The 59,056-nt window shown below is 52.2% G+C and overlaps 1 protein-coding gene across 1 annotated transcript; it reads right to left on the reverse strand.

The window, feature by feature from the left end:
- Nucleotides 1-2,393: 2,393 nt before the first annotated feature.
- On the reverse strand, nt 2,394-50,190 carry c2cd5 (C2 calcium-dependent domain containing 5; the record flags this gene model as incomplete). The annotated part of the gene is given in 22 exon segments (NM_001045688.1): nt 2,394-2,421; nt 3,188-3,275; nt 4,483-4,572; nt 4,755-4,853; nt 5,005-5,066; nt 5,779-5,842; nt 6,138-6,278; nt 6,372-6,536; nt 8,737-8,923; nt 9,511-9,702; nt 17,268-17,363; nt 17,944-18,058; nt 28,401-28,509; nt 28,608-28,693; nt 32,914-33,065; nt 37,123-37,321; nt 41,068-41,223; nt 42,726-42,821; nt 42,912-43,083; nt 43,692-43,778; nt 46,263-46,374; nt 50,179-50,190. Coding segments are annotated over 21 exon segments (2,474 nt in total), but the record flags the coding sequence as incomplete, so codon positions are not given.
- Between the last annotated feature and the right edge of the window lie 8,866 nt (nt 50,191-59,056).

Raw genomic sequence — 59,056 nt, forward strand, 5'->3', positions numbered from 1 at the left:
TGAATATCGGGGGTATCAGTGAGTATCTCGGGGAGTGTTGGTGAATATCGGGGGTATCAGTGAGTATCTCGGGGAGTATCGGTGAATATCGGGGGTATCAGTGAGTGTCTCGGGGAGTATTGGTGAATATTGGGGGTATCAGTGAGTATCTCGGGGAGTATCGGTGAATATCGGGGGTATCGGGGAGTATCAGTGAATATCGGGGGTATCGAGGAGTATCAGTGAATATCGGGGTATCAGTGAATATCGGGGGTATCGGGGAGTATCGGTGAATATCGGGGGTATCGGGGAGTATCGGTGAATATCGGGGGTATTGGGGAGTATCAGTGAATATCGGGGGTATCGGGGGGTATCAGTGAATATCGGGGGTATCGGGGAGTATCAGTGAATATCGGGGGTATCAGTGAATATCGGGGAGTATCAGTGAATATCGGGGGTATCGGGGAGTATCAGTGAATATCGGGGAGTATCTGTGAATATCGGGGTATCAGTGAATATCGGGGAGTATCAGTGAATATCGGGGGTATCGGGGAGTATCAGTGAATATCGGGGAGTATCGGTGAATATCGGGAGTATCGGTGAATATCGGGGAGTATCAGTGAATATCGGGGGTATCGGGGAGTATCGGTGAATATCGGGGTATCGGGGAGTATCCCGGGGGGGTATCTGCGCTAATGCTGAGGAGCTGCAGTAATGGCAGGAGTGGATTTCAGGGGTGGGGGATGGGCCGGGGGGGGATGTTGGATCGGTTCCACTATATGAATCAGGCAGTTGGCTCCGTACAGATGGGACCCCCCCCCCCCCCCAGACACCCCTGGGATTTGGAGTCTCAGGTCTGAAGTGACAGTTATTGCTCTAAATGACAGTCAGACAGAGGGAAGTGGAACAAAGGAAAGGGGGCGGAGCCAGGACACTACTCACAGAGAGACAAAGGATCCTGCCCCCTGTATGAAATGCCCATTTGTGCCACTGCTTATTCATGCCCGTGTCTGTGCCCGTGTCTGTGCCCGTGTCTGTGCCCCTGTCTGTGCCCGTGTCTGTGCCCCTGTCTGTGCCCCTGTCTGTGCCCCTGTCTGTGCCCCTGTCTGTGCCCGTGTCTGTGCCCGTGTCTGTGCCCGTGTCTGTGCCCGTGTCTGTGCCCCTGTCTGTGCCCCTGTCTGTGCCCCTGTCTGTGCCCGTGTCTGTGCCCCTGTCTGTGCCCCTGTCTGTGCCCGTGTCTGTGCCCCTGTCTGTGCCCCTGTCTGTGCCCCTGTCTGTGCCCGTGTCTGTGCCCCTGTCTGTGCCCCTGTCTGTGCCCGTGTCTGTGCCCCTGTATGTGCCCCTGTCTGTGCCCGTGTCTGTGCCCGTGTCTGTGCCCCTGTCTGTGCCCCTGTCTGTGCCCCTGTCTGTGCCCGTGTCTGTGCCCCCTGTCTGTGCCCGTGTCTGTGCCCCTGTCTGTGCCCCTGTCTGTGCCCGTGTCTGTGCCCGTGTCTGTGCCCCTGTCTGTGCCCGTGTCTGTGCCCGTGTCTGTGCCCCTGTCTGTGCCCGTGTCTGTGCCCCTGTCTGTGCCCGTGTCTGTGCCCCTGTCTGTGCCCGTGTCTGTGCCCGTGTCTGTGCCCGTGTCTGTGCCCCTGTCTGTGCCCGTGTCTGTGCCCGTGTCTGTGCCCCTGTCTGTGCCCCTGTCTGTGCCCGTGCCTGTGCCCCTGTCTGTGCCCCTGTCTGTGCCAATGTCTGAGTACCAACCTAATGTGTATTCATTATAAACAGCGGGCCCCTCCCACTACTGTCCTACCCTAAGCTCCTCCCAATAGGAACCAACTGTAATAAATAACTGCAAGTTGCCCTACTGTCCCCATCTTGTCCTACTGTCTCCATCTTGCCCTACTGTCTCCATCTTGCCCTACTGTCTCCATCTTGCCCTACTGTCCCCATCTTGCCCTACTGTCTCCATCTTGCCCTACTGTCTCCATCTTGCCCTACTGTCTCCATCTTGCCCTACTGTCTCCATCTTGTCCTACTGTCTCCATCTTGTCCTACTGTCTCCATCTTGCCCTACTGTCTCTATCTTGTCCTACTGTCTTTATCTTGTCCTACTGTCTCCATCTTGTCCTACTGTCTCCATCTTGTCCTACTGTCTCCATCTTGCCCTACTGTCTCTATCTTGTCCTACTGTCTTTATCTTGTCCTACTGTCTCCATCTTGTCCTACTGTCTCCATCTTGCCCTACTGTCTCTATCTTGTCCTACTGTCTTATCTTGTCCTACTGTCTCCATCTTGTCCTACTGTCTCCATCTTGTTCCTACTGTCTCCATCTTGCCCTACTGTCTCTATCTTGTCCTACTGTCTCTTATCTTGTCCTACTGTCTCCATCTTGTCCTACTGTCTCCATCTTGTCCTACTGTCTCCATCTTGCCAACTGAAGCTGCTCCTCTGGGTCTGAGCCTGAAAGGGACACGGGTGGGACGGGGTTAATCCCAGTGACTCCCAACTCCCAGCAGACCCCAGCGACTCCCAGCAACCCCCAGCGGACTCCCAGCAACCCCCAGCGACTCCAGCCAACACCCAAGCGACTCCCAGCAACACCAGCGACTCCCAGCGACCCCCAGCGACTCCAGCCAAACCCCAAGCGACTCCCAGGCGACCCAGCGACTCCCAGCAACCCCCAGACCCCCAGCGACTCCAGCAACCCCAGCGACTTCCCGAACAACCCCCAGCGATTCCCAGCAACCCCAGCCAACTCCCAGCAACCCCAGCGACTCCCAGCAACCCCAGCGATTCCCAGCCAAACCCCCAGCAACTCCCAGGCAACCCCAGCGACTCCAGGCAACCCCCAGCGATTTCCCAGGCAACCCCCAGTGGACTCCAGGCAACCCCAGACGACCACCCAGCAACCCCAAGCGACCCCCAGCAACCCCCAGCGCGCCCATTCCCAATAGCAACCCCCCAGCAACTCCCAGCAACCCCAAGCGACTCCCAGCAACCCCCAGCGATTTCCCAGCAACCCCAGTGGACTCCAGCAACCCCCAGCGACCCCCAGCAACCCCCAGCGACCCCCAGCAACCCCCAGCGACTCCCAGCAACCCCCAGCGACCCCCAGCAACCCAGCAGGGAGTCTCTCATGTTCTAATAACCCACAGAATTATCCATTGGGGAATTAGCTGCTAATCGTGGAACAAATATGAGAGGCCTCTCCCCATTGGGCCGTTACCTCTGGGCTGCGGCTTCTCTGGGCGGGGCTTGGGCACCTGCAGCGCCTGCTGTTTGTCAAACGTGATGGCGACGGCGGTTACGGCAACCTGAAAGGAACCGACATCTGTAACACTGGCAACGTGGCACCAACGGGCACCGGGGCTTATACCCATTGGGCACCGGGACTTACACCCACTGGGCACCGGGACTTACACCCACTGGGCACCGGGGCTTACACCCACTGGGCCCGGGGCTTACACCCACTGGGCACCGGGGCTTACACCACTGGGCACCGGGCGCTTACACCCACTGCGGCACCGGGCTTACACCACTGGCACCGGGGCTTACACCCACTGGGCACCGGGGCACACCCAACTGGGCACCGCGGGCTTTACCACCCACTGGGCACCCGGGACTTACACCCACTGGCACCGGGGCTTACACCCACTGGGCACCGGGGCTTACACCCACTGGGCACCGGGGCTTACACCCACTGGGCACCGGGGCTTACACCCACTGGGCACCGGGGCTTACACCCACTGGGCACCGGGGCTTACACCCACTGGGCACCGGGGCTTACACCCACTGGGCACCGGGGCTTACACCCACTGGGCCCCGGGACTTACACCCACTGGGCACCGGGGCTTACACCACTAGGCACCGGGACATTACACCCACTGGGCACCGGGACTTACACCCAGCTGGGCACCGGGAGCTTAACACCCACTGGGCACCGGGAGGCTTACACCCACTGGGCCCGGGAGCTTACACCACTGCGGCACCGGACTTATACCACTGGCACTGGAGGCTTACACCCACTGGGCACCTGGGACTTATTACCACTGGGCACGCGGATTATACCCACTGGCACCGGGAGGCTTACCACCACTGGGCACGGGGACTTTATACCCACTAGGCACTGGGAGGCTTATACCCACTGGGCAACGGGCTTTAACCCACTGGCACCCGGGAGCTTACACCCCACTTGGCACCGGGAGCTTACACCACACTGGGCACTGGGAGGCTTACACCCACTGGGCACTGGGACTTATACCCACTGGGCACCGGGACTTATACCCACTGGGCACCGGGAGGCTTACACCCACTGGGCACCGGGACTTATACCCACTGGGCACTGGGAGGCTTATACCCACTGGGCACTGGGGCTTATACCCACTGGGCACTGGGAGGCTTATACCCACTGGGCACTGGGGCTTATACCCACTGGGCACTGGGAGGCTTATACCCACTGGGCACTGGGAGGCTTATACCCACCCAGTGTGTAGGTGGCACAGATGTGGGCACAGTACTTACCTGTATGGACTCCTCCTCGGGCACGGCTACTGTGAAATTAACGTGGCACAGGCAGCAGGGCACCATCGAGCGCAGCTTGAAGTAAAGACTCTGAGGGAGAGATTGGCATCGTGCATGAAAATGACCGACATTTATTTTGGGGGGGGGGGGGTTGTATTTCCACCAATCAGGAAGCCTTTCCCGGCCCTGTAGGATTTTATAGGCGCAGTCGGCATATGGATATTAAGCAGATTCCTGATTGGCTGGCCCCGTACCCATAGTAACGAGCTCACCTTGAGCAGATTCTCACAGAGATCATTAAAGTTCTTATTCAGAGTCTGATTGGTCAGGTTGGTGCTGTTCAGCCGGATCACTCGCACCGACGAGAACATCTAAACGAGACAGATAACGAGCTAACGAGATAATGTGGGTCACATGGTACATTTCTACCTAATGAGCCACCGCCGCCCCCCCCGGGCAGCAGTGCTGTAACGTAAAGGAGCCGATATACCCCCCCTACCTGCCCCCCACGGGGCCACTTACCTGGATATTGGGGATCCAGTTATTGATCCCTGGCATGATCTCCGTATTGCAGCTGTAGAACCCTAGGGGCAAATAAAGGGCAAGTAAAACTGAGAGGCCAAAGCAGAGGGGCAATAGATTGTGATGCTCAGTGGGATGGGGCAGAAGGGCAATAGATTGTGATGCTCAGTGGGATGGGGCAGAAGGGCAATACATTGTGATGCTCAGTGGGATGGGGCAGAAGGGCAATAGATTGGGGTGCTCAGTGGGATGGGGCAGAAGGGCAATACATTGGGGTGCTCAGTGGGATGGGCAGGAAGGGCAATAGATTGGGGTGCTCAGTGGGATGGGGCAGAAGGGCAATAGATTGGGATGCTCAGTGGGATGGGGCAGAAGGGCAATAGATTGGGGTGCTCAGTGGGATGGGGCAGAAGGGCAATAGATTGGGGTGCTCAGTGGGATGGGGGCAGAAGGCATTAATTGCGGGTGGCTCAGTGGGTGGGCAGAAGGGCAATACATGGGGGCTCAGTGGGATGCGGGCAAAGCGGGCAATAGATTGGGTGCTCAGTTGGATGTGGGCAGAAGGGGCAATAGATTGGGATGCTCAGTGGGATGGCAAGAAGGGCAATAGATTGGGGTGCTCAGTGGGATGGGGCAGAAGGGCAATAGATTGGGGTGCTCAGTGGGATGGGGCAGAAGGGCAATAGATTGGGGTGCTCAGTGGGATGGGGCAGAAGGGCAATAGATTGCGCTACTCGATGTGTCACCTGGGGAGGGGGCGGGGCTGCACCTTACCAGGAGGAGGAGCCACGTCCGTAAGCAGAGAGTGCACATCTTCCATGGCGTCAGTGTCATCAATCTGAAACAGCACAAGAGCTTTGGGTCTTGGGACACCGGCCCCCCCGGCCCCCCAGCCCCCCCCGGCCCTACTGCCACAGGACTACAGGCTACTGTCATTACCCATCAGGCAAGGCGCTCATTAGGCCCCACAAGCCACTTACAATCTCCCGGCCCATTGGCCCCCAGTTCTGAAAGGGGGCGGAGCATGTACTCAGCGACAAGGAAATGAGCTAAAGGGGAAATGTTCCTGCCCTTACAATAATATTACCCCACAGGGGGCACAGATTTTCTGCCCCAGCATTAGGCAGATTTACCTCCAAGACAAAAGCGTCCTTCTTCCCGTGGGATAAATCCAGTTCCGCCGCCTCATCGGAGCTCTCGGACTGGGAGCGCAGCAGTCTAGTGCGCTGTCTCGGCTCCGGGATGGGAGACCCCACCGTCTCCTCTAGTATTTCCTGTAGGCAGAGGCACATTCATTGATTCTCCTAAAGGGGTAACAAGCTGTAATACCCCCTACCGGGGCACAAACCTGCCCTCCCCTTACTCACAGGGGGGTTGATCTCGTACAGATCCTTGTTCTTGGCGATGGTTTCATTGATCTTTTTCTGCATGTGAGAGATGTGCTGATCATACGACCCCTCACTGGGGGTCTTCCCCGCGATCTGAATGCCCCCCGGGGTGGGTAACGATGATAAATACACACCTGTGGCAGACTGAGAGGGGCAGGGGCATTCGTTTGATTCTTGGGTGCCAATAGGACAAAATGGAGACAGTAGGGCAAGATGGGGGCAGTAGGGCAAGATGGGCAGTAGGGCAAGATGGGGGCAGTAGGGCAAGATGGGGGCAGTAGGCAAGATGGGGCGTAGGGCAAGAGGGCAGTAGGCAAGATGGGAGACCAGTAGGGACAAGATGGAGACAGTAGGACAAGTATGGGGACAGTAGGGCAAAGATGGGACAGCTAGGCAAGATGGAGGACAGTAGGCAAGATGGGACAGTAGGCAAGATGGAGACAGTAGGAACAAAGATGAGACAGTAGGACGATGAGGCGACAGATAGGCAAGATGGGAACAGAGGCAAGATGTGGACATAGGGCAAGATGGGACAGAGGGCAAGATGGGGACAGACTAGGCAAAGATGGGGGACAGTAGGGCAAGATGGGACAGGTAGGGCAAGATGGGACAGTGGGCAAGATGGGGACAGGTGGGCAAGATGGACAGAGCAAGATGGGGACAGTAGGCAAGATGGGGACAGTTAGGCAGATGGAGACAGTAGGCATGATGGAACAGAGGGCAAGGGATGGGACAGTAGGGCAAGTGGGACAGTAGCGGCAAGATGGGACAGTAGGGCCAAGATTGGGGACAGTAGGCAAGATGGACAGTAGGGCAAGTGGGGCAGTAGGGCAAGATGGGGGCAGTAGGGCAAGATGGGCAGTAGGGCAAAGATGGAGACAGTAGGACAAGATGGGGACAGTAGGACAAGATGGAGACAGTAGGACAAGATGGGGCAGTTAGGGCAATGATGGGGGCAGTAGGGCAATGATGGAGACAGTTAGACAAGATGGGGACAGTAGGGCAAGATGGGGCAGTAGGGCAAAGATGGAGACAGATAGGACAAGATGGAGAGCAGTAGGACAAGATGAACAGTAGGACAAGATGGGGCAGTAGGGCAAGATGGAGGACAGTAGGGCAAGATGGAGGACAGGTAGGACAAGATGAGAGTAGGACAAGATGGAGACAGTTAGGACAAGATGGGAGACAGTAGGCAAGATGGAGACAGTAGGACAAGATGAGACATAGGACAAGATGGGGACAGTAGGGCAAGATGGAGACAGTAGGACAAGATGGGGACAGTAGGGCAAGTATGGAGACAGTAGGACAAGGATGGGACAGGTAGGACAAGATGGGGACAGAGGCAAAGATGGGACAGTAGGCAAGGATGGGGGACAGTAGGGCCAAAGATGGGGACAGTATGGCCAAGATGGGACAGTAGGGGAAGATGGGACAGTTTAGCATGATGGGGACAGAGGGCAAGATGGGGACAGTAGGGCAAGATGGGCGACAGTAGGGCAAGAATGGGTGACAGTAGGGCAAGATAGGGGACAGTAGGGCAAGATGGGCAGTAGGCAAGAAGGGGACAGTAGGACAGATGGAGACAGGTATCAAGATTGGGACAGTAGGGCAATGGAGACAGTAGGCAAGATGGGCTGACAGAGCGGCAAGATGGGACATAGGGCAAGATGGAGACAGTAGGACAAGATGGGGACAGTAGGCAAAGATGGACATAGGGCCAAGATGGGGACAGTAGGGCAAGAGGGGACCAGTAGCGGCAAGATGGGGACAGTAGGCAAGATGGGACAGTAGGACAAGATGGAGCACAGGTAGGCAATGATGGGGACAGTAGGACAGATGGAGACAGTAAGACAAGATGGAGACAGAGGGCAAGATGGGGAACAGTAGGGCAAGATGGAACAAGTAGGCAGATGGGGAACGGTAGGCGGCAAGAATGAGACAGTAGGGCAAGATGGGGACAGTTAAGGGCATGAATGGGGACAGTTAGGGCAAGATGGGGACAGTAGGGCAAGATGGGGACAGTAGGCAAGATGGAGACAGTAGGACAAGATGGGGACAGTAGGGCAGATGGAGACAGTTAGGGCAGATTGGGGACGTAGAGCAAGATGCGAGACAGTAAGACAAGATGAGAGGACAGTAGGGCAAGATGGGACATAGGGCAAGGATGGAGACAGTAGGGCAAGATGGGGACAAGGTAGCGGCGAGATCTGGGACGAGTTAGGGCAAAATGGAGACAGTAGGGCAAGATGGAGACAGTAGGGCAAGATGGGGGCAGTAGGACAAGTTGGAGACAGTAGGGCAAGATGGGGGCAGTAGGGCAAGATGGGGGCAGTAGGGCACTTACCGCCAGGCCCAGTAACATGCTCTCTCCCACCGTTATCTGGATCCTGAGGCCAAACAGGCCGTTCATGCCCTTCAGTTTCAGTTTGTTCATGAGTTGGGTGTGCAACTCGTACTCCATGAAGGGCAATAAACTGCTGATCACCGTGGCGTTGGCTTCTGCCTGCGACTTCTTCTTCAGGCGGCACAACCTGCGCGCAAAACAGAGGCCTGTGATTGGCTGGGACAATGCCCACTATCCTGGTGCTGGGAACCAGTACCTGGGTTATTATGTTACCTGTATAAAATGAATGGGCCGGCAGGCAGGACAATCCTGATTGGTTGCTTTCTAACAGGCAGCCAATCACCCGGTGGGGCTCATTACACACATACCTGGCTTGGATCAGGCAGCCAATCACCTGGTGGGGCTCATTACACACCTACCTGGCTTGGATCAGGCAGCCAATCACCTGGTGGGGCTCATTACACACCTACCTGGCTTGGATCAGGCAGCCAATCACCCGGTGGGGCTCATTACACACTACCTGGCTTGGATCAGGCAGCCAATCACCCGGTGGGGCTCATTACACACCTACCTGGCTTGGATCAGGCAGCCAATCACCCGGTGGGGCTCATACACACATACCTGGCTTGGACAGGGCAGCCAATCACCCGGTGGGGCTCATTACACACCTACCTGGCTTGGATCAGGCAGCCAATCACCCGGTGGGGCTCATTACACACCTACCTGGCTTGGATCAGGCAGCCAATCACCCGGTGGGGCTCATTACACACATACCTGGCTTGGATCAGGCAGCCTTTGCCTATGACGGGGGCATCGGAGGGCAGATCTATGGTGGTGAAGAGAACGTCGGGCACTTTCTGCTTCCGGCAGGCGCAGCAGTAGGTCAGGTTGGCCGGGAAGGGCATGTTCAGCTCATCGTAGGGAATGTGGCAGAAAGCGCAGGGGGTGGGCGAGGTCTCCTCACTCCTGATTGGGGGACGAAAGGTTTTATTAGAAAGAAGCAGATTCCCCGTTACACAAAGAGACAGACAGACGGCGACAGTCACGGACAGATTAGATGTGAGAGACGCGAGTCCATAAATCGGAACCCGGAGTATTAAATCCACTGGAATCGGGAGGAAAAGCGAAGGCAGAGATTAATGGTTCAACATGGCAGGGATCGGTGCAGGGTGGCGCCAGTGTGTAAAGGGGTGTTGGATCCAGTGAGAGGCCTGCCAGCAGGGGTGGTACATGGTACTGTATGTAATGGATATATAAGGATGTCTATACCCCCCCCCCCCATCAGCTCGAAAGGGGGATTAAGGGCTCTCAATCTGCTGCCAAACTGCAACTCCCAGCAGCACCGTCACGTCTGCCTAATTATCATCTACAGTAACGAACTCCCACCCCTAAACCCATGTGAGAGGGAAAGAGTAGGGCAAGATGGGGACAGTAGGGCAAGATGGGGACAGCTAGGCAAGATGGAGACAGTAGGACAAGATGGAGACAGTAGGACAAGATGGAGACAGTAGGACAAGATGGAGAACAGTAGGGCAAGATGGACAGTAGGGCAAGATGGGGACAGTAGGCAAGATGGGAGGAACAGTTAGGCAAGATGGGACAGAAAGGCAAGATGGAGACAGTAGGACAAGATGGAGACAGTAGGGCAAGATGGAGACAGTAGGGGCAAGATGGAGACAGTTAGTGGCCAAGATGGGACAGTAGGAGGGCAAGATGGGGACAGATAGCAAGATTGGGGACAGTAGCAAGCATGAGGGACACTAGCGGCAAGATCGAGACACTAGGGCAAGATGGAGACAGCTAGCCGGCAAGATGGAGACAGTAGGCAAGATGGGCGGACATTTAGGACAAGATGGCGACAGTTAGGCAAGATGAGACAGTAGGGCAAGATGGAAGACAGTAGGCAAGATGGAGACACTAGCAGATGGAGCACTAGGGCAAGATGGAAGACAGTAGGGCAAGAGGAGACAGTAGGGCAGATGGGACAGTAGGGCAAGCATGGGGACAGTAGGCAGATTGCGGACAGTAGGGCAAGATGGGACACTAGGGCAAGATTGGAGGACACTAGGGCAAGATGAGACAGTAGGGCAAGATGGAGACAGTAGGCAAGATGGGCGACAGTAGACAAGATGGGGACCAGCTTAGGGCAAGGATGCAGACAATAGAGGCAAGATGGAGACAGCCTAGGGCAAAGATGAGACAGTAGGCAGATGGAGACACTAGGGCAAGATGGAGACACTAGGGCTAAGATGGAGACACTAGGGCAATGATGGAGACACTAGGGGCAAGGATGGAGACACTAGCGGCAAGATGGAGACACTAGGGCAAGATGGAGACACTAGGGCAAGATGGAACAGTTAGGGCAAGATGGAGACAGTAGAGGCAAGATGGCGACAGTAGGGGGCAAGATGGGACAGTAGGGCAAGATGGGGACATAGCAAGATGGGGACAGTTGGGCAGATGGGGACAGTGAGGCAAGATGGAGACGTAGGACAAAGATGAGGACCAGTAGGACAAGAGAGACAGTAGGACAGATGAGGATCAGTAGGGCAGATGGGGACAGTAGGGCAAGATGGGACAGTAGGGCAAAGATGGAGACAGTAGGGCAAGTATGGGGACAGGCGTAGGGCAAAGATGGAGACAGTAGGACAAGATGGAGACAGTAGGGCAAGATGGAGACAGTTAGGGCAAGATGGAGACAGTAGGGCAAGATGGGGACAGTAGGCAAGATGGGGACAAGTAGGGCAAGATGGGGACAGAGGGCAAGATGGGACACTAGGGCAAGATGGAGACACTAGTTGCAAGATGGAGACAGTAAGGCAAGATGGAGACAGTAGGGCAAGATGGGACAGATAGTACAAGATGGGCCGAAACAGTAGGCAAGATGGAGACAGTAGGCAAGATGGAGACAGAGGGCAAGATGGGAGACACTAGGGCAAGATGGGAGACACAGGGCAAGATGGAGACAGTAGGGCCAAGATGGAGACCCCCAAGTAGGGCAAGGGATAGGCAAGATGAACAGTAGGGCAAGATGGGGACAGTAGGGCAGATGGGGACAGTAGGGCAAGATGGAGAACACTAGGCAAGATGGAGACAGTAGGGCAAGATGGAGACAGTAGGGCAAGATGGGGACAGTAGGGACAAGATGGGACAGTAGGGCAAGATGATAGGGCAAGATGGAGACAGTAGGGGCAAGATGGAGACAGTAGGGCAAGATGGAGACACTAGGCAAGATGGAGACACTAGGGCAAGATGGAGACACCTAGGGCAAGATGGAGACACTAGGGCAAAGATGGAGACACTAGGGCAAGATGGAGACACTAGGGCAAGATGGAGACACTAGGGCAAGATGGAGACAGTAGGGGCAAGATGGAGACAGTTAGGCAAGATGGGACAGTAGGGCAAGATGGGGACAGTAGGCAAGATGGGGACAGTAAGGGGCCAAAGATGGACAGTAGGGCAAGATGGGGACAGTAGGGCAAGATGGGACGTAGGGCAAGATGGAGACAGTAGGCAAGATGGGGACAGTAGGGCAAGATGGAGACAGTAGGGGCAAGATTGGAGTAGGCAGAATGGGGACGTAGGGCAAGATGGGGACAGTAGGGCAAGATGGGACAGTAGGCAAGATGGGACAGTAGGGCAAGATGGAGACAGTAGGACAAGATGGAGACAGTAGGGCAAGATGGGGGACAGTAGGGCAAGATGGGGACAGTAGGGCAAGATGGGGGACAGTAGGGCAAGATGGGGAACAGTAGGGCAAGATGGAGACAGTAGGGCAAGATGGAGACAGTAGGGCAAGATGGAGACAGTAGGGCAAGATGGGGCAGTAGGGCAAGATGGAGACAGTAGGGCAAGATGGAGACAGTAGGGCAAGATGGGGGACAGTAGGGCAAGATGGAGACAGTAGGGCAAGATGGAGACAGTAGGGCAAGATGGGGACAGTAGGGCAAGATGGGACAGTAGGGGCAAGAATGGAGACAGTAGGGCAAGATGAGACAGCTAGGGCAAGATGGAGACAGTAGGGCAAGATGGAGACAGTAGGGCAAGATGGAGACAGTAGGGAAGATGGAGACAGTAGGGCAAGATGGAGACAGTAGGGCAAGATGGAGAAGTAGGGCAAGATGGAGAACAACGTAGGGCAAGATGGAGACAGTAGGGCAAGATGGAGACAGTAGGGGGCAAGATGGAGACAGTAGGGCAAGATGGAGACAGTAGGACAAGATGGAGACAGTAGGGCAGATGGAGACAGTAGGACAATGATGTGAGACAGTAGGGCTAAGATGGGGACAGTTAGGGCAAGATGGAAACAGTAGGGCAAGATGGAGACAGTAGGACAAGATGGAGACAGTAGGGCAAGATGGAGACAGTAGGGCAAGATGGGGACAGTAGGGCAAGATGGAAAAGTAGGGCAAGATGGAGACAGTAGGACAAGATGGGGACAGTAGGGCAAGATGGAGACAGTAGGCAAGATGGAGACGTAGGGCAAGATGGAGACAGTAGGGCAAGATGGAGACACTAGGGCAAGATGGAGACACTAGGGCAAGATGGAGACACTAGGGCAAGATGGAGACACTAGGGCAAGATGGAGACACTAGGGCAAGATGGAGACACTAGGGCAAGATGGAGACACTAGGGCAAGATGGAGACAGATAGGCAAGATGGAGACAGTAGGGCAAGATGGGACAGTAAGGGCAAGATGGGGACAGTAGGGCAAGATGGGGACAGTAGGGCAAGATGGGGACAGTAGGCAAAGATGGGGACAGTAGGGCATATGGAGACAGTAGGACAAAGATGGAGGCAGATAGACCAAGATGGAGACAGTTAGGACAAGATTGGAGACAGTAGGGCAAGATGGGGGACAGTAGGGCAAGATGGGACAGTAGGGCAAGATGGAGACAGTAGGGCAAGATGGGGACACAATGGAGACAGATAGGACAAGATGGAGACAGTAGGCAAGATGGAGACAGTAGGCAAGATGGAGACAGAGTAGGCAAGATCGGCGGACAGTAGGGCAGATGGGACAGTAGGGCAAGATGGGAACAGTAGGGCAAGATGGGACCACTAGGGCAAAGATGGAGACACTAGGGCCAAGATGGAGACAGTAGGGGCCAAGATGGAGACATAGGGCAAAGAGGGGACAGTAGGCAAGATGGGACAGTAGGCAAGATGGAGACAGTAGGGCAAGATGGAGACAGTAGGGCAAGATGGAGACACTTAGGGCAAGATGGAGACACTAGGGCAGATGGACAGTAGGGCAAGATGGAGACAGTAGGGCAAGATGGGGACAGTAGGCAAGATGGGGACAGTAGGGCAAGATGGGGACAGTAGGGCAAGATGGGGACACTAGGGCAAGATGAGACACTAGGGCAAGATGAGACGTAGGGCAAGATGGAGACAGTAGGGCAAGATGGGGACAGTAGGACAGATGGGGACAGTAGGGCAAGATGGAGACAGTAGGGCAAGATGGAGACAGTAGGCAAGATGGAGACAGTAGGCAAGATGGAGACACTAGGGCAAGATGGGAAACACCTAGGGCAAGATGGAGACACTAGGGCAAGATGGAGAACTAGGCAAGATGGAGACACTAGGGCAAGATGGAGACACTAGGGCAAGATGGACACTAGGGCAAGATGGAGACAGTAGGGCAAGATTGGAGGCAGTAGGGCAGATGGGACAGTAGGGCAAGATGGGGACAGTAGGGCAAGATGGGACAGTAGGCAAGATGGGACAGTAGGGCAAGATGGGGACAGTAGGGCAAGATGGGGACAGGTAGGGCAAGATGGAGACAGTAGGGACAAGATGGGGACAGTTAGCAAGATGGAGACAGTAGGGCAAGATGGGGGACAGTAGGCAAGATGGGGAGGGGCAAGATGGGACAGTAGGCAAAGATGGGACAGTAGGGCAAGATGAGACAGAGGGCAAGAGGAGACAGTAGGAACAGATGAGACAGTAGGGCAAGATTTTTGGAGTTGTGTAGCAGGCCAAGATGGGAATTATATATGATGGGACAGTAGGGCAAGATGGGACAGTAGGGCAGATGGAGACAGTAGTTATGGAGACAGTAGGGCCAAGATGAGGACAGTTAGGCTGATGGGGACAGTAGGGCAGATTTTAGATGGAGACATTTAGGGCCACCAGTAGGGCAAGATGGAGACAGTAGGGCAAAGATGAGACAGTAGGCAAGATGGGGACAGTAACGTAGGGCAAGATGGAGGACAGTAGGGGCAGACAGATGGAGACAGTAGGGGCAAGATGGAGACAGTAGGGCAAGATGGAGACAGTAGGGGCAAGATGAGACTAGGGCAAGATGGACAGTAGGTCAAGATGGAGACAGTAGGGCAAGATGGAGACAGTAGGGCAAGATGGAGAAAGTAGGGCAAGATGGGGACAGTAGGGGCAAGATGGAGACAGTAGGGCAAGATGCGAGACAGTAGGCAAGGGATGGAGGAACAGTAGGGCAAGATGGAGACAGTAGACAAGAGGATACAGTTTAGGATGAGACAGATTTGGAGGGCTAAGATGGGACAGTAGGGGCAAGATGGAAACATAGGGAAGATGGAACAGATAGGACAAGATGGAGGACAGTAGGGCAAGTTTATTATAGGGCAAGATGGGGACAGTAGGGCAAGATGTATCGGGACAGACAGGGTAGACAAGATGGGGACAAGTAGGACAAGATGGAGACAGTAGGGCAAGATGGGACAGTAGGACAAGATGGAGACAGTTTATCTTGGAAGACAGTAGGGCAAGGGATGGGGACAGTAGATTTAGGCCAAGATGGGGACAGTAGGGCAAGATGGGGACAGTAGGCACAAGAATGGACAGTAGGACAAGATGGAGACAGTAGAGGCAAGATGGGACAGTAGGGCAGGATGGGGACAGTAGGCAAGATGGAGACAGTAGGACAAGATGGAGACAGTAGACAAGATGGAGACAGTAGGGCAAGATGGGGACAGTAGGGCAAGATGGAGACAGTAGGGCAAGATGGGGCAGTAGGGCAAGATGGATCAGCGTAGATGGGGACAGTAGGGGCAAGATGGGGACAGTAGGCAAGAAGTGGGACAAGATGGAGACAGTAGGGACAAGATGGAAGACAGTAGGGCAGATGGGGACAGAATAGGGCAAGATGGGGACAGTAGGGGCAAGATGGGGACAGTAGGACAAGATGGAAAGTCCCCTTTTCCTCCCCCGGTTCTTTTTCCCCCTGTATATAAACCCTCAGTCAGTACAAGCTGCGCTTGCATGGTCCAACCACAGGGGGTTATTGGAATCTGTTAGTTGGAAATCAATATGTGGTTAATTTTTCGTGCTTTTATACTTAAAGGGGTGATAAGTGGGTGCAAGAAAACAAATAGTGCCTCCCATGGAGTGGGGACTAAAATTTAAAGGGCCAGTCCCAAAAAAACAGCAGCTTCTTAAATAATAATTTTCATAAATTACATGTACATGTTCTGAGAATCTGATCCCCTATTATATAAACACTATGGCACCCCCTACCCATATGTATAAATACAAATATACAGAGAGGAATGTTCTGGGCACACAATAAGCTGTACCCCCATACTGTACTGTCTAAGGGAAACACTATGGCACCTCCTACCCATATGTATAAATACAAATATACAGAGAAGAATGTTCTGGGCACACAATAAGCATGTACCGCCCCATACTGTACTGTCTAAGGAAACACTATGGCACCCCCTACCCATATGTATAAATACAAATATACAGAGAGGGAATGTTCTGGGCACACAATAAGCTGTACCCCCATACTGTACTGTCTAAGGGAAACACTATGGCACCCCTACCCAATATGTATAAATACAAATATAACAGAGAAGGAATGTTTCTGGCACACAATAAGCTGTACCCCCATACTGTACTGTCTAAGGGAAACACTATGGCACCCCCCTACCCATATGTATAAATACAATATACAGAGAGGGAATGTTCTGGGCACACAATAAGCTGTACCCCATACTGTACTGGTCTAGGGAAACACTATGGCACCCCTACCCATATGTATAATACAAATATACAGAGAAGGAATGTTCTGGGCACACAATAAGCTGTACCCCCATACTGTACTGTCTAAGGGAAACACTATGGCACCCCCTACCCATATGTATAAATACAAATATACAGAGAGGGAATGTTCTGGGCACACAATAAGCTGTACCCCCATACTGTACTGTCTAAGGGAAACACTATGGCACCTCCTACCCATATGTATAAATACAAATATACAGAGAGGGAATGCTCTGGGCACTGGTACCCCCATACTGTACTGAGTAAGTGAGGCTGGGGTTGGGACTGTCCCTTTAAACTGCCCCTATTAGAGTGCTGGTTGGCAGAAGGAGGCACAAGGGAGCACCCCGATGTGGCGGTTAGTTACAAGGGGGTTACAATTGTCCTGCAGGCGGGGCTATTGCAGCGTAACCTACCCTAGTGGGGCAGAACTATCCTGCAGAAATAACCTCTCAACCTCTCCCTTGTCTGACCCTATATAGAATCCAGGCTGCCAAGACAACCTTTGCTCCAAACAGCCCTCGGCCGACGCCTCCTGCAGGAACTTGGGGTTCAGAACTGCGGCTGTGCCCGAGGCGGACAAGATGCAGACTTCCTCGCTGCAAAGGAACAGATTGTTATTGTTACTCTTTATTCCTTATCTTTCTATTCAGCCCCTCCCCTATTCATATACCAGCCTCTCATCCAACCCACTCCCTGGTTGCTAAGGTAACTTGGACCCTAGCAACAAAAAAACTATTGCTCTGTGAGGTTCCAGTTTTATTGTTATTGTTACTTTTTATTCCTTATCTTTCTATTCAGCCCCTCCCCTATTCATATTCCTGTCTCTCATCCAACCCACTCCCTGGTTGCTAAGGTAACTTGGACCCTAGCAACAAAAAAACTATTGCTCTGTGAGGTTCCAGTTTTATTGTTATTGTTACTTTTTATTCCTTATCTTTTTACTCGGCCCCTCCCCTATTCATACTCCTGTCTCTCATTCAAACCATTGCATGGTTGCTAAGGTAAACAAGACCCTAGCAACCAGATAGCGACTGAAATTCCAAACTGGAGAGGAGCTGATCAAAAAGCTAAATAAAAAAAAAATGAAGACCAATTGCAAATTATCCCAGAATATCACTCTCTACCCCCTACTAAACGTTAATGTAAAGCTGAATGACCCGTACCCATGGCACGTACCATATACTGGTAGACTCGCTGTAGCCAACGACAGCATGGCACCCTAGCGCCCGCGCGTGAGATTTAATCTCCTGTCTGATCTCTGCCCACCAGGCATCGCGGGTTTCCGGCTCGTCTGGAATGAGAGAAACATTCAGTGGGATTTACTATCTACTGCGCCCATTGCATTCTGGGAACCATATTGTTTAATGGGCATCATATAGGACCGTGGGCATACTGGGCATCATATAGGAACATGGGCATACTGGGCATCATACAGGAATGTGGGCATACTGGGTATCATATAGGAACGTGGGCATACTGGGTATCATATAGGAACGTGGGCATACTGGGTATCATATAGGAACGTGGGCATACTGGGTATCATATAGGAACGTAGGCATACTGGGTATCATATAGGAACGTAGGCATACTGGGTATCATATAGGAACGTAGGCATACTGGGTATCATATAGGAACGTAGGCATACTGGTTATCATATAGGAACGTGGGCATACTGGTTATCATATAGGAACGTGGGCATACTGGGCATCATATAGGAACGTGGGCATACTGGGTATCATATAGGAACGTGGGCATACTGGGTATCATATAGGAATGTAGGCATTTTGGGTATCATTTAGGAACATGGGCATACTGGGCATCATATAGGAATGTAGGCATTTTGGGTATCATTTAGGAACATGGGCATACTGGGCATCATACAGGAACGTGGGCATACTGGGTATCATATAGGAACATGGGCATACTGGGTATCATATAGGAACGTGGGCATACTGGGTATCATATAGGAACGTGGGCATACTGGGTATCATATAGGGACATGGGCATACTGGGTATCGTATAGGAACGTGGGCATACTGGGTATAATATAGGAACATGGGCATACTGGGCATCATATAGGAATGTAGGCATTTTGGGTATCATTTAGGAACATGGGCATACTGGGCATCATACAGGAACGTGGGCATACTGGGTATCATATAGGAACATGGGCATACTGGGTATCATATAGGAACGTGGGCATACTGGGTATCATATAGGAACGTGGGCATACTGGGTATCATATAGGGACATGGGCATACTGGGTATCGTATAGGAACGTGGGCATACTGGGTATAATATAGGAACATGGGCATACTGGGTATCATATAGTAACGTGGGCATACTGGGTATCATATAGGAACATGGGCATACTGGGTATAATATAGGAACGTGGGCATACTGGGTATCATATAGGAACGTGGGCATACTGGGTATCATATAGAAACATGGGCATACTGGGTATCATATAGGAAAGTGGGCATACTGGGCATACTGGGAATGCTTAGTGGGAAGGGCTGCGCTTTCACATTTGGCCACAAGGGGGAGTGCGGATTTCACAGGAATTTAGGAGAATTCAACATGTTTTCACAGTTACAACAAGGCAGAACTTTATGTGCCCCCCCGACCCACCCTCTGTGCCCCCCCACCCTCTGTGCCCCCCCATTAATTACATAACATGGTCTCCCCACTTTTACCAGACCAAGCCCCCCAGTTTGGGAAAGTCCGGAGCCACTTGCAACGACATAACCAGGGCCGAGAGGCACCCCCCACCCAGAAGGCTTTGTGCATGGGGGGGGGGGGCAGGGGAGAAGCGCTTACCCACAATGCATGCATTCAGTTAATGCCATGAGCTTTACCCGCCGACAGACCAATAATAAAGGGGTAGTTGACCTTTAAATTAGCTTTTAGTATGATACAGACAGCCCTATTCTGAAACAATTTGCAATTGGTCTTCATTTTTCATTATTTGTAGTTTTTTAGTTATCGTTGTTTTTGTTCTGCAGCTCATCAGTTTGGAGTTTTAGCAGTTACTTGGTTGCTAGGGTCCAATTTACCTTAGTAACCAGGGAGTGGTTTGAATGAGAGACGGGTATATGAATAGGGGAGGGGCTGAATAGAAAGATAAGGAATAAAAAGTAACAATAAAACTGGAGCCTCACAGAGCAATAGGCTTTGGTTGCTAGGGTCCAAGTTACCTTAGCAACCAGGGAGTGGTTAGGATGAGAGACAGGAATATGAATAGGGGAGGGGCTGAATAGAAAGATAAGGAATAAAAAGTAACAATAACAATAAAACTGGAGCCTCACAGAGCAATAGGGTTTGGTTGCTAGGGTCCAAGTTACCTTAGCAACCAGGGAGGGGTTAGGATGAGAGACAGGAATATGAATAGGGGAGGGGCTGAATAGAAAGATAGGGAATAAAAAGTAACAATAACAATAAAACTGGAGCCTCACAGAGCAATAGGGTTTGGTTGCTAGGGTCCAAGTTACCTTAGCAACCAGGGAGGGGTTAGGATGAGAGACAGGAATATGAATAGGGGAGGGGCTGAATAGAAAGATAGGGAATAAAAAGTAACAATAACAATAAAACTGGAGCCTCACAGAGCAATAGGGTTTGGTTGCTAGGGTCCAAGTTACCTTAGCAACCAGGGAGGGGTTAGGATGAGAGACAGGAATATGAATAAGGGAGGGGCTGAATAGAAAGATAAGGAATAAAAAGTAACAATAACAATAAAACTGGAGCCTCACAGAGCAATAGGGTTTGGCTGCCGGGGTCAGTGACCCCCATTTGAAAGCTACAAAGAGGCAGAAGAAGAAGGGAAATAATTCCAAAACATAAAAAATGAAGACCAATGGAAAAGTTGCTTAACATTAGCCGTTCTGTAACATATTAAGTGTTAAATTAAAGGTGAACTTCCCCTTTACCAAACTGAGCTGGAATTAAGCGACTCTTCTTACCCCCGAGCCCCACAGGGGGGCACTTACCTTTCATACACAGCCACAGATACACACAGAGAAGGGGCAGCTAGGGGATACCCGCTGTACCCGGGGCCGGTAGATACCAGATGTGTGTGTGCCAGGTATGGTGCCATCCACAAGCAGCGGCATTATGGGTAAGTGAGGTGCCAGGCGGTGTGCTAAGGGGGGTGCCAGGGTGGCACGATACAGGGCGGTGGGAAAGCGTGCCCGTGGCACAAGCGGGGTTGGCAAGGCACATTAGCAGACAGGAGCCATAGATGGGAACATGCTCGGGGGGGGGCGGTGGCAGAACATTCTACAAACTATGGCAGCTCAGTGAATTCCCGCAGGAAATGTCCAATAAGGGAAAGTCTAGTGCCCCCCCGACGCCACTGTGCCAGCTCTGTGCCAGCGATGTGCCCCCCCAGCATCACTGCCAGCTCTGTGCCAGCAATGTGCCCCCCCAGCGTCACTGTGCCAGCTCTGTGCCAGCGATGTGCCCCCCAGCATCACTGTGCCAGTGATGTGCCCCCCCAGCATCACTGTGCCAGCTCTTTGCCAGCAATGTGCCCCCCCAGCGTCACTGTGCCAGCTCTGTGCCAGCGATGTGCCCCCCAGCATCACTGCCAGCTCTGTGCCAGCAATGTGCCCCCCCAGCGTCACTGTGCCAGCTCTGTGCCAGCGATGTGCCCCCCAGCATCACTGTGCCAGCTCTGTGCCCCCCAGCATCACTGTGCCAGCTCTGTGCCCCCCCAGCGTCACCGTGCCAGCTCTGTGCCAGCGATGTGCCCCCAGCGTCACCGTGCCAGCTCTGTGCCAGCGATGTGCCCCTCCAGCATCACTGCCAGCTTTGTGCCAGCAATGTGCCCCCCAGCATCACTGTGCCAGCTCTGTGCCAGAGATGTGCCCCCCAGCATCACTGTGCCAGCGATGTGCCCCCCAGCATCACTGTGCCAACTCTGTGCCAGCGATGTGCCCCCCCAGCATCACTGCCAGCTTTGTGCCAGCAATGTGCCCCCCCAGCGTCACTGTGCCAGCTCTGTGCCAGTGATGTGCCCCCCCAGCATCACTGTGCCAGCTCTGTGCCAGCGATGTGCCCCCCCCAGCGTCACTGTGCCAGCTCTGTGCCAGCGATGTGCCCCCCAGCGTCACTGTGCCAGCTCTGTGCCTCTCTCCCCCCTATGGCCGGGCATTCACCCCATGAAATGCAGTTCTGCCCCCTCTGTGTCATTACGGAGCGTCAAGGAGACGGACAATAGGGGGACTCTCGGCGATGTCACTTCCCGGGGGCACGGGGGTCTCTCTGGAGAAAGAGACTGAGTAACATTGGCACATAATGAATGATTCCCCCCCCCCCCCAATGCCTTCGCCCAATCAGAACAGACAGAGAGAATGTATCAACTACTATATCAATATTATACCCGATGACATCACTGGGCATGGATTATTCCCGATGACATCACTGAGCACTGATTATACCCGATGACATCACTGAGCACTGATTATACCCGATGACATCACTGATTGCTGATTATACCCGATGATATCACTGAGCGCTGATTATACCCGATGACATCACTGAGCGCTGATTATACCCAATGACATCACTGAGCACTGATTATACCCGATGACATCACTGAGCGCTGATTATGCTTTGGGCAGTTTGGGGGCACATGAATGCACTGTGCCTACTGACAAGATGCCCTTTCTCAAAGCTCTGGGCACCGGGGGCCCCCCAGCTGTGAGAACCCAAACAGGGGGGTTGGCTAGAAATCGGAATACCCCGGGGGGGGGGGGGGCTGTGACTGTGGGAAAGGCCTTATGTTCCACCAATGGAATGTTCACGTGGCAGCGAATAAAAGGGTAAAGAATGGGGAGAATTAAAGGCTTTATGGCTCCTGGAACCAAATAATCATCATTAATCTGCAGTTTCATAACGAGCTTTATTATATGGTTGTGTCATCCCTCAGCGACAATATGTACCCCCCCAACTGCCCCGGGGCCTGTATTATTGTATAGCACTATGGCACCCCCTACCCATATGTATAAATACAAATATACAGAGAGGGAATGTTCTGGGCACACAATAAGCTGTACCCCCATACTGTACTGTCTAAGGGAAACACTATGGCACCCCCTACCCATATGTATAAATACAAATATACAGAGAGGGAATGTTCTGGGCACACAATAAGCTGTACCCCCATACTGTACTGTCTAAGGGAAACACTATGGCACCCCCTACCCATATGTATAAATACAAATATACAGAGAGGGAATGTTCTGGGCACACAATAAGCTGTACCCCCATACTGTACTGTCTAAGGGAAACACTATGGCACCCCCTACCCATATGTATAAATACAAATATACAGAGAAGGAATGTTCTGGGCACACAATAAGCTGTACCCCCATACTGTACTGTCTAAGGGAAACACTATGGCACCTCCTACCCATATGTATAAATACAAATATACAGAGAGGGAATGTTCTGGGCACACAATAAGCTGTACCCCCATACTGTACTGTCTAAGGGAAACACTATGGCACCCCCTACCCATATGTATAAATACAAATATACAGAGAAGGAATGTTCTGGGCACACAATAAGCTGTACCCCCATACTGTACTGTCTAAGGGAAACACTATGGCACCCCCTACCCATATGTATAAATACAAATATACAGAGAGGGAATGTTCTGGGCACACAATAAGCTGTACCCCCATACTGTACTGTCTAAGGGAAACACTATGGCACCCCCTACCCATATGTATAAATACAAATATACAGAGAAGGAATGTTCTGGGCACACAATAAGCTGTACCCCCATACTGTACTGTCTAAGGGAAACACTATGGCACCTCCTACCCATATGTATAAATACAAATATACAGAGAGGGAATGTTCTGGGCACACAATAAGCTGTACCCCCATACTGTACTGTCTAAGGGAAACAATATGGCACCCCCTACCCATATGTATAAATACAAATATACAGAGAGGGAATGTTCTGGGCACACAATAAGCTGTACCCCCATACTGTACTGTCTAAGGGAAACACTATGGCACCCCCTACCCATATGTATAAATACAAATATACAGAGAAGGAATGTTCTGGGCACACAATAAGCTGTACCCCCATACTGTACTGTCTAAGGGAAACACTATGGCACCCCCTACCCATATGTATAAATACAAATATACAGAGAGGGAATGTTCTGGGCACACAATAAGCTGTACCCCCATACTGTACTGTCTAAGGGAAACACTATGGCACCTCCTACCCATATGTATAAATACAAATATACAGAGAAGGAATGTTCTGGGCACACAATAAGCTGTACCCCCATACTGTACTGTCTAAGGGAAACACTATGGCACCCTCTACCCATATGTATAAATACAAATATACAGAGAGGGAATGTTCTGGGCACACAATAAGCTGTACCCCCATACTGTACTGTCTAAGGGAAACACTATGGCACCTCCTACCCATATGTATAAATACAAATATACAGAGAAGGAATGTTCTGGGCACACAATAAGCTGTACCCCCATACTGTACTGTCTAAGGGAAACACTATGGCGCCCCCTACCCATATGTATAAATACAAATATACAGAGAGGGAATGTTCTGGGCACACAATAAGCTGTACCCCCATACTGTACTGTCTAAGGGAAACACTATGGCACCTCCTACCCATATGTATAAATACAAATATACAGAGAGGGAATGTTCTGGGCACACAATAAGCTGTACCCCCATACTGTACTGTCTAAGGGAAACACTATGGCACCCCCTACCCATATGTATAAATACAAATATACAGAGAAGGAATGTTCTGGGCACACAATAAGCTGTACCCCCATACTGTACTGTCTAAGGGAAACACTATGGCACCCCCCTACCCATATGTATAAATACAAATATACAGAGAGGGAATGTTCTGGGCACACAATAAGCTGTACCCCCATACTGTACTGTCTAAGGGAAACACTATGGCACCTCCTACCCATATGTATAAATACAAATATACAGAGAGGGAATGTTCTGGGCACACAATAAGCTGTACCTCCATACTGTACTGTCTAAGGGAAACACTATGGCACCTCCTACCCATATGTATAAATACAAATATACAGAGAGGGAATGTTCTGGGCACACAATAAGCTGTACCCCCATACTGTACTGTCTAAGGGAAACACTATGGCACCCCCTACCCATATGTATAAATACAAATATACAGAGAAGGAATGTTCTGGGCACACAATAAGCTGTACCTCCATACTGTACTGTCTAAGGGAAAACACTATGGCACCCCCTACCCATATGTATAAATACAAATATACAGAGAAGGAATGTTCTGGGCACACAATAAGCTGTACCTCCATACTGTACTGTCTAAGGGAAACACTATGGCACCCCCTACCCATATGTATAAATACAAATATACAGAGAGGGAATGTTCTGGGCACACAATAAGCTGTACCTCCATACTGTACTGTCTAAGGGAAACACTATGGCACCTCCTACCCATATGTATAAATACAAATATACAGAGAGGGAATGTTCTGGGCACACAATAAGCTGTACCCCCATACTGTACTGTCTAAGGGAAACACTATGGCACCCCCTACCCATATGTATAAATACAAATATACAGAGAGGGAATGTTCTGGGCACACAATAAGCTGTACCCCCATACTGTACTGTCTAAGGGAAACACTATGGCACCCCCTACCCATATGTATAAATACAAATATACAGAGAGGGAATGTTCTGGGCACACAATAAGCTGTACCCCCATACTGTACTGTCTAAGGGAAACACTATGGCACCCCCTACCCATATGTATAAATACAAATATACAGAGAAGGAATGTTCTGGGCACACAATAAGCTGTACCCCCATACTGTACTGTCTAAGGGAAACACTATGGCACCCCCTACCCATATGTATAAATACAAATATACAGAGAGGGAATGTTCTGGGCACACAATAAGCAAATGCACCAATCAGGATGCTCTGTAGGCCTGTACCCCCTAACTGATAGATATAAATGCAGCTGCACAGGGCTAGGGAGCATCCCGATTGGTGCATCTGCCTACAGAGAGAGATGAGCGACATTTGGTACAGAAACTGGTCAATCTGTCAGTAATTCTTATTCCCCTGGGGGCGGAGCAAGAGAGGGCGTTTCTTTGGAAATGGGGGAGGGGCTAAATTAGGGCGAAAGCGCAATTTCCGCCCTTTTTCCGTGTCGTTTCACTGAGCTGCCATACTTTCCGTGATCGTATGCATGTATGGAAGGACTCATGGCAAATACCTGAAGTGCAACTATTCCAGTCTAGCAGTTTGTAAGATCTGGTGTTACCCATAATCCCGACAAAGGCTGAGTTTAAAACAGCAAATTAGTAGTAGGTCAGTGAGAGAGGCGAGAGAGAGCGAGAAGAGACTACAAAGAGACAGACACACACGGGGCGGGCACAGAACTGCAACGACACAGACAGCAAACGGTTAATCAGAAGGAGAGAACAGTTCAGCAATGCGGCGCTTGTCATGGCCACGCCCTGCTAATCTGGGCCAATAGAGACCTGTGGGACAGTGGGGGGGTCCAACTGGCCCCGCCCCTCAGCCCAGAGCCCCCCGTGTTGTGGGAGGAATGTGGGCCCATAAGAGGAGAGCCCTTTAGAAGCAGGAATGCCATTGATGGGAGGGGGGCGCTATGGGGGGAACATGGAATTTCCATCCACTTGCCCAATGGCACTTGAACTCTCACTGCTGGGCTTCTAAGTGCCCCTCAGGGGCAGAAGAGCAAATAAGGGGAGGGGGAACTGTGTGCGGTGTGAGAGGGGTAATAAGGGGGGCAACTGGAAGCAGGAATGGGTCACACAGTGTGGGGGGCTTGGGTGCCTCTCTGCCCATGTGTGGGGAGCTTGGGTGCCATTCTGCCCATCTGTGGGGGGGCTTGGGTTCCATTCTGCCCATGTGTGGGGGGGGCTTGGGTTCCATTCTGCCCATCTGTGGGGGGGCTTGGGTTCCATTCTGCCCATGTGTGGGGGGGGGCTTGGGTTCCATTCTGCCCATGTGTGGGGGGGGGGCTTGGGTTCCATTCTGCCCATGTGTGGGGGGGGCTTTGGGTTCCATTCTGCCCATGTGTGGGGGGGGGGCTTGGGTTCCATTCTGCCCATGTGTGGGGGGCTTGGGTGCCATTCTGCCCATGTGTAGGGGGCTTGGGTGCCTCTCTGCCCATGTGTGGGGGGCTTGGGTGCCTCTCTGCCCATGTGTGGGGGGCTTGGGTTCCATTCTGCCCATGTGTGGGGGGCTTGGGTGCCTCTCTGCCCATGTGTGGGGGCTTGGGTGCCATTCTGCCCATGTGCGGGGGCTTGGGTTCCATTCTGCCCATGTGTGGGGGGCTTGGGTGCCTCTCTGCCCATGTGTGGGGGGCTTGGGTGCCATTCTGCCCATGTGCGGGGGGCTTGGGTTCCATTCTGCCCTTGTGTGGGGGCTTGGGTGCCATTCTGGCCCATGTGTGGGGGGGCTTGGGTGCCATTCTGCCCATGTGTGGGGGGCTTGGGTTCCATTCTGCCCTTGTGTGGGGGCTTGGGTGCCATTCTGCCCATGTGTGGGGGGGCTTGGGTGCCATTCTGCCCATGTGTGGGGGGCTTGGGTTCCATTCTGCCCTTGTGTGGGGGCTTGGGTGCCATTCTGCCCATGTGTGGGGGGGCTTGGGTGCCATTCTGCCCATGTGTGGGGGGGCTTGGGTGCCATTCTGCCCATGTGTGGGGGGGCTTGGGTTCCATTCTGCCCTTGTGTGGGGGCTTGGGTGCCATTCTGCCCATGTGTGGGGGGGCTTGGGTGCCATTCTGCCCATGTGTGGGGGGGCTTGGGTGCCATTCTGCCCATGTGTGGGGGGGCTTGGGTGCCATTCTGCCCATGTGTGGGGGGCTTGGGTTCCATTCTGCCCTTGTGTGGGGGCTTGGGTGCCATTCTGCCCATGTGTGGGGGGGCTTGGGTGCCATTCTGCCCATGTGTGGGGGGCTTGGGTTCCATTCTGCCCATGTGTGGGGGGCTTGGGTTCCATTCTGCCCATGTGTGGGGGGCTTGGGTACCATTCTGCCCATGTGTGGGGGGCTTGGGTGCCATTCTGCCCATGGGGTCTGTATGTTCCCCCTGTGTGTAGGGGGGGGCTTGAGTGGTATTGGGAGGACTCGATAAGGAGATGAAGGTGGGAGGGGCATAGTGGGAAGGAAGATGAGGAGGGCAGGGCAGATAGGATAAAGGGCGCATAAGGATAAAGTAACCCTATGCTTAAGGCCTATCATTTGTAGCCTAATTCTATGTGGGTTTAGTTGCCCTTTAAACAAACCTTTATGCCGTTATTCCTGGGAATGGCAAACACTGACAAAGGGAGGGTTAGGAGTTCAGTAGGGGGGACCCACAGTGCACATCCCATGCTTGTGTATTTCTGCCATTCGCTGGCACCATGTGGGGTGTAAGAGCCCCCCTAGACTAGTTCTGGTGCCCCCCACCAACGAGCCGCCATGACAACGCGCTGGGCAATGCTCCAGACTTTATTCATTAGACCAATAAACATCAAGGTCCCTGCTCCGAGCAGCACCTGGGGGGGTACAAGGGGGTTACAGATAGATCACAGCAGGGGCAAGAGCCTTACCGGGGTTATGGATCCGGTCCAGGAGTTTAACCGATCGGGCGCTGACCACTCCCCCAACATGGACGAGGAAGGTGGGCGGAAAGGACGTCAGGGTGAAGAAGGGGAATTCCTGCAGGTTGGGGAGACTCAGTCAGTCAGGGGAACCAACACCATCCCTTCCCTGTAGCTGCGCAGTGAGATGTTACTCACACTCATACTCACACTCACCCTCTGCTCCAGTGCCGACTGTGTTTGCTGCCTCAGGAGGGCTTTAAATGCCCCGCCGTCTCTTCCAGCGCTGCCACTCCCCATTCCTAAAGGGCATTACCACAAAACCGCTGTTAGTTACACTCTCCCTCGCCCACTCACACTCACACTCAGGCCAGAAACATGCCAACCCCACAGCCCAGCTACCCATCAATACCAGGGTGCAACAGGAATGCCAGGAGAGTGGCAGAATTAGGCTCCTCCCATCTCTAGTCACTGCTCATAGCAACCCCCGGGGCATATCATTAGCATAATGCTGCCCATGCATGGGGGGGGGGGGAGGTACTGGCCCAACTCCTGCCCCTCCCTAGTGAGACTGGCTGTCAGCACCGACACTTACTCACCGCTTTACTGCTGCCAACTTGGCCAACTGTCTCCATTTTTCTAGACCTTCCAATCTTACTATGGTGTCCTTCTGCCCCCATATCTACACCTGCCCCCATATCTACACCTGCCCCCATATCTACTCCTGCACCCATATCTACACCTGCCCCCATATCTACTTCTGCCCCCATATCTACTCCTGCCCCCATATCTACTCCTGCCCCCATATCTACTCCTGCCCCCATATCTATGCCCTATGTTGATATCTTTCCTTATATTCTCTCTTTCTTCTATTGGTGCCATCCAGCCATCTACATCTTATCCTACTGTCCCCATCTTGCCCTACTGTCCCCATCTTGTCCTACTGTCTCCATCTTGCCCTACTGTCCCCATCTTGCCCTACTGTCCCCATCTTACCCTACTGTCTCCATCTTGCCCTACTGTCCCCATCTTGTCCTACTGTCCCCATCTTGTCCTACTGTCTCCATCTTGCCCTACTGTCTCCATCTTACCCTACTGTCCCCATCTTACCCTACTGTCCCCATCTTGCCCTACTGTCTCCATCTTGCCCTACTGTCTCCATCTTGCCCTACTGTCTCCATCTTGCCCTACTGTCTCCATCTTGCCCTACTGTCTCCATCTTGTCCTACTGTCTCCATCTTGTCCTACTGTCTCCATCTTGCCCTACTGTCCCCATCTTGCCCTACTGTCCCCATCTTGTCCTACTGTCCCCATCTTGTCCTACTGTCTCCATCTTGCCCTACTGTCTCCATCTTGTCCTACTGTCTCCATCTTGTCCTACTGTCCCCATCTTGTCCTACTGTCTCCATCTTGCCCTACTGTCTCCATCTTGCCCTACTGTCTCCATCTTACCCTACTGTCCCCATCTTGTCCTACTGTCCCCATCTTGCCCTACTTTCTCCATCTTGCCCTATTGTCCCCATCTTGTCCTTCTGTCCCCATCTTGTTCTACTGTCTCCAACTTGTCCTACTGTCTCCATCTTGCCCTACTGTCCCCATCTTGCCCTACTGTCCCCATCTTGCCCTACTGTCTCTATCTTGCCCTACTGTCTCCATCTTGCCCTACTGTCCCCATCTTGCCCTACTGTCTCCATCTTGCCCTACTGTCCCCCATCTTGCGGCTCACTGAATCCGCCCGTAGCCGCCGTCGCCCTACAGGGCTTATAATAAATCCTTTTTAAGAACCAAATGTCTCTATTTTGGGGTAAATGAATGAGAAAGCAGAATATAATGCAGTTCTCCATGCAGTGACTGTTACAGTAATTCCTAGATGCAAAATGAATATTATAAGAGAATAAAGTGACGGATCTGTGAGTTGCAGTAGATATTGGGCCCCAGAGAGGGAGAGAATATTCTGGGGTGCCTATAGAGAAGGCCCCCGCTATATACACACACACACAGATATATAGATGTAGCCGCACTGCTGCATACAGCGCCCCCCGGAGGTTAGTGACCCCAGGAAACCAATGCAACCATTTTTAGCTGTGTTTGGATAAGGAAACAGCACGCGTTTAGTACCGGTACCGTCTCAGCCCAAAGTCCCTTCCCTCTATGCTGGGAGGAGTGGGCGGAGCTAATGGGGCAGGCAGACATGCAGACAGACAGCAATACACTGTATCCCATAGAGAAGCAGCACATTCCATTAACGCTGAGAGAAGGGGGGTGTCGGAGCCCCGAAAGTCACACAGTGTTGGAAGAGAAGTGATGAGGGAGGAATGGGGGCCTTGCTATGCCGGTTCCTATATATAAATAAGTAAGGGGGGGGTGCAACTGGATAACCTTATCACAGGAGGATTTAGGGTAGAACACTCCCAGCATGCATGCTTAAAACCGGTGTCATTTACTGCATTGCTGCAAAGCGGCTTCACTACAGAGGCTGCTCAGCCCTAATCAATGGTTTCATTTCCCTGAAAAGCTAGAAATGCTGGATTTTATACAATGTGCCGGCCCTGAGGTGCTGCTGCCCTAGAACAGTAATGGTCTGGGCCTTCATAGTTGCCCCCAGCAGCCCCCCAAAACAAGCAATAGTATTTATTAGCCCAATTCTTTGACAAATACAATAAAGGGGGCAATTATGAGTGAGCCCCCCCATATCTGATTAACGTGCACCCTCGCAGCTCAGACCCAGGCACGGGCAAACTCTGTGCATTAGAGGTTAGGCCTGCGCTAGCGGTTAGGAGAGGGTTAAAGAGACCGTGGCGTGCGCAACAACCCACCAACCAGTGAAGAGAATCCGAGAGAGAGACTGATCCTACCAGCCAATAGCAGCTCGTCACTGAACGAAACGGATTTCCTCAGAACGGGGCTAGCGCGGCTGGAGTTGCTGGGGGAGAAACTGCCCCCCCCGGGCAGCTGACTACTGGGCTGTCTGAGACTTGGGGGGTGGCAAATGAGAGAAGGGGTACTGGGGCAAACGTAAATCCTAGGTGACTTGGGAAGGAGGGCTGATGGGAGGCGGTGGGGCAGGGGGGGCGGCGGTTTCAGGGGTGAAAAGGGGGGGAAAAAAAAAAGGAATAGAAGAAAAGAGACAGAAGTAAACAATAAATAAATGAAGGACAAACAGCAATTAGCCAAGTGTATACAGGTAGATATAGGTATATATATACTACTCGCAGCACACAGGGTAATAGGCACGAGGATGGGAGGAGTCAGCAAAACTGGGTAAAAAGCAGAGATTTCAGGAATAAATAATATTCCCACTGCCTGGGGATTCCCCGGGGTTCTGGTACCACTGGACTCGCCTCTACCCGACTCTCTCTCGCCTCTACCCGACTCTCTCTCGCCTCTACCCGACTCTCTCTCGCCTCTACCCGACTCTCTCTCGCCTCTACCGGACTCTCTCTCGCCTCTACCGGACTCTGTGCTATGGGCCCAAAAGAGCAGTGTTGCTTATATGGGGTAAGGTGGGATATTTCCCAGAATCCCTGGAAGCTTAGGAGGCCATGTGATCAGGGGGTAAGGTGGGATATTTCCCAGAATCCCTGGAAGCTTAGGAGGCCATGTGATTAGGGGGTAAGGTGGGATATTTCCCAGAATCCCTGGAAGCTTAGAAGGCCATGTGATCATGGGGTAAGGTGAGATATTACCCAGAATCCCTGGAAGCTTAGGAGGCCATGTGATTAGGGGGTAAGGTGAGATATTACCCAGAATCCCTGGAAGCTTAGAAGGCCATGTGATCATGGGGTAAGGTGAGATATTACCCAGAATCCCTAGCACCTTAGGAGGCCATGTGATTATGAAGTATGGTGAGATATTACCCAGAATCCCTGGAAGCTTTGGAGGGGGAAAGGTAAGATATTACCCAGAAGCCCTAGCAGCTTAGAAGGCCATGTGATTAGGTGGTATGGTGAGATATTACCCAGAATCCCTGCTTGGTAGGCCATGTGATTATGGGGTATGGTGGGATATTACCCAGAATCCCTGGCTGGGAGGCCAAGACATGAAGGGTAAGGTGGGATATTACCCAGAATCCCTGGCTGGGAGGCCAAGAGATGAAGGGTAAGGTGGGATATTACCCAGAATCCCTGGCTGGGAGGCCAAGAGATGAAGGGTAAGGTGGGATATTACCCAGAATCCCTGGCTGGGATGCCAAGAGATGAAGGGTAAGGTGAGATATTACCCAGAATCCCTGGCTGGGAGGCCAAGAGATGAAGGGTAAGGTGGGATATTACCCAGAATCCCTGGCTGGGAGGCCAAGAGATGAAGGGTAAGGTGGGATATTACCCAGAATCCCTGGCTGGGAGGCCAAGAGATGCAAGGCTAGGTGACCCCTAACTTGACTTGATTCATTTAACCCCGTAATGCTGATAACTCGTTAGGAGCGAAGGCATGGGGGGGGGGCACAGCTAAACCAAAGGGGAAACAAAAGGAGAGTAAAGGGTAAGTAAAGGGGAGAAATGAAAGCACGGTGGATGCGCCTTACCAGTCTTGGGAGTCAAACTCAAATCTGTGTCTGACGAGGAGGACTGTCGGCTGAAGGACTTGGAAGGTGAAAAGGAATAGGTTTGGTTTTTCAGAGGGGTGGAGGGTCCGGATGAATGAGTATTGGGGTTTAGCTCTTCAATGAAGGGAGCCCTGCCAGAAGAAGGGGGAGACAGATTAATAGAGCAGAGCCCCCCAATCCTCAGGCAGGGCGCCCGCCGCATTCACAAACCAACAAAAAAAGGCAAAAAATAAAGGAAAAAAGCGTTAATTTCCCACTGCCGCCATAACGGAACATCCATTTGCCCTAATAAGCGATGTTTCCTTATCCTCTAGTGCAGCAACCCCCAGCCACTCTCATGTTCAACTACAACTCCCAGCATCCCTGGGGAGGGAGCTGCAGTTGCACAAGAGGCTGCGGATCCTGCAGTAGCACCGGGGTGAAACACAGCTAAAAACCAAGCACTTACCTGCCCCCACGTGGCCCTTTCTATTAACCCCTTATTCTGTGCAGTACCCAGCATGCTTAGAGCTGCCCTTAAAGGCACAGTGCATCGATCCCATGATGTAGAGAATGATATTCTGAGACAATTTGCAATTGGTCTTCATTTTTTATTATTTGTCGTTTTTTAATTATTGACGTTTTTGTTCAGCAGCCCTCCAGTTTGGAGTTTCAGCAGCTATCTGGTTGCTAGGGTCCATGTTACCTTAGCAACCATGGAGTAATTTGGATGAGAGACTGGTATATGAATAGGGGAGGGGCTGAATAGAAAGATAAGGAATAAAAAGTAACAATATCAATAAAGCTGAAGCCTCACAGAGCAATAATTTGGTTGCTAGGGTCCAAGTTACCTTAGTAACCAGGAATTGGTTTGGATGAGAGACTGGTATATGAATAGGGGAGGGGCTGAATAGAAAGATAAGGAATAAAAATTAACAATAACAATAAAGCTGAAGCCTCACAGAGCAATAATTTGGTTGCTAGGGGCCAAGTTACCTTAGTAACCAGGAATTGGCTTGGATGAGAGACTGGTATATGAATAGGGGAGGGGCTGAATAGAAAGATAAGGAATAAAAAGTAACAATAAAACTGGAGCCTCACAGAGCAATAGGGTTTGGCTGCCGGGGTCAGTGACCCCCATTTGAAGAAGGCAAATAATTCAAAAATGATAACAAATAAATAATGAAGACCAACTGATAACATAGTAAAGGTTAACGTAAAGGTGAACCCCCCCTTTAATAGAAAGGTCGCCGTGGGGCGGAGAAGCAGAGAGGGTATCGGTGTATGAAGGGTGGGGGGGTCCCAAAGTAAAGAGGGGTATCAGCCTATACTACTATCCCGCCAGGCATGTCAAACTGTGTTCCCGGGGCCACACGTGGCCCTTTGTCACCTAATGGAACCCCATGACCAATTCTGTAACATTCAATAAAAAAAATCCCCCCCCACCAACTTTAACTTGGCCTTTAATTCCTGCTCCAGAGGGAAAGCCTCTTTATCGACCTCACCAGCTAAACGCTCTCAAATTAGGATCAGGGTTAAAGGGGAAGTTCACCTATAAATTAACCTTTATTGTGACGTAGACATTGATATTCTGAGACAGTTTGCTATTGGTCTTCATTTTTTATGCTTTTTTCAGTTATTTCGCTTTTTTTTTTGTTTGGAATTTTAGCGGCTATCTGGTTGCTAGGGACTTCTTTACCTTAGTAACCAGGCAGTAGGTTGAATGAGACACTGGAATATGAATAAGAGAGGGGCTGAGTAAAGAGATAAGTAATATAAGGTAACAATAATAATAATAATGAGATTGTAAGATCACAGGTCAGGAGTGGGGGTCAGTGACCCCCTGAAACCTAAACCTATTGCTCTGTGAGGCTCCAGTTTTATTGTTATTGTTACTTTTTATTCCTTATCTTTCTATTCAGCCCCTCCCCTATTCATATACCAGTCTCTCATCCAAATCAATCCCTGGTTACTAAGGTAACTTGGACCCTAGCAACCAAAACCTATTGCTCTGTGAGGCTCCAGTTTTATTATTATTGTTACTTTTTCTTCCTTATCTTTCTATTCAGTTCCTCTCCTATTCATATAGCAGTCTATCTTTCAAACTGCTGCTTGGTTGCTAAGTTAAGTTGGACCGTAGCAACCAGATAGCTGCTGAAATTCCAAACTGAGGAACAACTTCAAAAACTGCAAATAATAATAAATGAAGACCAATCGCAAATTGTCTCAGAATATTGGTCTCTGCATCGTAATAAAGGTGAACTTCCCCTTTAAGCACCAGCCCTCACTTCCCAACCTGAGAGGCCTAAGAGAGCGCAGAGGCCGGCTTAGACGTTTATAAAACAGACTGAGGCCTTTAGAGCGCTGATGGCCCCTTAGAATAAACTGGGAGCCAATGAGCTGGGAGCCCTTGCTGCAGCCAATGAGCCGGGCCCGTGGGGCGAGTGTGACATGCCTGCGCCGAGCAGTCTCGTACCAGTGTAGATGAGAGTGGGAACAGAGACAGAGAAGTTCTGAGAGAGTCGGGAGCCAGTAGCAGCGTGAATTGGGCTGTTGTGGGTCGAGCGGTATCCGTGGCTTGAAGGCTGCACCGGCGGAGACCTGAGCCAGCGGCGGCGGAGGAGGAAGGAGAGAGAGACAGACAGACAAGAACCTCACACAGGTTAATTCTAGAAGATTTGCCCCGGGGAGGGCAGCTTTGCCCAATGGCATGGGGTATGGGGGGCATGCACAGGTTCTACAGCCTGAGCCCCACCGGGACTGGCCGGTAACCATAGTGACTGTGACCAATATGTGCAATTGTTCTGATTGTACCCCCCCGAATTAGTACAGTTTATAGTAATTAAACCATGGAACAAGGGGGGCGGAAAAAAATTAGTGACAGTAACGAGAGTGTTAGAGAGTGGGAACAGACAGTGCCGCCGGGCGGTGAGTATGTGAGAGTGAGTGTGAGTATGTGGGTATGTGTGTGAGTGTGCGGCAGCTTCATATACAGAGTGGTGTGTAATCAGCACCGGGAAAGGAAAGTGGGTTAGAGAGTCAGAACAGGAGGGGTATCAGGTCCAACTGGGACACTGTGTATTCCCTTATGTCTTCACTGTGACACAAATATATACATGAAATATAAATATCACACCACTGTACCTATTGCACTGGCAGTGACAGAAAGTGCCCCCCCCCCAGATACCCAGGGAACCCACTGTACCTGCCCCAGATACCCAGGGAACCCCCTGTACCTCCCCCAGATACCCAGGGAACCCCCTGTACCTCCCCCAGATATCCTGGGAACCCCCTGTATCTCCCCCAGTTACCCAGGGAACCCACCGTACCTCCCCCAGATACCCAGGGAACCCCCTGTACCTGCCCCAGATACCCAGGGAACCCCCTGTACCTGCCCCAGATACCCAGGGAACCCCCTGTACCTGCCCCAGATACCCAGGGAACCCCCTGTACCTGCCCCAGATACCCAGGGAACCCCCTGTACCTGCCCCAGATACCCAGGGAACCCCCTGTATCTCCCCCAGATACCCAGGGAACCCCCTGTACCTGCCCCAGATACCCAGGGAACCCCCTGTACCTCCCCCAGATACCCAGGGAACCCCCTGTACCTCCCCCAGATACCCAGGAAACCCCCTGTACCTGCCCCAGATACCCAGGGAACCCCCTGTACCTCACCCAGATACCCAGGGAAACTCCTGTACCTCCCCCAGATACCCAGGGAACCCCCTGTACCTCCCCCAGATACCCAGGGAACCCACCATACCTCCCCCAGATACCCAGGGAACCGCCTGTACCCCCCAAGATACCCAGGGAACCCACCATACCTCCCCCCCAGATACCCAGGGAACCCCCTGTACCTCCCCCCCCAGATACCCAGGGAACCCCCTGTACCTCCCCCCCCAGATACCCAGGGAACCCCCTGTACCCCCCCCAGATACCCAGGGAACCCCCTGTACCCCCCCAGATACCCAGGGAACCCACCATACCTCCCCCCCCAGATACCCAGGGAACCCCCTGTACCCCCCAGATACCCAGGGAACCCACCGTACCTCCCCCAGATACCCAGGGAACCCCCTGTACCCCCCCAGATACCCAGGGAACCCCTAGTACCAAGGTGGCACAGAGAGATAAAGTGTTGCCATTAGAGGCGGCAGATAGAGAACATCTCAAACAAACAGTGAGTGGAAGAGAATAGACAATGTTACTTACTCCTTTATTTCTTTACAGGGAGAATTACAGGAAGGAGCAAACGGGGCCGGGTTACTCAGTTTATCCAGGGTACAGGCAGTGCCGATGGCTCTCACAACCAGGCCCGACTCCCCTTCCAGGTCAAAGCACTGCAGGTACCCGACCACTGCGTTCCCCCGCATCTCCAGCACCTTCAGCCCGATCTTCCTCTGCAGCTCCCCTGCGCTCACATAGAAACAGAACACTCAGTAATAGCCCCTAGCAACCAGGTCTGTTTGTAATATTAATCTAAATATAAATATTCCTAACAAACCAAAAAGGGAGGATGGGGGGGAGTAAGGCCAAACAGTTGGGGGGGGGAATAGAAAAGGAAAGGAGAGGGGATGAGAGACAGAAGGAGAGAGGGGAAGGGAAAGGGGGTTCGGGGAGTAGAGAGACAAATGGGGGGACAGGGGAAATATAGAAGGGGGGAGAAGAGGGAGGATGGGGGGAGTAAGGCCAAACAGTTGGGGGGGGGGGAATAGAAAAGGAAAGGAGAGGGGATGAGAGACAGAAGGAGAGAGGGGAAGGGGGTTCGGGGAGTAGAGAGACAAATGGGGGGAGAGGGGAAATATAGAAGGGGGGAGAAGAGGGAGGATGGGGGGGAGTAAGGCCAAACAGTTGGGGGGGGAATAGAAAAGGAAAGGAGAGGGGATGAGAGACAGAAGGAGAGAGGGGAAGGGAAAGGGGGTTCGGGGAGTAGAGAGACAAATGGGGGGAGAGGGGAAATATAGAAGGGGGGAGAAGAGGGAGGATGGGGGGGAGTAAGGCCAAACAGTTGGGGGGGGGATAGAAAAGGAAAGGGGAGGGGATGAGAGACAGAAGGAGAGAGGGGAAGGGAAAGGGGGTTCGGGGAGTAGAGAGACAAATGGGGGAGAGGGGAAATATAGAAGGGGGAGAAGAGGGAGGATGGGGGGGAGTAAGGCCAAACAGTTGGGGGGGGAATAGAAAAGGAAAGGAGAGGGGATGAGAGACAGAAGGAGAGAGGGGAAGGGGGTTCGGGGAGTAGAGAGACAAATGGGGGGAGAGGGGAAATATAGAAGGGGGGAGAAGAGGGAGGATGGGGGGGGAGTAAGGCCAAACAGTTGGGGGGGGGGGGAATAGAAAAGGAAAGGAGAGGGGAGGAGGCAAAGGGAGAGAGTGGGGGTCAGGGAGAGAATAATTGGGTTCAGAAGGGGAATGAGGAGAGGATGAAAGCAGTTTGTGGGGTTCCTGGCAGGGCCCAACCCAATCAGATATAATTAAATGGTGGAACTAAGAGGCCCCATAACTGGACACTGTAACAAGACTTGGTTTGCTGAGGGTCATGTGATTGGAATGGGTCACAGTGAGACCAATGAGCCTCCCCCACTCTCCGTTGGGGCCTGGATATATAGAATGAGGCTGTGGTTCTGATCCAATCCCATAGTGACCCACAATACCCCCTGGCAAACCTTCAGCCCAAATCAACCCACTCATCAGATTCCTCTAAGGAAAGATAAGGCGGAGCCAGCAAGTCCATAAACTGAGATACAGACTTATCAGATCTAAGATAGAAGGGCCCCGCCCTCTCTGTTAACTCATTGCACGCTGGGTTCCACACCTGCATTACTTATTGCCCGGGGCTAAAGGGCAAGTAAATGTTAATAAAGACCATTTGCCGGACATGCTGGTAAGCGTAGTACAAGCGCACATGCACACTGCATGAGTGCCGGGCATGCTGGGAAACGTAGTACAAGCGCACATGCACACTGCATGAGTGCCGGGCATGCTGGGAAGCATAGTACAAGCGCACATGCACACTGCATGAGTGCCGGGCATGCTGGGAAGCATAGTACAAGCGCACATGCACACTGCATGAGTGCCGGGCATGCTGGGAAGCATAGTACAAGCGCACATGCACACTGCATGAGTGCCGGGCATGCTGGGAAGCATAGTACAAGCGCACATGCACACTGCATGAGTGCCGGGCATGCTGGGAAGCATAGTACAAGCGCACATGCACACTGCATGAGTGCCGGGCATGCTGGGAAGCGTAGTACAAGCGCACATGCACACTGCATGAGTGCCGGGCATGCTGGGAAGCGTAGTACAAGCGCACATGCACACTGCATGAGTGCCAGGCATGCTGGGAAGCGTAGTACAAGCGCACATGCACACTGCATGAGTGCCGGGCATGCTGAGAAGCGTAGTACAAGCGCACATGCACACTGCATGAGTGCCGGGCATGCTGGGAAGTGTAGTACAAGCGCACATGCTCACTGCATGAGTGCCGGGCATGCTGGGAAGCGTAGTACAAGCGCACATGCACACTGCATGAGTGCCGGGCATGCTGGGAAGCGTAGTACAAGCGCACATGCACACTGCATGAGTGCCGGGCATGCTGGGAAGCATAGTACAAGCGCACATGCACACTGCATGAGTGCCGGGCATGCTGGGAAGCGTAGTACAAGCGCACATGCACACTGCATGAGTGCCAGGCATGCTGGGAAGTGTAGTACAAGCGCACATGCTCACTGCATGAGTGCCGGGCATGCTGGGAAACGTAGTACAAGCGCACATGCACACTGCATGAGTGCCGGGCATGCTGGTAAGTGTAGTACAAGTGCACGTGCACACTGCATGAGTGCCGGGCATGCTGGGAAGCGTAGTACAAGCGCATGTGCTGACTGCATGAGTGCCGGGCATGCTGGGAAGTGTAGTACAAGCGCACGGGCACACTGCATGAGTGCCGGGCATGCTGGGAAGCGTAGTACAAGCGCACGTGCTGACTGCATGAGTGCCGGGCATGCTGGGAAGTGTAGTACAAGCGCACAGGCACACTGCATGAGTGCCGGGCATGCTGGGAAACGTAGTACAAGCGCACGTGCTGACTGCATGGACCAGGGAGCTGGATCAGCAGATGCCGGCGCCGCAGCCACAGAGCCAAGTCACGGAGCGACCTTTGCTTTCCCAAAACAATACCTGCTGGGCCGTGTCCAACGTGTGACACAAACGCCAACGGACTTCGGTCACATCAGCATACGGGGTTAAAGGTTGTCTTGGGGCCTGGTGCGGCCCGCGCACATTCATAGGGGACTCACTGGGCCAGGGAGTCTGTGATTTAAGCAGTGGGCGGGGCTAGAACACTTATGACACCTTACAAGGGGAGGGGCAAGGAGTCTGCGACTCAAGCAGTGGGTGGGGCTAGGACACTAATGAGGGAGGAGAAAGGAGTCTATGCCTCAAGCAGTGGGTAGGATTGGAACGCTCTAATGACAGATTATAGGAGTGGGGCAGGGAGTCTGTGACTCAAGCGGTGGGATGGCAGCTTACAGGGGGCAGGGAGTCTGTGAGCCAAGCAGTGGGTGGGGCTAGAACTAATGGCAGCTTACAGGGGGCAGGGAGTCCGTGAGCCAAGCAGTGGGTGGGGCTAGAACTAATGGCAGCTTACAGGGGATGGGGAGCCTGTGAGCCAAGCAGTGGGTGGAGCTACAACACCGATAGCAGCTTACAGGGGGCGGGGAGCCTGTGAGCCAAGCAGTGGGTGGGGCTGGAACACTGATGGCTGCTTACAGGGGGAGGGGCAGGAAGCCTGTGAGCCAAGCAGTGGGTGGGGCTGGAACCCTGATGGCTGGTTACAGGGGGAGGGGCAGGGAGTCTGTGAGCCAAGCAGTGGGTGGGGTTGGAACCCTGATGGCAGCTTACAGGGGGAAGGGCAGGGAGTCTGTGAGCCAAGCAGTGGGTGGGGCTGGAACCCTGATGGCAGCTTACAGGAGGAGGGGCAGGGAGTCTGTGAGCCAGTGGGTGGGGCTAAAACCCTGATGGCAGCTTATAAGGGTGGGGCTGGGAGTCTGTGAACCAAGCAGTGGGTGGGGCAGCTTACAGGGGGAGGGGCAGTCTGTGACAGTGGGCACAGTAGAACATACCTAGAGTGTAAGGTTGGTTGCAATACACAACGCTCCATACCTGACATTAATGAAATAAGCCGCTGTCTTGCTTCATTGGACGCTCTGGGGGTCCGTATCCGATCGATCCACTGGTACTCGGGATCCTCGTTCACCACCAGTTCCTCCACAAACCCATGAATGACGACGGCCCGGTACGATTTGGGGATCGACGTAGCTATGGGAACACTTAGAATGAGACGTTGCACCCCCAAACGTACAACCTGACTCACTCCTCCAATCAGAGCTCAGGAAGGGACAAAGGCTCTGTGGCGCTCTTATACAGACACCATAGCGCTACAGCATGGGCAGGGTTAATGGCATTTCTAAAGCCCCTACTGTGCATTTTATTAGTTCCCCATCAGCTTTTATCTTGCTGAGCGTTTCCCTATTCCCCAAACTGCATACGTGGCTGTAGCCTCAGTACCCAAACCCTGCATTGCCCGACTGCCCAACTGCCCTACATACAGAAACTGGGTCAGTCCAACTCCCTCCCATATGTATAAATACAAATATACAGAGAAGGAATGTTCTGGGCACACAATAAGCTGTACCCCCATACTGTACTGTCTAAGGGAAACACTATGGCACCCCCTACCCATATGTATAAATACAAATATACAGAGAGGGAATGTTCTGGGCACACAATAAGCTGTACCCCCATACTGTACTGTCTAAGGGAAACACTATGGCACCCCCTACCCATATGTATAAATACAAATATACAGAGAGGGAATGTTCTGGGCACACAATAAGCTGTACCCCCATACTGTACTGTCTAAGGGAAACACTATGGCACCTCCTACCCATATGTATAAATACAAATATACAGAGAAGGAATGTTCTGGGCACACAATAAGCTGTACCCCCATACTGTACTGTCTAAGGGAAACACTATGGCACCCCCTACCCATATATATAAATACAAATATACAGAGAGGGAATGTTCTGGGCACACAATAAGCTGTACACCCATACAGTACTGTCTAAAGGAAACACTATGGCACCCCCTACCCATATGTATAAATACAAATATACAGAGAGGGAATGTTCTGGGCACAATAAGCTCCACCCCCATACTGTACTGTCTAAGGGAAACACTATGGCACCCCCTACCCATATGTATAAATACAAATATACAGAGAGGGAATGTTCTGGGCACACAATAAGCTGTACCCCCATACTGTACTGTCTAAGGGAAACACTATGGCACCTCCTACCCATATGTATAAATACAAATATACAGAGAAGGAATGTTCTGGGCACACAATAAGCTGTACCCCCATACTGTACTGTCTAAGGGAAACACTATGGCACCCCCTACCCATATATATAAATACAAATATACAGAGAGGGAATGTTCTGGGCACACAATAAGCTGTACACCCATACAGTACTGTCTAAAGGAAACACTATGGCACCTCCTACCCATATGTATAAATACAAATATACAGAGAAGGAATGTTCTGGGCACACAATAAGCTGTACCCCCATACTGTACTGTCTAAGGGAAACACTATGGCACCCCCTACCCATATGTATAAATACAAATATACAGAGAAGGAATGTTCTGGGCACACAATAAGCCCAGCACATACTTTCCCAATGTACATAGGCAGCTAGAAGTGTAAATGCTGTGGCTGTGGCAGTTAGTGGGTAAATATTTAACGTGACACTTACTGCAGAAGAATTTAACCCCGCAAGAAGATTGTCTGAAGCGATTCAAGTCATTGAAGAGATCCACTTTCACTAGGACACTGATCTCCCCTCGGATTCCTGGGTACAAGAAGGACAAATTGAAGTTTAGGGGCGGGACAAGGCTTCAGCGCCCTTATTAAACATGGCTGCCAATCCAAGCATTTGTACCATGTATTGTATCATAGATGGGAAACCAGCCGGATATGACCGTCGCTGCTTCCGTATACAGCAACGGGTCGATGTCGATGTAGACTTTGCCGATGGCGTCGTTGGCACTGTACGTGTCGTGGTCGAGGACCGTGATCTGCAGGGGCTCATCCTGAAGGTCCTCGTCGTCCACCTACGGAGAACGCACAGACTGAGCCCAACCAATAACAAGGCTTGCCATTGGTTCATAGAATGAGCCCCAGCTGGTTACCATTGTGCAAACATAGAGGCTCTCTGAAGAATACAATGGTGTAGTAGGGAGCTGGGCTGGGGGTCAGATGTCACTTATGGGCCTTGGGAAAATGACAGAATCAAAATAACGAAAATAACAAACGTGACTTCCCCTTTGGGTTAAAAATCCGCAGTTGCGCAACTTTCAGCTCGAAAGGAAACCACGAGCCTGAAGTGAATGACTGCGGAACCGCAACTCCCGGTCTCGACTCGACGTGAGCTTAAAGGGGCGGGTTACCTTTAAGTGGGGTGTATTTAGGTTCTGTGCTGCCCCCCGTCCCCCAAAACCTGCCCCTTAGCGTGTCTTATTATAAATACCCCCTGCCTTTAGTGTTGTAAAATGCCCAATTCTAAGCAACTTTTCAATTGGTCTTGATTATTTATCTTTTATACTTTTTCTGCTTCTTCTGCCTCTTTGCAGCTTTCAAACGGGGGTCAGTGACCCCGACGACCGGTAACTAAGGCTCTGTGGGGACAGACAGGGCAGGGTTGGTAAATAAGGCCCATTACCTCGAATTTGAACCACTCGGAGTTCCACTGTGGGTTCAGGGATTTGTGGTAGACGTCAGTTTTGAACGTAGTGTTGCCGAATTTCACCTGGAAACAAAGAGGAAAGAGGTACAGAAAACTACACGTCAGAACTGGGGGGGTCCATGTCAGAACTGGGGTGCCCAAGGACCCACCCTTGTGCACCAATAAGGACCCACCCTTGTGCACCAATAAGGACCCACCCTTGTGCACCGATAAGAACCCACGCACCCTTGTGCACCGATAAGGACCCACCCTTGTGCACTGATAAGGACCCACCCACCCTTGTGTACCAATAAGGACCCACCCTTGTGCACTGATAAGGACCCACCCACCCTTGTGTACCAATAAGGACCCACCCTTGTGTACCAATAAGGACCCACCCTTGTGCACCAATAAGGACCCACCCTTGTGCACCAATAAGGACCCACCCTTGTGCACCAATAAGGACCCACCCTTGTGCACCAATAAGGACCCACCCACCCTTGTGCACCGATAAGGACCCACCCACCCTTGTGCACCGATAAGGACCCACCCACCCTTGTGCACCGATAAGGACCCACCCTTGTGCACCGATAAGGACCCACCCTTGTGCACCGATAAGGACCCACCCACCCTTGTGCACCGATAAGGACCCACCCACCCTTGAGCACCGATAAGGACCCACCCACCCTTGAGCACCAATAAGGACCCACCCTTGTGTACCAATAAGGACCCACCCACCCTTGTGCACTGATAAGGAGCAACCCTTGTGCACCGATAAGGACCTGCCCTTTTGCCCCAATAAGGACCCACCCTTTGCACCAATTTCGCGGTTACCAGCTCTGGCGCTGCCCATTATTCCGGGCGGATCCGGGCGGCTTAGATTAGCGGCGTGACGCCTGCGCTTCTCAGTTTGGCACAAATTCTCCGTAGGATTAAGCTCGGCACGATGCCACCCTGACCCCCTGGCACGGGGAGGGGGGGGATTTATTTCTAATATAAAATCAGGGTCACCATATAAATGTAACGCGGGGGCTTCGCTGCTCTGGGAACGACTAATATCCCATAGGAACGTTACGGGATGGGCCGAGGGGCTTAATACCTTCACTTGCTGTGCCGCCAAATTAGAATATTGGGAATTTAATAAATGGGGGGGGGGGGGGGGGGAGGGGTTACCAATACCCTGTGACTCTATTATAGAACATTCCCCCGGCTGATAAAGTGCAATAAATTCCCCGGCAAGTCCCCACTCGCCTAATTCTAAGCTGCTGAATGGTTTTAATTCCCTAAAGCTACCCCCCGCCCTCGCCAGGTATAAACTCCCCCCCTTCTGCATCAAATTACATGTTCCCCCCCCCAACACACTAGTGTGGTTATCTGGCTTGTGGGCCCCTCCAGCAGGCCCGGACTGGGAGTCAGAATAGGCCCTGGCATTCCCAGTACCCAGGGGCCCAAATATCCCCCCCCAGCCCAATAAATAGTGACTGTCTGTGGCACCTTACAGCCCCCCTGGCATTCCCAGTACCCAGAGGCACAAATAGCCCCCCCAGCCCAATAAATAGTGACTGTCTGTGGCACCTTACAGCCCCCCTGGCATTCCCAGTACCCAGAGGTACAAACAGCCCCCCCCAGCCCAATAAATAGTGACTGTCTGTGGCACCTTACAGCCCCCCCGGCATTCCCAGTACCCAGAGGGACAAATAGCCCCCCCCAGCCCAATAAATAGTGACTGTCTGTGGCACCTTACAGCCCCCCTGGCATTCCCAGTACCCAGAGGCACAAATAGCCCCCCCCCCCAGCCCAATAAATAGTGACTGTCTGTGGCACCTTACAGCCCCCCTGGCATTCCCAGTACCCAGAGGCACAAACAGCCCCCCCCCAGCCCAATAAATAGTGACTGTCTGTGGCACCTTACAGCCCCCCTGGCATTCCCAGTACCCAGAGGCACAAACAGCCCCCCCCCCCAGCCCAATAAATAGTGACTGTCTGTGGCACCTTACAGCCCCCTGGCATTCCCAGTACCCAGAGGCACAAACAGCCCCCCCCCAGCCCAATAAATAGTGACTATCTGTGGCACCTTACAGCCCCCCTGGCATTCCCAGTACCCAGAGGCACAAACAGCCCCCCCAGCCCAATAAATAGTGACTGTCTGTGGCACCTTACAGCCCCCCTGGCATTCCCAGTACCCAGAGGCACAAACAGCCCCCCCCAGCCCAATAAATAGTGACTGTCTGTGGCACCTTACAGCCCCCCCTGCCCGTACGCGGACATTTCAGTTGCTGAATTTGGGCCCTTCAGACCAATTTGGCAGCTAATCTGCCCGTGTAAGGGCCCCCCCGATGGGCCTACCAGACTGGTACCTGGCCCAAAATTGCCTAGCAGCCTATTGGGCAGGTCTGATTTTCCCACTGGATTATTTAGCCCTAGTCGAATCAAATTAGCCCCACATCGCCCCACCACAGATATGGCCACCTTAACTGTATAATTCCATCCAATTAGTGTCCAGCTCACCGGCAACCCCGCCCACTGCGCGAGTGGGAGACACGCCCCCAACCCAAAAATCCCCCTCACCTCCACGAAGGCGTCTGTCAGATCGCTGGCTCTGTCCATCACCGGTAAGTGGCGCCCGGCCACGATTTTAACTTTTAGCTTCCCGGGCATCGTGAGGGACCCCCGACTGCTCCTTAGTAAGGAGAAAGTAACATGTTTACTTGGGCACGTGTGTGAGGGGAGCCATACATGTATGTGAGTGGGGGGGGACTCTCGGAATGAGACCGCCGGACAGACGCACACATTAGGCAGGTTGGAGAAAGGGACGGGCGCCTGTGTGGCAAGTGGGGTGACTCAGGGTCACAGGGGCAAATAAGTTCATCCAGGAAGTGGCATTTGGACTGAGGAAGGAATATTTGCCCTTTGAAATCAAGTTCATAGAGCATTTGGCCGCCCTAGGGGTAAATTAGCAGCAAGCGGGATAATCTGGGGCAAAGTTGTACCATTCCCACCCCCTCCAAGTGTTATAAGGCAGTAACATGTTTAACCAGCACGGGGGGGGGGGTAACGCCTCGCCACTCACGGGCACTTTAATATTTTGTAAACATCACAAACTACTTTTACTGGCGGGCAAATTTATTCAGGGCCCAAGCTCCACCTATAGGGTAGCCACACCCCCCTGAGGGTCAGTATTCATTGGTGCCAAGGCACCGGGGGGGGGGGGGGCAATAACAGGGGGAATATGGTTTGTACTGGAAAGTTTTTCAATGGCCATAATGTGCCCCAGCCACTCCCCAAATTCTGCCCACAATGCAGTTGTACCCTGCACCCTATCTCCCCCTACTCTAAATGGTGGCCCTGACTAGGTGAATGATCTTATATATAACTCCTCCTCCTGGAAGCCAAGGGGGTGGGGCTAAGGCGGGGAGGGCATCAGAAAACTGCGCTGCACTGGTTGGTACCAGATTTCAGTATCACAAAGGGCAGAATGAATCTTTGGCACAGACCCTGCTTATTAGGGAGCAGTAATTCTGTGCATCGTTGGCACTTTCTGGGCATCACTGGTACCAGTATCAGCAAAGTTCTACTGGTTATTACTGGAACAGCCTGGGTACAGCTGGATCCTCCTAGGCATCACTAGCAACCCCTGGGTACAGCTGGCACCTCCTGGGCATCACTAGCAACCCCCTGGTACAGCTGGCACCTCCTAGGCATCACTAGCAACCCCTTGGTACAGCTGGCACCTCCTGGGCATCACTAGCAACCCCTGGGTACAGCTGGATCCTCCTAGGCATCACTAGCAACCCCTTGGTACAGCAGCTGGCACCTCCTGGGCATCACTAGCAACCCCTGGGTACAGCTGGCACCTCCTGGGCATCACTAGCAACCCCTGAGTACAGCTGGATCCTCCTGGGCATCACTGGCAACCCCTGGGTACAGCTGGCACCTCCTGGGCATCACTGGCAACCCCTGGGTACAGCTGGCACCTCCTGGGCATCACTAGCAACCCCTGGGTACAGCTGGATCCTCCTGGGCATCACTAGCAACCCCTGGGTACAGCTGGCACCTCCTGGGTATCACTAGCAACCCCTGGGTACAGCTGGATCCTCCTGGGCATCACTGGCAACCCCTGGGTACAGCTGGTACCTCCTGGGTATCACTGGCAACCCCTGGGTACAGCTGGTACCTCCTGGGTATCACTAGCAACCCCTTGGTACAGCTGGCACCTCCTGGGCATCACTAGCAACCCCTGGGTACAGCTGGCACCTCCTGGGCATCACTAGCAACCCCCTGGTACAGCTGGCACCTCCTAGGCATCACTAGCAACCCCCGGGTACAGCTGGCACCTCCTGGGCATCACTGGCAACCCCTGGGTACAGCTGGCACCTCCTGGGCATCACTAGCAACCCCTGGATACAGCTGGCACCTCCTGGGCATCACTAGCAACCCCTGGGTACAGCTGGCACCTCCTGGGCATCAATAGCAACCCCTGGGTACAGCTGGCACCTCCTGGGTATCACTAGCAACCCCTGGGTACAGCTGGCACCTCCTGGGCATCACTGGCAACCCCTGGGTACAGCTGGCACCTCCTGGGCATCACTAGCAACCCCTGGGTACGGCTGGCACCTCCTGGGCATCACTGGCAACACCTGGGTACAGCTGGCACCTCCTGGGTATCACTGGCAACCCCTGGGTACAGCTGGCACCTCCTGGGCATCACTAGCAACCCCTGGGTACAGCTGGATCCTCCTAGGCATCACTAGCAACCCCTGGGTACAGCTGGCACCTCCTGGGCATCACTGGCAACCCCTGGGTACAGCTGGCACCTCCTGGGCATCACTGGCAACCCCTGGGTACAGCTGGCACCTCCTGGGCATCACTAGCAACCCCTGGGTACAGCTGGCACCTCCTGGGCATCACTGGCAACCCCTGGGTACAGCTGGCACCTCCTGGGTATCACTAGCAACCCCTGGGTACAGCTGGCACCTCCTGGGCATCACTGGCAACCCCTGGGTACAGCTGGCACCTCCTGGGTATCACTGGCAACCCCTGGGTACAGCTGGCACCTCCTGGGCATCACTAGCAACCCCTGGGTACAGCTGGCACCTCCTGGGCATCACTAGCAACCCCCTGGTACAGCTGGCACCTCCTAGGCATCACTAGCAACCCCGGGTACAGCTGGCACCTCCTGGGCATCACTGGCAACCCCTGGGTACAGCTGGCACCTCCTGGGCATCACTAGCAACCCCTGGATACAGCTGGCACCTCCTGGGCATCACTAGCAACCCCTGGGTACAGCTGGCACCTCCTGGGCATCAATAGCAACCCCTGGGTACAGCTGGCACCTCCTGGGTATCACTAGCAACCCCTGGGTACAGCTGGCACCTCCTGGGCATCACTGGCAACCCCTGGGTACAGCTGGCACCTCCTGGGCATCACTAGCAACCCCTGGGTACGGCTGGCACCTCCTGGGCATCACTGGCAACACCTGGGTACAGCTGGCACCTCCTGGGTATCACTGGCAACCCCTGGGTACAGCTGGCACCTCCTGGGCATCACTAGCAACCCCTGGGTACAGCTGGATCCTCCTAGGCATCACTAGCAACCCCTGGGTACAGCTGGCACCTCCTGGGCATCACTGGCAACCCCTGGGTACAGCTGGCACCTCCTGGGCATCACTGGCAACCCCTGGGTACAGCTGGCACCTCCTGGGCATCACTAGCAACCCCTGGGTACAGCTGGCACCTCCTGGGCATCACTGGCAACCCCTGGGTACAGCTGGCACCTCCTGGGTATCACTAGCAACCCCTGGGTACAGCTGGCACCTCCTGGGCATCACTGGCAACCCCTGGGTACAGCTGGCACCTCCTGGGTATCACTGGCAACCCCTGGGTACAGCTGGCACCTCCTGGGCATCACTAGCAACCCCTGGGTACAGCTGGCACCTCCTGGGCATCACTGGCAACCCCTGGGTACAGCTGGCACCTCCTGGGCATCACTAGCAACCCCTGGGTACAGCTGGCACCTCCTGGGCATCACTGGCAACCCCTGGGTACAGCTGGCACCTCCTGGGCATCACTAGCAACCCCTGGGTACAGCTGGCACCTCCTGGGCATCACTGGCAACCCCTGGGTACAGCTGGCACCTCCTAGTAACCATGGGAATAGGAACACCCCCTGGGTATGACCCTAGCAACCCCTGGGCACAGCTGGCACCTCCTAGTAACCATGGGAATAGGAACACCCCCTGGGTATGACCCTAGCAACCCCTGGGCACAGCTGGCACCTCCTAGTAACCATGGGAATAGGAACACCCCCTGGGTATCACTGACACTGGCTCCAATTGGCCCGGCAGGCAGAGCCCTGGCACCTCCCGGGTACAGCTGGCACTGCCAGTACAGACTGTGCCCATGGGTTCCCCGGTACCACACTGGCCGCTCAGTACAGGTCCCGTTTCCTCACCCCCCTCCGCCCGTCATCCCCCCACAAATCCTCACCCTCACATGTCCCCCGGTTCCCCCCTCGTCCGCCTTTCGCGCAGGCACTTCCGCTTCCGCCCCTGTCACATAACCTAGCCCATAAGTACGGAGAGCCGGAGGGGCCGAGAGAGAGAGAAAAGCGGCGCGGAAAGCTGCGAGCAATAGGGGCCCCTATACACTGGGGTCAGAGTCACTCACATGGAACAACCAATCACCGGCCGAGTTTCCCTGAGGCAGAGTAATGAGAGGAAAGCTCTGATTGGCTGCTTTGGGTCTCTCTTCCTGGTTACGCTGTATTCCCCCTGGCCCTGAGGGGGCCGCCCTAAGAGCGCTAAAAGGGGCAAATGCCGCTGTCAGAAACTTTGGGGGGGTCTTACACCTTATTCATTTGGGGTGATATTCTGACACAATTTGCAATTGGTCTTCACTTTTTACCATTTGTAGTTTTTTTCGTTATTTCATTTGCAGTCCAGCAGCTCTCTAGTTGGGAGCTTTAGCAGCTATCTGGTTGCTAGGGTCCAAGTTACCTTAGCAACCAGGAAGTGGTTTGGATGAGAGACGGGTAAATAAATAGAGAAGGGGCTGAATAGAAAGATAAGGAATAAAAAGTAACAATAACAATAAAACTGGAGCCTCACAGAGCAATAGGGTATGGTTGCTAGGGTCCAAGTTACCTTAGCAACCAGGGTGGGGTTAGGATGAGAGACGGGTATATGAATAGGGGAGGGGCTGAATAGAAAGATAAGGGATAAAAAGTAACAATAACAATAAAACTGGAGCCTCACAGAGCAATAGGGTTTGGCTGCCGGGGTCAGTTATCCTGTTGCTAGGGCTCAAATTACCTTAGCAACCAGGGAGGGGCTTGAATAAGAGGCAGGTATATGAATAGGGGAGGGGCTGAATAGAAAGATAAGGGATAAAAAGTAACAATAACAATAAAACTGGAGCCTCACAGAGCAATAGGGTATGGTTGCTAGGGTCCAAGTTACCTTATCAACCAGGGTGGGGTTAGGATGAGAGACGGGTATATGAATAGGGGAGGGGCTGAATAGAAAGATAAGGAATAAAAAGTAACAATAACAATAAAACTGGAGCCTCACAGAGCAATAGGGTTTGGCTGCCGGGGTCAGTTATCCTGTTGCTAGGGCTCAAATTACCTTAGCAACCAGGGAGGGGCTTGAATGAGAGGCAGGTATATGAATAGGGGAGGGGCTGAATAGAAAGATAAGGGATAAAAAGTAACAATAACAATAAAACTGGAGCCTCACAGAGCAATAGGGTATGGTTGCTAGGGTCCAAGTTACCTTATCAACCAGGGTGGGGTTAGGATGAGAGATGGGTATATGAATAGGGGAGGGGCTGAATAGAAAGATAAGGAATAAAAAGTAACAATAACAATAAAACTGGAGCCTCACAGAGCAATAGGGTTTGGTTGCCGGGGTCAGTGACCCCCATTTGAAAGCAGCCGGCAAATAATTAAAAAAAAAAAAAAATAATTAAGACCAATTGAAAAGTTGCTTAGAATAGGTCATTCTATAACATAGTAAAGTTAGCCAAGCCAAGACTTATACGACTGTAGGCTCTGCCTATGGATGTGGTTTAGTTTGCCTTTAAATGCAGTTTGGGGGCAGCGCCAGTGTGGGTGTCAGGTTGAGCCAATCAGAGCCCTGTCTGGATTAATGAATCTCTTGCTTCCGTGCTAATGAGAGCACTAACGAGCGCTTTCTGCCAGGGTTATGTGGGGTTACAATAGATAAAGGGCAAGTTAGACAGTCACTGGGAGTTTAATTGGCCTTTGCTAGTGGCTGAGGCTGCAGGGAGATCCCTATGGGGACCGAGGGCCCCCCCATACTTTCTGGGGCCCAACAGAGTAGAAGCTGTCAAGAGTTAAATTTAAACTACAACTCCCAGCAACCCTCACCAACCTTTGGCACAATGTTGCTTTGGACGTTATTATAACTAAAGTTGGGAGCCCATGGTACTGTATTTGGGGGGCACCGTGGCTCTTTAAAGCCAGTGCTATGCCCCCCCCCCCCCATTCATACTCTGTGGAAAACAAAGTCGGAGTTGCCAAACCGATTAAACATTAATTGTTTTTATTTTGCTGCGTAGGAAATTGGGGGCTAAAGTCCACTGGGCCGGGGGGCAGAATAAATGTTTAACATCATCACAGGGAAAAGAAGTGTCCGATAAATCCCAGTAATTCCCATTGGATCTCTGCCGATTGTTGCTTGGTCTTATCTGCCAATCAGGGAGCGGCCAAACAACTGGCCAAAAACTAAAGGATTGATCTGCCCCGAGATTCACCCTCGTAATGCATGGTGTCTGCATGTTTGCCCCAGGAAATACACTCCCCCGTGCAAAGGAAGCAGAGACAGTCACACGGGTACCGGGAAATACACTCCCCCGTGCAAAGGAAGCAGAGACAGTCACATGGGTACCAGGAAATACACTCCCCCATGCACAGGAAGCAGAGAAAGTCACACGGGTACCGGGAAATACACTCCCCCGTGCAAAGGAAGCAGAGACAGTCACATGGGTACCGGGAAATACACTCCCCCATGCACAGGAAGCAGAGAAAGTCACACGGGTACCGGGAAATACACTCCCCCGTGCAAAGGAAGCAGAGACAGTCACATGGGTACCAGGAAATACACTCCCCCGTGCACAGGAAGCAGAGACAGTCACATGGGTACCAGGAAATACACTCCACCGTGCAAAGGAAGCAGAGACAGTCACATGGGTACCAGGAAATACACTCCACCGTGCAAAGGAAGCAGAGACAGTCACATGGGTACCAGGAAATACACTCCACCGTGCAAAGGAAGCAGAGACAGTCACATGGGTACCAGGAAATACTCTCCCCCGTGCAATGAAAGCAGAGACAGTCACATGGGTACCGGGAAATACACTCCCCCGTGCAAAGGAAGCAGAGACAGTCACACGGGTACCAGGAAATACACACCCCCGTGCAAAGGAAGCAGAGACAATCACATGGGTACCGGGAAATACACTCCCCCGTGCAAAGGAAGCAGAGACAGTCACACGGGTACCAGGAAATACACTCCCCCGTGCAAAGGAAGCAGAGACAGTCACATGGGTACCGGGAAATACACTCCCCCGTGCAAAGGAAGCAGAGACAGTCACAGGGGTACCGGGAAATACACTCCCCCGTGCACAGGAAGCAGAGACAGTCACATGGGTACCAGGAAATACACTCCCCCGTGCAAAGGAAGCAGAGACAGTCATACGGGTACCAGGAAATACACTCCCCCGTGCACAGGAAGCAGAGACAGTCACATGAGTAACGGGAAATACACTCCCCCGTGCACAGGAAGCAGAGACAGTCACATGGGTACCAGGAAATACACTCCCCCGTGCAAAGGAAGCAGAGACAGTCATACGGGTACCAGGAAATACACTCCCCCGTGCACAGGAAGCAGAGACAGTCACATGAGTAACGGGAAATACACTCCCCCGTGCACAGGAAGCAGAGACAGTCACATGGGTACCAGGAAATACACTCCCCCGTGCAAAGGAAGCAGAGACAGTCATACGGGTACCAGGAAATACACTCCCCCGTGCACAGGAAGCAGAGACAGTCACAGGGGTACCGGGAAATACACTCCCCCGTGCACAGGAAGCAGAGACAGTCACAGGGGTACCGGGAAATACACTCCCCCGTGCACAGGAAGCAGAGACAGTCACATGGGTACCGGGAAATACACTCCCCCGTGCAAAGGAAGCAGAGACAGTCATACGGGTACCAGGAAATACACTCCCCCGTGCACAGGAAGCAGAGACAGTCACATGAGTAACGGGAAATACACTGCTCCCATGCAAAGGAAGCAGAGACAGTCACACGGGTACCAGGAAATACACTCCCCCGTGCACAGGAAGCAGAGACAGTCACATGAGTAACGGGAAATACACTGCTCCCATGCAAAGGAAGCAGAGACAGTCACACGGGTACCGGGAAATACACTCCCCCGTGCAAAGAAAGCAGAGACAGTCACATGGGTACCGGGAAATACACTCCCCCGTGCAAAGGAAGCAGAGACAGTCACATGGGTACCGGGAAATACACTCCCCCGTGCAAAGAAAGCAGAGACAGTCACATGGGTACCGGGAAATACACTCCCCCGTGCAAAGGAAGCAGAGACAGTCACATGGGTACCAGGAAATACACTCCCCCGTGCACAGGAAGTACAGGCAGTCACATGAGTACACATGGCAGTAGGAAACATACACATGGGGTAAATGGAACTTGCTGCAGCCTTACTGTACTGTATTCACTGTATGTTAAATATTGACTTTCAAGGGCCTGGTTCAAGTCTCCCATAATGTTTAGATTGTAAGCTCTTTAGAGCAGACCCCTGTGAGCATCCCTGATGGCTGCGGCAGTCTAATTGCCCTGTTTATTAAAGGATTTAGAGCAGAGGGAGCTGCCGATTGGTTCCCTTTCTGTACAAGGGGAACAGGGAGTTGTAATGTTATTTTTGGCACAAATGTGTTTTTTACTTTGCTGATGTCCCCCCCTCGTGCCCCTGGGGGGGCAGCTCCCGACCCACCTCCTCGCTGGGTGACACTGTAGCACTGAGGAGTCCGTACAAGCTGTACAGTCCCTGCATTGAGTTACTGTAGGCACCACGGGGCCCCTCAGTATAACAGCGAGTGTGTTGCCCCCCGGCACAAGGGCCAATAACTGCTTAGTGCTGCCATCTTATTCTCATACCAACCCTGGGATTGGCTGATGCTGATCCGCCCAATTACTTGTCCCCCTTCCCATGTATTCAGGGGCCCGAGCTGTGAGGGGGATGAATGGGAACAGTTATATCCAGGAATTAATTGCAAATATTCCATCCGGAATGAAATGCACAGTGCATTTCCCATAAGTCCCTATATAAAGGGGAATGTTGGGGGGGATATACCTAATGTGGGGGGCAGAGATCCCAGCACAGCCCTGCACAGTGCATTTCCCATAAGCCCCTATATAAAGGGGAATGTTGGGGGGATACACCTAATGTGGGGGGCAGAGATCTCAGCACAGCCCTGCACAGTGCATTTCCCATAAGCCCCTATATAAAGGGGAATATTGGGGGGATACACCTAATGTGGGGGGCAGAGATCTCAGCACAGCCCTGCACAGTGCATTTCCCATAAGCCCCTATATAAAGGGGAATGTTGGGGGGATACACCTAATGTGGGGGGCAGAGATCTCAGCACAGCCCTGCACAGTGCATTTCCCATAAGCCCCTATATAAAGGGGAATGTTGGGGGGGATACACCTAATGTGGGGGGCAGAGATCTCAGCACAGCCCTGCACAGTGCATTCCCCATAAGCCCCTATATAAAGGGGAATGTTGGGGGGATACACCTAATGTGGGGGGCAGAGATCTCAGCACAGCCCTGCACAGTGCATTTCCCATAAGCCCCTATATAAAGGGGAATGTTGGGGGGATACACCCAATGTGGGGGGCAGAGATCTCAGCACAGCCCTGCACAGTGCATTTCCCATAAGCCCCTATATAAAGGGGAATGTTGGGGGGAATGTGCTATCAGTTAACTTTGTTCCAGCAGGGAAAGTTCTGTGTGTTTGGATAAACATTACACATGGAAACTGCTCCTGTAAGTAAAGAGCTCAGTGACTGATACGACTCTCTCCTAAACTCCCCGCTGTCCAGAAATATCCCTCTAGGCTTTGTACTGGGAGAAAGTTCTGTTTGCTCTGAGTGTGTAAAATACTGAGTGATAAGGATTAGTGTGCGACACGTGTACTTCCCTCTGTGTAACCCCCATGTCATATATACACAGGATATAACTGTATAATATATAGGCACAGATATACCCCCCATCTTTCCCCCAGCCCCCCCCCCCCCACTGTCACAGTGTAACCCCCATATCATATATGGCACATAATGTAACTGTATAATATATAGGCACAGATATACCCCCATCTTTCCCCCCCCCCACTGTCACAGTGTAACCCCCATATCATATATGCACATAATGTAACTGTATAATATATAGGCACAGATATACCCCCATCTTTCCCCCCCCCCCCACTGTCACAGTGTAACCCCCATATCATATATGCACATAATGTAACTGTATAATATATAGGCACAGATATACCCCCCATCTTTCCCCCAGCCCCCCCCCCCACTGTCACAGTGTAACCCCCATATCATATATGCACATAATGTAACTGTATAATATATAGGCCCAGATATACCCCCCATCTTTCCCCCCAGCCCCCCCCCCCACTGTCACAGTGTAACCCCCATATCATATATGCACATAATGTAACTGTATAATATATAGGCCCAGATATACCCCCCATCTTTCCCCCAGCCCCCCCCCCCCCACTGTCACAGTGTAACCCCCATATCATATATGCACATAATGTAACTGTATAATATATAGGCACAGATATACCCCCCATCTTCCCCCCCCCCCCCCCACTGTCACAGTGTAACCCCCATATCATATATGCACATAATGTAACTGTATAATATATAGGCACAGATATACCCCCCCATCTTCCCCCCCCACTGTCACAGTGTAACCCCCATATCATATATGCACATAATGTAACTGTATAATATATAGGCACAGATATACCCCCCATCTTCCCCCCCCCCACTGTCACAGTGTAACCCCCATATCATATATGCACATAATGTAACTGTATAATATATAGGCACAGATATACCCCCATCTTTCCCCCAGCCCCCCCCCCACTGTCACAGTGTAACCCTTATATCATATATGTACATAATGTAACTGTATAATATATAGGCACAGATATACCCCCATCTTTCCCTCCCCCCCCCACTGTCACAGTGTAACCCCCATATCATATATGCACATAATGTAACTGTATAATATATAGGCACAGATATACCCCCCATCTTTCCCCCCCCCCACTGTCACAGTGTAACCCCCATATCATATATGCACATAATGTAACTGTATAATATATAGGCACAGATATACCCCCCATCTTTCCCTCCCCCCCCCCACTGTCACAGTGTAACCCCCATATCATATATGCACATAATGTAACTGTATAATATATAGGCACAGATATACCCCCCATCTTTCCCCCAGCCCCCCCCCCCACTGTCACAGTGTAACCCCCATATCATATATGCACATAATGTAACTGTATAATATATAGGCACAGATATACCCCCCAGCCCCCCCCCCCCCCACTGTCACAGTGTAACCCCCATATCATATATGCACATAATGTAACTGTATAATATATAGGCACAGATATACCCCCCAGCCCCCCCCCCCCACTGTCACAGTGTAACCCCCATATCATATATGCACATAATGTAACTGTATAATATATAGGCACAGATATACCCCCAGCCCCCCCCCCCCACTGTCACAGTGTAACCCCCATATCATATATGCACATAATGTAACTGTATAATATATAGGCACAGATATACCCCCCAGCCCCCCCCCCCCACTGTCACAGTGTAACCCCCATATCATATATGCACATAATGTAACTGTATAATATATAGGCACAGATATACCCCCCATCTTTCCCTCCCCCCCCCACTGTCACAGTGTAACCCCCATATCATATATGCACATAATGTAACTGTATAATATATAGGCACAGATATACCCCCATCTTTCCCTCCCCCCCCCCACTGTCACAGTGTAACCCCCATATCATATATGCACATAATGTAACTGTATAATATATAGGCACAGATATACCCCCCATCTTTCCCCCAGCCCCCCCCCCCCACTGTCACAGTGTAACCCCCATATCATATATGCACATAATGTAACTGTATAATATATAGGCACAGATATACCCCCCATCTTTCCCTCCCCCCCCACTGTCACAGTGTAACCCCCCATATCATATATGCACATAATGTAACTGTATAATATATAGGCACAGATATACCCCCCATCTTTCCCTCCCCCCCCACTGTCACAGTCTAACCCCCATATCATATATGCACATAATGTAACTGTATAATATATAGGCACAGATATACCCCCATCTTTCCCTCCCCCCCCACTGTCACAGTCTAACCCCCATATCATATATGCACATAATGTAACTGTATAATATATAGGCACAGATATACCCCCATCTTTCCCTCCCCCCCCACTGTCACAGTGTAACCCCCATATCATATATGCACATAATGTAACTGTATAATATATAGGCACAGATATACCCCCCATCTTTCCCCCAGCCCCCCCCCCCCCACTGTCACAGTGTAACCCCCATATCATATATGCACATAATGTAACTGTATAATATATAGGCACAGATATACCCCCCATCTTTCCTCCCCCCCCACTGTCACAGTGTAACCCCCATATCATATATGCACATAATGTAACTGTATAATATATAGGCACAGATATACCCCCATCTTTCCCCCAGCCCCCCCCCCCACTGTCACAGTGTAACCCCCATATCATATATGCACATAATGTAACTGTATAATATATAGGCACAGATATACCCCCCATCTTTCCCCCAGCCCCCCCCCCCCCCACTGTCACAGTGTAACCCCCATATCATATATGCACATAATGTAACTGTATAATATATAGGCACAGATATACCCCCCATCTTTCCCCCAGCCCCCCCCCCCACTGTCACAGTGTAACCCCCATATCATATATGCACATAATGTAACTGTATAATATATAGGCACAGATATACCCCCCCATCTTTCCCCCACCCCCCCCACTGTCACAGTGTAACCCCCATATCATATATGCACATAATGTAACTGTATAATATATAGGCACAGATATAACCCCCATCTTCCCCCCCCCCCCCCCCACTGTCACAGTGTAACCCCCATATCATATATGCACATAATGTAACTGTATAATA

This window comes from Xenopus tropicalis, chromosome 3, assembly GCF_000004195.4.
Source record: "Xenopus tropicalis strain Nigerian chromosome 3, UCB_Xtro_10.0, whole genome shotgun sequence".
NCBI lineage: Eukaryota > Metazoa > Chordata > Amphibia > Anura > Pipidae > Xenopus > Xenopus tropicalis.